Here is a 71,349-nt window from a genome sequence, read left to right as displayed (position 1 = left end):
AGACGCCTCGTTAAAGCCCGCGCCAGGGTGTCGGGCATTCAAACCATGCAAAAGAACCGCTGGCGAACGCAAGTTTTTTCGTTTAAAAGTTCTCTCCAGCGCTGCACTCCACTTTCTTTAGTGCCGACATTTATTTCTGCCTGGAGCCCTGTTCACGTGGCCTCTCCACCGCGTATGAAGCAAAAGAATTACCAAAGCAGCATTTTACTGCGTGTGGTGAAGCTCAGTGCCACAGATCGATTCGTCAAACATATATCGTTAACGCCTGGTTTAACCCCGGGAATGCTAAAAGGTCCTACTATAGTAGGAACGTTGCAGCGGTGCAACGTTGCTGTTTTGACCGCGTCTCCTCCTTCTTCTTTAAATCCCGTATTTATTTCCGCAAATGTGACTGTCACAGGCCGCATTAAATTGGTTTCTTGCAGTACGTCTTGTACCAGTGTTTGGCCGGGTTCGGCTATGGCCTGACGGGAGCCCTTCTGTACATGTTCGGCCGTGGTGGTCCGTTGCCTTATGCGGCCGCCGCAGGAGTAAGTGTGATTCCAGAGACCACTCCAACATTGGCGAGTTGCGGTCTTGAATGAATTTATCTTTGTTTTTCTCATTTTTGCAGCTGACTGGACTTGGAGTGGCTCTGGTCCATTTTGTTCACACTATCATCAATGTTCTGATTGTGGTCTCACTTGAACCGGATTAGTGCGCGTTGGAAAGGCAATATCATATGCTCCGGGTAGAACACCGCGGAACACACTCGAAATAAATAATGAGAAAACTGTCAGCGCCCAGCGTTTGCCTTCGACCTGCAAGACCATGTACCTGTAGATTTTCCTGGGACTACCAATTTTTCAAACGACGCAAGTACCGGCAAAGTGTAGGATGCGTTGTATCAAACGTAGGGGTGTGCGAATATTGATATTTTCGAATACGAATCAAATACGAATGTGAAGAAAACAAGATACCGTATCGCACAGCTGTTCTCTATGGGGAAAAAAATCAGAAGAAGGCAAACAAGCAAACATTTCCTCTTTTTAAATATCCCATGGTCTTTGGAACTAAAATTAAACAAAAATAGACTGAATACAATAAAAAAAATAGGGGCACAGAAACGTATACTGCTTGAATAGGCAGCATAACAGTGTGCAATCTGTAACGTGGTCATGCAAAATTAGTGACGAAATGACTTTCATGAATTGGCACATGACTAGCAGCTAAAGATAACATGATGGGTAGTAAAACCTCGTTAATTTGGGCTTCAAGGGACAGGAAGAAATGCCACAATTATTCAAAGGTCGAGTTAAGAAATGCAACGCGAATACAAATGCTCCCCACCCCCCGAAAAGAAAGCTCCCGAAAATTCGAAAATGAGCTGAAGCGTTGTGAGGCGATTCCATATCGCAACGGCAGGACCGCGGGACTGCTTCTGAAACGAAAAAGAAATGCCCATTGACCATCAGTCTGCTTTCGAAAGCGGGCTGTCAGGAAGCTCAGAAACCGAAACTATGCGGCCAGGCTGTTTTTTGGCCTAGGAACAGGGTCCCTCGCATTGTCGCCATGCCTTCAGTTACGCGCACGTCAGAAGAGCACGGGCTACTATGCACCATTGAACAGACTGGATTTTTTACATGATCGCTTGCCCTGCCGGTACCACCTCGACTCTGCGTCCTTCGGGAAGCCCGAAGTGAAATTCCACAATTGTGCTTGAATGCACATCACAGTTGACAGCTCACGCTAGAAGGGTTTTGAAGACGACTGGACGAGTACCACGGGTGTGTATGTGCTGAAATGCAACGCGACTTGTTTTTTTTTCCCGAAAATAGAAGTGAAAAGTCAGCCCTGGCTTTATAATCGACTATTCGCGTTAAAATTAAATATTGCAGCACACTGTGCCGTACTTACTCGCATACTAGTTGATGCATCATGCAGGTCAGATCTCAGCCTCGGGAAACGGAAAAAGAAAGTTAGTGCCTCATTGGTGGACCAACGGAAGCTCCGAGCGACAAATACAGATCAACACATATCGGAGCAGCGGCCGAGCGCTCAGAAACTCCTCGCCGGCGAACTTGCGTATCGAGCGCGGATTCGACGCATCGTCCCGAGGAAATGCGATAGAATATGCGCGACCTGAAGGCACCGTAAAGCCTTCGTCTCGTTCTCTGAAAGTTTGCCAGACTCCCTCAATCCGCTTCGGGTGGACGGAAAGCTTAGCTTGGCTTTGCTATTGCACGCGAAAAGGCGCTCTCGCTACTTTTCTATAGTATCGCTTTTTCGGTTTCATCGAACTAACACAATTTTCTGATGGCTACGCGACTCCTGTAAATGTTACCAAGAACGGCCACCGAGGTTCGGAAGACATGAATTGCCGCTCGGTTGAGAGAATTGGAGAAGTTTCGTTTTTACGACTAGGCGTTCGAATAGCACGGTTGACGCGGCGAGGGTGCGGCAGGACCCCGTACTTATCTTCGTATCGGTCTTATATATGATAAGCTTTTGAAAGAAAAATGGCGCGTGAAAACCATTTGTTGAGGTACTTTTGTTCGTAAACGCCTACTCATATTTCTGTATACAGCGGCATCGTTTGTCATGTTACATCCCTTTTTTTTCGCTTTCTCCTTTGCTCGCCCACAGAGTCGACCCTCGATCGCTTTACAATCGTGCTCGCGTTATATTCAGGCGAATATACTGTATGAAACACATTATGGAAGGATAAAACAAGAAACATAACGCTTTCGGGTTGTGATTGTTAAAAGTGGGTGGTCGGCCATCTTGTTTTCATCAAGTGTGATATGTGGGAAAGCCCTCTTGGGTAATTCTGCGCGATGGCTAAACCTAGCAACGTCCAAATGTGAGCGGTCCACGAGATAAACGACAGAAAAGAAAGCAAAGTGGACTTCTTTTTACTGTTTTCACTACACTTTAAACTCGATTTTCGAATAATTTGCCAAGATATTGTGGTTTGACATGGTCGGATCAATGAAAGTCAGCGGCATTCAGTCTCTGCCAAATATCCGGGAATTTTATAATATACATTTCTCAAATCGAATGAAGAGAATAGCAAACATATTCGATTTGTATGCGAAATTTCGAGTATTCGAATACCTTTATTCAGCAGTCATGCACAACCGAATAACACATGTCTAGCAATTTCGGAAATTTTTTTTTTTGAAAATTGCGAAATTGTAAGATACTTTTACGCTAATATTGAAGGTAATGGTCAACTATTCTGATATGTAGCAAATATTTCCTTTAAAATGTTTCCATCGGTCGCATCGAACAGTTAATACTCTCATAGAAAACCAATGGGGAATGCTTTTGACGATAGCAAAAACGTTAATGGGAAAGAAAAACCAAAGACTGCCGTCGGGTGATATGCAGACATGTTTATCGTTATAGTGAAATCTTACATTCTATGAAAAAATTGCGTTCATAAATAGTTTCCCGTTCAAAAATGCTTTTGTCCAGAATTGCTGGGTATGGCGATCTCCTGCTATAGTGACATAGCTAAAATTCAGGATGCGTGGCGAAGAGAGACCTGAAAGAGTGTCTAGTTTTTCTGTGTGGCAAGGGGAGAAGCAATAGAATCGATGAGCTAACTATGCCGTTTACGTTGGGTACAGGTTTCAGGGAGGAAAGTGTTGCACCTCCCCCCCCCCTCCACACACACAGACACCACACCACCTGTACGCCGCTGGCGCGGATACAGTCTCTGACAGGTTATATGTTATACATCTGTGACGATTCCCCAAGGCAGCAGACGCCAAGGACACCGCAGGCGCCTTTTCAGCGGCCCCCAGCTGCACGGGGAAAAAGGGAGAGGGAAAAGATAATAAACGCTCCCCCGCTTTTTAAGGAGAGGGGCCAGTCTGACTCCCGCCAGCAACGTGTGTTGTCGGTTTACGGGGCGCTCTTCCCGCGCCCTCCTTAGGGCACGTCGGTGACCCGTTTCGGCGTTCGCTTCTAAGCTCACCCCTTTACAATACTATAACAATTCTGGCGACGAGGTAAAAGTTTTCCGGCATCGCATCATCTGCAACCATGACGACCTACGGAGCACTGGAGCCATTCCACGGGGAAGGAGGAGCCTGAACGGAGTACTTGGAGCGAGTCAAGCTGTTCTTCGACGCCAACAGCGTTCCAGAGAAGAAGAAAAGGTCCGTGTTCCTGGCATGCTGCGGGTCCAGTACCTACTCCTTACTACGGAGCCTGCTGACGCCTAAAACTCCAGATCAAGTCTCTATCGACGAGATATTCTCCGTGCTTTCGGGCCACTACATTCCGAAGCCTCCCGTGGTGGTGTGCCGCTTCACATTCAATAGTCGCTCTCGCCAACCGGAGACACAGACACCACACCACCTGTACGCCGCTGGCGCGGATACAGTCTCTGGCAGGTTACATATTATACATCAAAATCATGTCCAGCAGCAGGATATAATGTCACGGCTCCACATACCAGTTGTTTCAGAGAAGACTGAGTAATTTTCAAAAATAGGCATTTTGGGGTAAAATTATAACTTTTGCAGCATAGTATTACCAGTGTTGGCGGACAGCAAGCTGGTTAGCTAATTTTTAACTTTTTAACTATTAGAGTTAGGCGCCTAATTGAAATTAGAGATTTGTAGCTGGTCGTTAGTAATAGCCATATCAGTTTTTAGAATTTCGAAAACGAGATTATCCTCGGCGCTGTGGCTCAACAAAATTTGGCCACATTGTGACAAAATACATGCGCTTTCGAAAAACATAGAGACAAAGCAACCCCTCCAGTGGACGTAACTAGTCGAACAAGCCAAATTTTGTCGAGCCACAGCGCCAAAGGTAATCGCGTTTTTTAAATTACAAAAACTGATATGGCTATTACTAACGACCAGCTACAAATCTCTAATCGCAACTAGGCGCCTAACTTTAATAGTTAAAAAGTTGCTGATTAAAAATTAGTTAATCAGATTAGTACTTAAAACGATTCACCGGTTTTCTGGTGTCTGCCAACACTGGTTGTACTATGCTGACGAAGCCATATATTTACTTCAAAAAACCTAATTTTGAGAATTAAAATCTTCCCTGAAACACGCGGTACACCACAGAGCGATTGTTAAAATCAGCTTTCACTACATAGGTTTTGGTTTGATTTATGGGGGTTTAACATCCCAAAGCGACTGAGGCTATGAGCGTAGTGAAGGAATCCGGAAATTTCGACCACCTGGGGTTATTTAACGTGCACTGACATCGCACAGTACACGGGCCTCTAGAATTTCGCCTCCATCGAAAATTTGACCGCCGCGGCCGGGATCGAACCCGCGTCTTTCGGGCCGGCAGCCGAGCGCCGTAACCACTCGGCCACCGCGGCGGCACTCACTATATAGCCTCAGTCTTGATTAATGGTGGCACTTGATGCATGGCCTTCGTTCAAGGTGTCACTTTTATTTTCCAGATATCAACACAATTGAGAACGCGCACTTCTCTTTCAGCCAACGGCGCTGTTCAAGAACTTATCTGCGTGGCCTGCAGTTTCGTGGGGCCAGCTCACGTACACTACAAACTGTCCGTGGCACAAGTCTGCGGCGACCAATTCATTTCAGGGTGTAGATAAGATGACCCACGTGGAGAATGCCGCATATCAGTCCACCCACCTGCAAGGAAAACAAACTGAAGAGCGTGCCAGAGCTCTGACACGCGACCGACGTTGCGCTGAGAAACAGTGTAGCGTCTGGTGAAAGCGCAAACGGCCTAGCACGCACGTGGGCATTAGCTCCACATCGGTAAAGTTACATTTTTTTTTTCGCAGAAGGAGCCCTCAGCATGGCTCGAACGTTTGCTATTTCGCCGAGTTAAACAGGAAAGTGGGCGACCAAAGCTCCTTACCCCTCCAAAGATGCAGTCGCCGGGGCTGTTGTACGTTTGCATAATGACGATGGCGTTGATTATGTAACAGAACGACGCCGTCAGCTGGTACAGGACGAACTGAAATCCACAAAGCGCAAGTTGGCACATGGAATGATAGTGTTAAGAAGGTAGAAAGAGAGGACACTGTCCGAGCTAAATAGTCGTGCTGTGTCCACCAGGTCACTTATCAAATTAAAAGCAACATCATCACAATACGTTACACAGCATATATCACAAGAGAGGCAGATATTATTCTTTATGTAACAACAATTATTTTACTTGCATTTTATAGCTACTTACTGACTTAGCTCCTGAAGACATTCAAACTAAATCCCGAAAAAATTTAATATGTTATTGACTGTGTCCTATAAAGTGCTCTGACCCGTTTTTAATGCACGTTTCTTAACTGAGCTTGAAGACATAATCAGAACGTTCATATGCTTCAAGAAACTCAAAAGACAGCGAACCAACACTCCGTGGATGACAAAAGAAATCATACGTTTGAAGAGGAAACTAAGGAAAACTAGAAAACAACACAAGCGGCACCCGTCACTATCTACAACAGTGAAACTTTGTAATATGAGGGAAATACTGAGAGGCAAAGTTAAGACAGCGAAAAACTATTATCAAAGCGTCTCACTAAAAAACTTTCTTCTATCGTCCCCAGCTAAATTCTGGCGTCACATTGCACCAGTAAAGAAAACTGCCCCTAGCATTTGCATAAATGAGGTCGCTGTAACAGACAAAGCGGAAATCGCTGAAGCACTAAACTATTTCTGTTCTGTATTCACCCAAGAGGATAGTGCAGCGCCCAGCGTTGCTTGTTTCGAAGAAATCCCGGCTATCTCAGACTTGATTTTGAGTGTCAGCGAGGAAGGCGTTCTGTCTTTACTGCTTAACTTAGACATTAAGAAATCGCCAGGAATCGACATGATACCAAGCGCCTTTCTTGTACGCTACGCCAAGTGGTGGGCAAAATACCTTGCCCCAATTTTTAACAGGTCTCTACAGTATGCACAACTGCCACACGACTGGAAATACAATAAAATCATTCCCGTGCCGAAGACAGGGAGACATAAAGGCCCGTTTCACTACATGTGCTAAAATGCTTGAGCACATCATATTCAAACACGTTTCAGTTTTCGTCGAAGAAAATAACATTATTACTGACACGCAACACGGTTTCTGCAAAGGACTATCAACTGTAACACAACTACTAGAAACAGCCCACGACCTTGCATAGGCCCTAGATAAGCAAGGTCAAATTGACATCATTTTCCTTGACTTTGAAAAAGCCTTTGATCGCGTATCCCACAAAAAGCTACTTCTTAAGTTAAAGCCAATCCTTAAGAATGACAACCCACTCGCGTGGGTTGAAGCATATCTTTCTTATAGATACCAGGCCATCAGCATCGACAATGTGCTATCCAATTTTTCATCAGTTGAGTTGGGCGTCCCGCAGGGCTCAGTTTTGGGGCCGCTCCTGTTTTTGGTCTTCATTAGCGATATCACTGCTGACACACCAGTAAAAATAAAGCCCTTTGCAGATGACTGCATAATCTACCATGCAATATCTACTTCTCACAACCAAGCAACCTTAAACTCATCACTCGCTAAATTACAGACCTGGTGTTCCAAATGGCAAATGATTATTAATACCAAAAAAATGTTGCAATGACTCTAACTCGAAAGAAAGAACCGCTAACCTTTAAATACCATATCGGAAACCATTAGGCTGGCAACAGTTTCAAGTTTTAAGTACCTGGGAATCATAATCACACCTGACCTTAGTTGGAACCAGCACGTAGACTATATTAAAAATAAAGCAATGCAGCGACTGGAATATCTAAGAAGAGCCCTCGGAAACCCCGCCTGAAATAAAACTACTAGCATACAAAACATATATTAGACCGATTTTGGAATACGCGGCCACCGTATGGGACCCCTTCACAAAACAAACATAGCGAAACTAGAAAACGTTCAGCGCAAATCCGCGAGGTTTATTTACAACTGCTATAGACGGCGCATGTCCCCCACCTGTCTATTACAGACTGCTAATTTAAAAACACTGGAATCACGCCGGTACCGTGAAAGATTAAAGTTTTATTACTTACTGTACAACGACTAAACACGAGTAGACAAAAACACATACATTCAACCCGCAAATGCACGTATGACTCGTTCATTCCACAGCAGAAAGGTTAAGGACTTCACATGTAAAACCAACGTGCTCAAGAGCTCCTTTTTTCCCAGGACGACACGTTACTTGAATGCACTGGATGCCCGAACTGTAGAATGCTCCTTTCTTGGTGCGTTCACAGACACACTCCTGAGTAAAAAACAAAACGCATTGTAATCTGCTCTGAGCCTGTTTTTGCGCCCCGTATTCACCTTTTACACCCATGACAGATTTTTTTTCTCCCCGGTCACAAATCGAACTTTGTATAAAGAACCGTGCGAATTTTGACGCTGGAGACCATCTGTTACCTTGAATTGCGCTTTTTGTTATATGTATATATTCTGTATGTTCATGGCCACCCACTCTTGCCCAAGACCTTGCATAAGGTCGGCAGTACTTGTAAACTAAAATAAATAAATTAATAAATAAACGAAAAAATACAAATCCGGGTTTATCTCGTTTCAGTTCGCTAAATAATCGCGGTGCTAACTGTTGGAGTAGTATTTCACTATGTGCGAGAAGTTTGTTTTTTTATAGCAAAGCCCTTAGGTATAGTCATTTACTGGTAAATTTTCAATAAATCGGATTGCTTCCTTTTGCATGATATGAAGCCTTTCCAAGTTACCCTTCGAAGTTGCCCCAGACCACAATGTATTCATGTAGCCGTGGCAATCATTGCGTAGTGTAATTGTCGCTCTAATTATGCGGGCAATATGTACCTGTATTTTTTTCAGCCCACCCAGAGTCTTCGATACGATGGTTTCAGTTTAAGTTCTCATGTGAGAGCACGACTAGAAATTGGTGGTTGATCACTTATATAATCGCTTTTCCTGAAATTCTAACCTTAGACAAGATTTGACTTTCTTACTTTTGGCTCGAAACACGACGTAGTTTATTTTATCTACTTTCAGAGCTAATTTTTGAAATAGCCAGGTAAGCTTAAATAACGTGCAATAACCAGGTGGCATAACGTGAAATAAGCAGGTGAAATGATATGAGATAACCGAGCCCGACCCATACATTCACACAGATCAATACACTCGCTGTGTCTGAGCCTTGAAAAAGCACGTTGGCGTCATGAGAATATGAAGTAATATCAGGAGTTCCAGGCATAAATACGATGTTGAAGTTCGTTTAGGCGTAGCGTTGCCACCGCTTTGTTACAAAATGCGCGTTCAATTTGATCGAAACAGGTGTCGTTACAGAATACATTCTTTAAAACGCGCGCTCATCTTCCGCCAATTTGCAGTAAGGGGCGCGCATATCCCACGGCTGAGCGGTGAAGGCACTTTAAAACGATAAGAGGTGATTTCCAGCCCTGATATTTCCAAGGAAGAGAAAATTATTTTCGGCATCAAGGACATTTATTTAATGCGGACGCGGACAGACACGGTCATGTGGTTCGTGGCTTCCCGTAAAATGCTTTCTGCATTAAAACAGCTCGAAGGGAACGACAGACATAAAAATCGGAAAGTAGCTAAAGGGACACTTCATGGAGAGCTGAATGCCTGTTTTGCGTACACTGATATCTACCTTCACTATTTGAACTGTCAGGTGGTGTCATCAATGTTGGAGTTCTTGTCGCAAGCCTTCTTTTCTCCGTTTTGAACTGTTGTTGCGGGAAAGCAAGGCGTGACTCACGTAGATGGACGAAGGCAGGAATGTGGAATCGGCTTCCGAGAGCAGCGCGGAGAAAATGAAGTGAACGTCATTGATGCCGAACGTCATGGCCGACAGGTACAGGAACTGCTGGCTGCGCGACTCGACGCCGAACATGAAGTACAGGCTGGCGATGATGGAGCCCAGGATCTGTGCGTGCCACGAAAGGTGCCCGTTATACGCGTGGCCCACTCTCCTGCCGCCGAGCCTCGCCGGGGTGGCTATAACCACAGTCGAAGTGCTGCCACAGAGGGGGCTCTGTTTTGCCCCCTCTTTTCGGCTGTTTGGGCCGAAACAAAGTCTGTGCGCGAACGCTTTCGAAAAGTAATTTTTTTCTTTTGCCTTTTGCCCCGCCGCGGTGGCTCAGTGGTTAGGGCGCTCGACTACTGATCCGGAGTTCCCGGGTTCGAACCCTACCGCGGCGGCTGCGTTTTTATGGAGGAAAAACGCTAAGGCGCCCGTGTGCTGTGCGATGTCAGTGCACGTTAAAGATCCCCAGGTGGTCGAAATTATTCCGGAGCCCTCCACTACGGCACCTTCTTCCTTTCCTCTTTCACTCCCTTCTTTATCACTTCCCTTACGGCGCGGTTCAGGTGTCCAAAGATATATGAGACAGATACTGCGCCATTTCCTTTCCCCCCAAAAAAACCAATTATTATTGTTATTATTCTTTTGCCTTTTCGCTGCCTTCTTTGTACAGACATGTCCTGAAACCGCCAAACTTAAATTTATTCGCCCTCCCCACCCCTTAGGTGAACCTTGCACTTCGCGCTCCGATTCCCTTTCCTCTTTCAGCCGCAAAGTGCAAAACCATCCTGCACCTCCAACTCGTTAAGAGCCCCCCCCCCCCCCTCCTTTTTTTTTATTTATCTCGCTGCTTACACACCCGGCTGAGATGCAACTTTGCGTGCACGCGACACGGCAATTCATTGCGCGCAGATTACGTCCTCGGATTCGCGTTCCATAAAACTTTGCTTTCTTTCTGCATTTCGCGCAGTTAACGTAACGTTGCGCTGCTCTATTTCCAGTAATCGATATTTCCTGAGAAGATAGCAAGCCCGTGAGCCGAGGAGACGGAAACTCCATCTAAGCTGTATTATTTAAAGTGTGGGACAGCTATTTATAAATGCAAGATAACCATCAAATCAGCTTCTCTTTCTCGGCCAATACTCTCGTCGCAAGAAACTAGAGCTAGGAAAATGAGCAGCAAAAGCTCCTGTAATTGAAAGAAATGCACTTATATCTGCAGGCTAGAACACTGCAGCAGGCGGACTCCTATGCGCCACCCAACTAGATTTGAAGCAGCAGTCTAAATTCAATCCACGGGCATTTCAGTTCAGATGCGCCTGAATAAAGTTCAGCAAGGGACAGCAGGCTTATGTGGTCGTGCTGCTAAGAAATATCTGACGCTGATGTACAGCGTGACCATTTAGATCGCTGAAATATATTTACACTTACTGCTTCCAGAAAGTTGAAGAGCCCGTGAACGCTTCCGACGTACCGCGTTGTGACTTGCTGGAAAGCCACGTCTAAATCCATTACCTTCGGGAGAAACATAAAAGCGTTTATCAACGACGAAACGTGCACATATCAGAGCACAGACAGTTTAGATTCGTTTTAAACTCCACGAAGCGCATCTTTAGATTACTTTCCAGACTGTGTTCGTACAAAGATACATTATGCACTCTAGGAAGGCGCCTCATATATATGACCCGCATATATATACTGTACAGGGAATATATTGTCGAGAGCGAAAGTGGGCTGCGTACCGCGCGAGCTTCGAATGAACTGTGTTGATATACGAGAACTTCAAAGCCGCGCCTGGCGTCGAGAGAGCCGAACGGGGGACTGTATCTGCACGCGTCAGTTTTCTTGTTTTGATCCGCATGCGTTCCTCAGGACTTATCGAAGAGGCTGCAAACTTTGCTCTGCGACGCATTTTTGCCAAATTTCACGTGTTATGCCACACTTTCGCTCCGGACTGTACAGTGGATAATTTCTATATTGCTTACACAGTTAGTTGGCCGAACGATCACGGGTACCTGTGAAAGGATTGCAACGAGTTCGTGTTCGCTGGCACCCGATGAGGAGCAGGGACAATCCGCAACGTTAGTCTTTGATTAAGATAACATTACCTGCGAAAACGGGAAAAAAAGAAAGACCTTGGTATCCGCTTCGAGCGCTTCCTTTGCTACCACGGGTGCGACAATTAAGCTACGCATGCAAAAACCGTGACCACAGCAAAAGGCCTCCACATGCCTTGCTTCACCGCAGTATAATATTCGTGCCCTATGTTATCCAGCCAGTCTCCAGTGAGACCAAGCAATTATAGCAGCACAAAGAGCGCGGAATGAAAACGAGAGGTTCAAGAGCACTGGCAAGATATTCTCAGAGGAAAAGAGAACGTCACGATACAAGGACAGAAGCGATGCCTGGCGCCTTAGTTAATTTACATCGAAGGTCAACCCAACGTCAGGCAACGTGCACCGCTCATGAGTAAGCTTTGAAAAGCTAATCAACTATCGGTTTGCTCACAGTGCGTTCCCAAGGATAAGGAGGGCTGAGCGGGGATTCCATTTCGACTCAGAGCAGGCACACTTCTGTTCTTCTTTGTCCGCGCATGCGATGCAGGGTGCGCAGAGCCACGTCATCGCCAAGGCTGGGAAAGGCAAGGAAAAAGAAGCCAATGTTTTTAGATAAGCTTCTAAAAACTTTGGAATAAGCAGCAGCGCATGTTAGCATATATAAACAATGAGAGCTTCGCTAACTAAAATAAACACGTCCTGATATTAAAATACAAGACTAATAAAAATCTCATCACCTAAAAATAATATACACAGTGATAGAATTTTAAACGAAGTGCATGAAAAAAAAGGTAAGTACGATGCTGGAAGCTCAAGAGTTGAATAGCCACCTCTGCCTACCGATTCTTGGCTGATCCCCCAGAGTGGGTATGCGCCATATTTTGAAATGCTAACAACAACAACAACAACAACAACAACAACAACAACAACAACAACAACAACAACAACAACAACAACAACAACAACAGTTCAAGAGTCAGGCTCGGAGATTCGTGCGTCTGAGGTGACCGGTACTTTTTTTTTTTCCTGAAAAAAGTTGCGTTCATGCGTCGTTTATATTGTCGCACGAGTAATGAACCACTCAAATGGACAAAACTATTCGCAACGAACCGCGGCCGTTTATAATGGCTGCAAAGCGTCTAAGCATGATATTCGTCTCAATCATGCAAAGTAGGGTGCATTTGAGCAGAAAAGGTAATCCCGGGAACAGAGCAGGACAAGCAGATCACATAGGAGTTCCTCGAAGAGGATCCCGAAGTGACACATTTTAACGCCACATCTTGCTACATAAAAAAATAAAACGATTAAGGACGCCAGCTACGCTGTAATGCCACAATAATTAGGTGCACACGTGACGTAGGCCGCATTCTTCTTTCTTTTGTGAACTTAAAGCGCCCAGGCAATGATCGCACTACAAACCCGACCCCACACGAGGACGGGTGAGGTCATGTTAGCTGGCTTTCTTGCCTCCGCCGGCGTCCAGGGCGATGAGAGGTGATCAAGCGGTAACTTATGGTGAAAGGCATAATCGAAACTAGAAGTGGGTACGGCCAAAATAAAAAGAGAAAATGAAATGATCTATGAGCATCGCTACGTATATAATTGGCTGTGAATAAGGAAGAAATGCATGAAACATTCCAGTTGTGACCACTCGTTACCTATCCATGCTATAAACTACCGTCTCCGGGAAGATTCTCATTCTGCGGTTTTCCGTTCTTTACTCCACGATTTCACGAGAAGACGCAAAGTCCCGCGTAACGCAAGTTGAAGAACACTGCGCACACACTTTCGGCGACTAAAAGGGGGGAACGCATCCTTGCGATCGCCCACCGCTGACTGACACAGATTTCTGTCGGCAGGTTGAGCAGAACGCTCACCTCCGAAGGCGTGTCTGCAGGTAAAATCAAAGCAGTGTCAGCGGCTCGCAAACACATCAACAGTGTATTTTAGTGTCATATGAGCTCAGTTTCTGCTTTTAGCCTAAAGCTGTCCCTGTTGATATATCTCTCTCACCGCATCGCTCGCACTGTGATCATATCACGCTTGTGGGCTGGGTTAAGACGTCATCGCAGACATCAGATGACTCCGACTTGCGAGCGACAACGACAGTTAGAGGAGCAGGTTGCTTGCTTTCTCAGCAGCTCTAGTGCACGCCGCAAATGTAAAGTATATGTGCCCGAAGGGATGATTTAATTAAATATAAATTCTATCATTTTGCCGCAGCAAAAACAAACAAGCAAGCAAACAAACGAACCTGCGTTCAGCAGATGTCTGAGCTCGTGTCGTTGCACAAGGAGGTTGGATTTGTGTGAATGCATATTTGACGTCGTCACAGGCTGCAGTTTAGAGCTTCTTTACGACTTCCCTTTGCGAAAACCAGATAAAAGGCAAACTTTATGGCAAAGGCGCAATGTGATTTGCGACGAGTTGCCGCTGACGCAAGTTGGCGCTCATTCCGTGACACTGAACATTGCATGAGACGTGGCCCTATAGTGTGAGAAATAACATAGACGCACAGAGAAAAGTTAACGTGAAAGCCAACGCTCGTTGACAACGAAATGTTTAATTTGCTATCTGGCAATGCTGCCGCGAACCTTCGTGCCAGATGATAATATGTAGTCTCGTTACCATACCAACAAGGAAAAGGGAACATGAAGGCAATGAGTCAGATATTGCTCGGCTTACGCGAGCTCGCCAAGGTATTTATTACCCTGTTCAAGGTATCGGCGAGGCTGTTGCATTCTGTAAGAGCAACTTCGTATTTAATTTGTAGCAAACTAAAATAAGAGAAACAGATGCTTAGCTATTTATTTACCTTTTTTTTGCTGTACTTGTCGACGATTTGTGTCATTCTGGCTCTCCCTGTTCTTGAACACTCAGTCTGTTGAGTGCCAAACACAGGAAGCCAAGTTATGGTGTCAAAACTGGATAAGCCTGTATCATTATTGCCTGTTTTCGTGTAAATAAGCATATTTGTCTTTGTACATTCATGATGTGTCGTTGCATAAAATGCTAATCTATAAAGGTACATTTATAACCGGATAAAGGTAAGGTTGAATTAAGGCCAGCGATGGCCTATGAGGAAGTAGTAGCCTACCGGTTACACCATACGAGTTCTAGAGGAAACTTCCGGCTGCGTAAGCCTGAAGCCATTTCATTTATGTGAAATGGAGTGCGAACTTTGTACGATAACGAACAATCTTTTTTTTTCTGGCGAGGTTAGTGATACGTCGTCGGACCTCTAGATTTCGCTGCGTGGGAACAGCGTCAAAAGCGTTATTTAGAAAGAAAGGCATCGAAGGTGTAGCGCTTAAACAGATAAATTCTTTCTGCCTCTGTCTCCAGCTGGTCGGAAGTTGCGAACAAGAAAATGAAGTAGTTGAAAGTGGCTCAACGCCCCGCGATAGTAATCACATTAATCTCTGCCGATCTTCTCCATCGCGTCTGTGCATGTGTGCGATTGCGTTGACACTTAAGCATACGCCAAACGATGGTCTTTATTCGCCTTTGGAGCACCTAAAGCAGGTACCGCCACTGACTGAAGCTGGTCGACCAGTTGCACTACGTTTGCATCTTGCCAGAGCTGCTCTCGCTAATTAGGGCACTGGCGATCCCCCTTTGCCGCCGTCTGCCAGAGTCAGTAACACAACGCAACGGAGAAAACAGGGCTTCCATACCACAGGGAAATTTCCTCGTCTTCTCCTCGAATCCGTGGCAGGCGAAGAGGAAAGCTGAAAACGAGTAACAGAGGAATGCCCAGCACGCGCGTCAACAGTTCCCCAGAGAAGGTGGAGGGGGGGACAAACACGAGAAGATAAAAACAGTTACAACGAAGCCATGCATGCAGGCAGCCATAGACAGACAGACAGACTGGCACGCACACACCGGCGCTAAATGCCGCCTCGCACGCAGCCCAGTGCGGCCCGCTTTCGGCGGCGGGCATCTGCATTATATGCGTGCTATGACCAAACAGGGTCGATACAGATCTCGCTGGCAACACAGGAACGGTGCCGAGCCAACTCGCGCGGAATCAGTCTGCGCCAGGCCGGCCGCCTCGTTCCCTTCTAACCAAATCCTGCGTTGCCGCAAGCGCCGTGTTCACTTCCGGAAGCGAAAGATTTAGCTTCCGGACCTCGCGAGCGGAACTGTGCCTCTGTTTTAATCGTGCCACCTCCCGCCGCCAGCCGCTGTAATTGCCTGCTTGCCTCTCTTCGCGCTATTCACTTTCGCTACGACGCAATCTGCACTGTGGATGCCGAAACGGAGAAGCAAAGCAAAGCAGAGAAAAATTGACGCTCCTTAGTGCCTCCCTGGCTCGGACGCGGAACCGAAACGATGGGTGCGCGGACGAGTACGGCGGACCTATCTATGTATATACGGCCGATACGGCCAAGTTTATGCGCAGGGCCTGTGGGAAGGCTGCGGTTCGCGATACGAGACGACGTCGCAGCTATGCGGAACCATCGCTGGGACAGCAAGAAAAAAACCAGGCCGCGTGACAGCGTAAAATTAAACGAACGCATTTGACTCTCTGCGAGCTTGCTCTTTGGTTCGGCTTTAGGTTTGCTGGCGAGTGGACTGCGCGGATTACCTTTTGAAGTAGTCGTTAGGAAAAGGCCGGACCTCTCGGTGGGAAACTTGACTCAATTGGCAGTGACGCGCCATTCGGGTCAAAGAGATCGCCACAGCTACGGGGCCACTTCCTCTTAGCTACGACGACGCATCCAGCGACAATGCGGCTGGCGGTCGCTGCCGTACCCTGAGTGTGTGTTGATAGCCGGTGCGTCTGGGTGCAATCGATGCAAAGCTTCTTCTTTAACCTTGAATAATTTAAGCTGTAATTAAAGCAGCCCACTAGAATGCGCAGGAACAGATTACGGAGTACAGGCCTTGCATAATCGACCTCTTAGGGCCAGTCTCAGCATCAACAGACAAGCAGCAGTCTACAATGCATGAAAAATCAAGTCACAAACGGCAGTACCTGGACGTGGCGCGAAAATCGATGAACACTCGTGGTTGCGAGAATAATGCTTTTTTTGGCGGTAGCATTTTTCTCTCTTCGTTTCTCACATGTAACCACATATCCACGCTTTTTTTTACACAAAATGCTTCCAATGCTGTCTCGCCTTTAGCGTGTGCAGCGCGCAATATGCTTCGGTGTTTCAGGTATACGCTAATAGCGATTTCAAGTAATGCACAGTTGTTAGGGGTATGAAAGGAAACAAAGTTTCAGCAGTTATTTATAGATTACTCTATAATTTAGCGTGACAAACAAAGCATTTTTCTATGCTCTAACTAGTTTTCCGTATAACATCCAAAACTCGTTATCATATTTAGTGGCGAAATCCCAGAAAATTCGCAGTTTTTTGCAAAAAGATTGCTCCCTCCCATATTGCTCACGACTGTACGTCCCCCGCTTAGTCGGTGTAGTGTATTTCGGCATCGCTCGTTGCTCATGTGGCGCTGTACAGCTATTTACGCGACGTTTCTCGAGTCCGCATTGCTGCAAATCATACAGCAGCAGTTAGTGCACGAGCTGCAAACATGACTGCGATAGCTTATGCGAGCACATAGTGGAAAACGCATTCAACATGCATTGCACTAAATGAATCGAACGTATTGCGAGAAGGGCACACACGAAAGCAGCCGCGTGTCCTATGACTATATAGTGTGGGCATCTCTATCCAGGCAATACCTGACACCGGACACCCGTCATGAAAGTGTTGAGAATTAACCCTGTAAATGCCAGTACGTGAAAAGTAAAATAGAAGAAAAAAACAACATTTCCGCTTAGTTGTGAGGCTCCGTCTAGGCAAAACATGTACACTTCCTTGGAGGTGAAGAAGTACACAAGCATTGTAGCAATAGCAAGGGAAAATGGGGCAGATTTGGGTTCGTAATCAGAGGACAAAGACAACAATGCAAGCGTAAAGGACAAAGGGGGGTGTGTGAAAACCCACCTCGAAAATTTTCCCGTGAAAAAGAGAGAGAAACGTGGCTATAGCACGCATTATCGTAAATTTAACCCTTCCCTTCTTGAACCTTGTAACAATAGAGAGCATGCAAGTTCCTTAGAATCAAAACGCGTTTAGGTTCATTGCTTCACTTATTTCTTTTTTCCTGAAATAAGGTCGTCAGAAGACAAGTGGTGCTTAATTCTGCGTTAACACGGTAGTGAGGTGCGCACTGCTGTCGGGATACAAAAAAAGAGAAGTGGTGCGGCCACTCTGGAAAGGGGAAGCGGTTCCGGGTCGTTCATTCTGGGAACGTAGTCCTGCGCTTAAACTGTCAGAGATACAATCAACTCTGGAAGTTAGGCAAAGAGAGGCAAGCCGCCAAGCGTCAGTCGCGGGTGGGTAACTAAAAACGGTGCAGTGCGAATAAGGAGTCGGCGTCCTGCAAAGTCAGGGTGAGCTGCAGCCGATCTTTCGAGAACAGCTGGAGAAATGTGGGCGAGCATTAATCCGCAGCTCGAGGCCCGAAGAAATGCTTTTGGAGATAAATGCACGGGCGCACAGCGGACAGAGTGAACTAAGAGGCTGAGGATTTTACTGAACAAAAATTGACTTCTTTTTTCTGTGTTTTTCGTTTGTTCTCGTTAGTTTTCTGCAGCAAGCAGAATATGGAGAAAAGGGGGACGTTAGGAAAAGGAAGCCGGACAAACTGAAATATTAAACTGTAAAATAAATGACAAAAAACAGCGTCGTAACCTAAAGAATTATTATTGGCAATAACTTCAAGACAGGAGTCCAGAAAGAGGCTGCAGTAGGCAACTGCAAGTTGCTGAACTAGCGAACCAACCCGGAAGAAAGTACGTGTACTACAGAGGAACAACACTTCGCTCTGTATTAATCTTTGTTTCGCCCACGTCTCCTTATTTTAGCGCTGAGTTGTTTCTACTTGGAGACGTTTCACGTTAGCACAACAGAGCAGTTGCTGTACTATCTCTTTTTTTCTTTTGAGACGGGTCATATTATCCTAAAATATAATAATAAAAGTATGCATGGATTTAGAGTTGACAGATACACATGCTAACGGCGTCTGCCCATATCGATATGGTCAAGGGCTTTGTTAGAGAACATGGATTCCTTGGAGGACGCGGAGGGTAGTGGGCAGGCCAATTGCAGAAAGTAGTGCACAGTAAGGAAGATTTGAAAACGAGCAAACACGGTGGCGATGAGGCAAACGAATGACACGAACCGAATACTCCAGCGCAGTTTGATAATGAACACGCTACTAGCGCTATAACAGAGAAGGGAGCTAAATAGTTTAAGTCGGTAAGATGGCTTTGCTCAGAATCAGAGCGCATGATAAATGCTGCAACCTTGGTGATCGGGTAGGCAAATGATGCTGCCATCTTCCGCTACTGAGGCCTCAAGCAGATGTGCCGTACTCGGCGATGACTTTAAGAACGTTGCCCCGGCCCTAGCAGCCTGAGTGAGTGAGCCGGCTGTATGACATGGGAGCAGTTCTTTCTTTCACACGGCTGTGTTCTTCCCACGCCGAGTGTGTCACGCGAAGCAGCAGCCGGTCGCTACAATGCGTCTGCCACTATATAAGCCCATGTCGGAGACACGTACGTAGTTCGCAAAAATGTGTTTAGCTTAGCGGTCGTTGCCTTTACTGCTGCGGCAGTGCAGTGGGTATTCACGCCGGTCCTCATGTATGGTGCATGCGTTTAGCCTTATATAAAATAGCCATGCATATATGTAAGGACCAGCATGTGCCAGGGAGCTAACTCGTGTTAGCAATGCGTAGGTTTGGGCTAGCTACCTGATTGTGCGATTTCGTATCTTCGCTTGTGCCGTACGGGAAATGAGAAAAGAGAGCCGCATGCGCACGCTTCCAATGAACACGAAGGTTGAAGAACACGAGCCTAGTGCCTTTGTTTCCGTTAGTTTAGCGCACAGTGTTGCGGTGAACGTTTTTTCGACATTAGATTGCTTTTCTCAAATATGCTCCTTGGAAGTGTGCTCTCATCGCTCCTTCTTTGCCAACCTTCAACTTAACGCTCTGCAAGCGAAACTTTGCGTGAACCCACGTTGGGGAATAGCATGTAACTCAAAGCGAAAGAAAGCGTGTGCATTTAGGCAGGACAAGCAAGTGATGCACAGAACAGGCAACAGACCGACAGCAGTAGCGCAGTGGGTGCCTCCGAGCGAGTTATACGCAAGGGGCATTCATGAGTCAAGGAGGCTGGTGCAGGGTTGATGCATTTGCAGGAGACTGGAAAAGGCCTTAGCCCTCCACTAAAGTTGGTGCTGGTGTCGTCGACGGCGATGACCCTCGTTTTCTTTCTATGACCCTTCGCTGCAAGCGGCAGGACATCAGAAAAGGGAGGATTTACACTTTCTTTTTCGACATGTACAATACAATACAACGTTTATTCAACACCTCAGGGATGTTTGGGGCACGGGCAAAAAGCCAGAAGGCTTGACTAAGGCCCGTACCCTAATACTATGGCAAGCAGTGCGCAGCTACATGCTGTAGTGGTTAAAAATAAAGAATAAAAAATTGAGTGCGATAGGAAAATACAAACACAAGTCACGCATGAGCAAACATGAAAATAAAGCGCACTGTAATGAAATTAATAGTTAACATGGTGAAGCGTGTACATGTTTACCAATACATACAACATGATCCAAAGAAATCAGCAATAAAGAACACAGCGAAAAAAGTAAATGCGCAAACAGTTTCAAAATTTCAAACGTGGTGACATTGCAGTCCTATACATATTTATACCGTAGGCTCATCAATGAAGTAGAGTCAAAATCTGTATTGCTCTCCCTCGCGAAGTCATTCAGCAATGTTGGCAGTCTAAATTTTAACATTTGCCTTTAGCATTGCCCCAAACGCGCTATCCCCGCTGCTACTCCCTCGCTCTTGCTGACAGTTTTACCAACGTAGGGCGCACCTCCTGCAGAGCCACAATGCGTAGTACTCGCGTGCTTGCAACTCGTGTGCTGCCACCCCAGCGCCATTCAAGTCCCACCTGCGCCATCAGTTTTAGTGCGCCAACACTAAGCCCCTGGTCTCAGATTTCGCCTATGTTTGTCCGAAGCCACTCTCCTTGACCTTGAGGTTGCTCAGGAAGAGCGACCAGGGTCGCACAAGGACCACCGCTGGGAGCACCTGCCATCAAAGGGCAGTAGTGCATCTCTTAACCGCTGCACCACTGCGCAAGGTGTCGTATGAGGACTCCCAGCGACCTATGAATGTGAAGTAGAGAGTGACCAACTCCGCATACATGGGCATTAAACCATCAACGCTACCCTTAAGGTAGAGCTGAAGTCCGATTTCGCCGATATTTGTCTAAAGCCTGCTTCACCTTGAAAACCGAGCCTCGGACCGAAACCGAGCTGAAAACCGAAGTGCTCGCGCAAATAATTCGCATTTGGCCTAGCCATGCTAAATAGGCTGCCATTTTTTTTTCAGACGGTTCTTTTCGTTTTGTTTCAGGTAACAATTAAGTAATTATATATACTTAATTATATTCGCTTAACTCGGTGCGTCACCTGAAAAGTGCTTCTTCACAACGTGTGCTCTGTGTGCCCAGGTCGTACCTAAGCCGGCTATCCTGTCGCTCACCCTCTAGAAATTTTCCATTTCCGTGCGTGGATATCATTCCTGTTCACACTGTATGCTATTGCTGACATCTCCTTTTCTTGGCTGCCGCTGCGTGCGTGGCTGATATGTGGGAGAGAGTGGCATATACTGTGGAAGTTAGGAGGACCGTCCCGCTGTGCGTGGACAAAAATTGACACCAGTCCGATCCCGAGTACAATACTTGACGGCCTTCATTGACGTTTTGATTTGAGGCGGACGTCAATGCCCCGGTGCCCTCCTGAGAGGGCTTCTTTCAGTCGCGAAGGTGCTAGTACACGTTGGCCTCAATTACTGATTGTTTTTGGTGTCCTCTCTCCTGGTCATTGTTCAGGCCAGCTAGGACGGCTGTGGGCAGTTGCCAAGTTTTTGCTCATCTCTGTGTGCATAGTTGTACACAGGCTTGCACATGAAGTCACACTTTTTCAACATGTCTCAGCGTCGGTTGTCATCACTGTTCGACACCCATTTTGCAGCTCTGCACGCGTTATTGGATAGAGCAGCACAATAATAAAGGTACTGTAAGGAAAATATTGTCCTGCCTTAGTTAGTTTGTGTTTCATTTGGTTTATTGGGGTTTAACGTCCCAAAGCGACTCAGGCTATGAGAGACGCTGTAGTGAAGGGCTTCGGAAATTTCGACCACCTGGGGTTCTTTGACGTGCACTGACATCGCACAGTACACGTCCCTTTGGAATTTCGCCTCCATCGAAATTCGACCGCCGCGGCCGAGATCGAACCCGCGTCTTTCGGGCCGGCAGCCGAGCGCCATAACCACTCAGCCACCGCGGCGGCCTAGTTCGTTTGTGTCCATACAGCCCCGGCCCAGCTGTTTCAAGTAGCTCTCCCGTTAGAGCTGCCCACTGTCGATCATTCAGCTCGTCAATCATCACCATTCTTTTATAGCTCCTCATAGTCATGAAAACACAGCTATGGTTTATAATTTATCTGAACAGTTTTACACCGCGCAAGAAAAATAAAAACTGAGACACCTTGGCGGAACATGCATACAAGGTGCGACAGCTCTCCTGACCCGTCATTCGAAAGACGCCGTAGAAGTTAGTGTATACCTTCGTCTCGCCGCACCAGTTTCACCGACCAGCCGCAAGTTCGAGTAAATTAGTGTCCTTTGAAAGGCAAGCAAAGGGCGCCGCATCTCCACAAGTGCACGAACGCTAACGCCGCACAACACCGCACCGCTGCCGCTTCGCAGGGCAGGACAACCTCGGGTTCCTCTGAGATTAGGCGACTGCATAGTCTATTAGCTCCGGTGGCGCTGTGCAACTAAAAACAGCTCTTGGGAGTGAATCACTCGACAGTTCTTATTACATGAGGTGAAGGCATCGTAGCATTTGCCTTTGTATGTACGCAGAGAGCGCATTCACTACACGTTGTGCTAAATGAATCGAACTTGTAACGAGGTGGGCGGACACCAAAACAGTGAAATGACCCATCACTAACAAGGTGCTTTTTTATGTCTCGTGTGCCCCGGCAGCGTTGAATGTAGGGCGCCCGAATTGTGACCCATCAGTTGTGAGTTCGATGCACGGCTGGCATTCTACTTACCAGCGCCACGCCTCGCCGCGTCAGAGTAATTAGCCACAAGCAACGAACTCCATCGCAAAGTGTCTCTCACAGAGCGGTCACTGTAAAAGAAAAAGAAAGGACAGGCATTATAATTGACACGCGCTTTCAAATGAAGGGCCTCCGATTCTTCAGATGTTATGGCCTGACATTTTTAAGGTTCAGCGAAAATTCTCACAAAGCCGCCGTCCTGTTTATTTACCTTGTGCAACGGTTAGGTCACACATGCAGCGATTGAGACACTGTGGCAAAGTTCCTGCCTCGGCAAGGGCGATCTGTTCCACGGCAGTGGACCATCGTAAGCGCAAACTTAAGTCGCTGCCTATTGGACCATGTCCGCGAGTTGCTTTGCCTCGCCTTGTTCAATGCGAAGGTTGGGCGGTAGTGAGATCGGTCCGGAGGAGCTTACCGTCGATTCCACCTCTCGTCGAAAACTTGTTGCCACGTGTCGCTTCGGATAAAGCCGAGTAAAGGAGATGCTCCAGGCACCTTGCAGCAACTGTCGGCAGTGACGAAATAAATCCATCATGGATGAGCTGCACAGGTTAGGAGGAAGTGAACTAAATAAGGATTCATCGTGTGCACCGGAGCCCGGCGGGGTGGTGAGAGTTGAGATTGAAAGTCACCTGCTAGCTATGTTTCTCGCTACACAATACACGTACCCATAACAACTGAACAGATGCCTGTTAGGGGGGGATTGCTCAATATTTTGTCCACTCTTTCCGCATTCTTGCGTGCTAAATTAGGAACAATGCTGCGCCGGAAAGGAGGTTCACACATTTGAAACAACTATAGAAACACTGAAAAATCCCTTAAACCGGATCATCTGGAAGGCAGCCGGTATCCTTCCCTATCAACTATCCGTAAGTGCATAACGAAACATACATTGCCTTCTCTGCTTTGTTCAGGGATGCTAATTACGCAGCCTCTCGCTTCGACCTACAAACTTAGAGCGCTTCAAATTACATCCCGATACCAAACAGCACGAAGAGTGTGTCTGGCGTAATCTGTGGGTAGCTCCCTCGACGAGTTGTCATCTTTGCAAGCGTGAAACTAGCCGTGCTCTCACACTTGAAGCAGCTGCAGCGTTCACAGAGCGCGCAAAAGCCGGCCAGCAACTCGCCACCCTTACGAAATTTCCCACAGCAGGCAAGAGAAAAACGGTATAGAAGTGAGGAGCGTGCTATCATTATAGCGTTTCCAGTACACGAAATGTTGAATCGGCTGGTAATCGGAAAAATAAACAACGGACGGGGCAAAATGCAGTCTGGCGTCTTGCAGAAGTAGCCGTGCGGGCGTTCGGAGGATAAACGATGAAGAGTTTGCTGCTTAGTGAGATTAGGACGGCCACTGATCTCTGAATCGGCCAATTCAAAATCCCTCACTCGCAACGTTACAGCGAGTAATTAACGCGCCAGCGGCCGCAAAGAAATCTCAGCGCGCTCGAGCGAACTCATCCGGAGTCGGCCGCTGCGCCGAAAGGCGCTCCCGGCTCATTTCAGGCTGGTAACCCGACGAGCGGCGCTCCGGGGACCAAGCAAAGCGCCGCGAAGGGCGTGCGCTGCGCGGAAGAGGGCAGCGTGCACTCGGAGACCGGTGAGGCACGTGTCCCTGCAGTTGCTCGCAGCGCCCGCAATAGCAGCGCCAATGCCACGGGTGCCTGGCGGCTGATGAACGTGGTCAGGCAATCTGCCGCCGGGTGTGGTGCGCGCGCCCAATGGTGGCGGTCGACGGCCCGACCTAGAAAGGCATCGCTGCTCCTCGCAGGCTGCGCACGTGGTGACCGGCGCGCGTGCGGCCGAAGGGGTGGGGGGACTTTGCAGGTCCGGCACTGAGCCGAACGGGGACCAGACGGCGCCGCGAGCCAGCCGGCCGAAGGAAGAACTGTGCCGTTTTTTTCCGGCTAGTTTGAATGCCATACCCGCGCGCTAGCCGATCGCTGAATGAACGAGGCCTTCCGCACGGCGAATCTGCTGGAACGGTACGACCCAGAGGGACTATCCGAAGGGCCAACGAGATAGCATCCAGCCCTAAAATTCGGTCCGGGATACGATATCTGCGTTTCAAGCGCAGCATGTCAATCAGCTCAAGCTGCGCATCGTACGACAGAGGCGGGACGGGACTGTAAGCGCCGCTGCGTGTCGTGCTCGGGGCCCTTCGTTCGGGCGGCTGCATGCGGACTCCACGCTGTCAGCTCTCAACCGTCGGCGTTTTAACGTCAATATGTGGCTACAGGAACTGGAGCGCCGGTGTTACGAGCATTTGATTTGATAATTATGCAGACAAGGACAAAATCGATCAATTACAACAAAGATATATACTGAAAGAAAAATGAAGAGAAAAAAGGTGGTTGTTTTATTATTTTTTTCCCTAAAATAATCCTCTATCGTATGTTCTCAATAACGTAGGCCAAGATTAACGCCGTGCTGCGCTTTAGGTAAGTCAGGGCATCAGTTTGTTGGGGACTGGCAGCAGCAAGTCTCAAGGCGTTGATTAAAAATTAATTATCTGGAAGGGCAATGCGGTTTTCCACTGTAAAATCAGTCGTCCTTTTTACCCATATTTTCTTCGGTGCGCCACGCTGGGCATTGAAACATTTATGAGGGTATTCTAAAATCCTGCCATTAACTCAGCCAGCTACAAGGCCGGGCTCAGCATGTCCCCGCGGTGCGCCAGGGCCGCCGCCACCGAGCGAGGCGGACGAGTGGGTAAGCGAAGCGTGGAACTCAATTGCTGTGGCAACAGCTGCGCGCGCTTTAAGAAAAGTGACCTGGTTGAAACTTTGTCTGCGGTCGACGCTGGCGTAACGGAATTGAGCAACGAATCGCAAAATGATGAATGGACTAGTGACGCTGACAATAGAAAGGATTCTACTGTTGCAGTGCATCATAGTACTTATATCGACGGCGTCGCGTAAATAAAAAAAAATCTTTATGTGACCAAGAAATAAGCATCAGTTCAAATTACACGAAAGTCGTCAAAGACGACACTGGAACGGCATTAGCTCTCGCTGAATCCTGCTTGCATTCAACTCAGCAACCTTAAGTTATCATTACTGCACTCAAAGAGATATCGGGGGTAAGCGTAATGAATCATCTTGATTAGAACGCGGCTGCCGGTTTCTGCCGTAGTATGTTACTCAAGAAACCAAACAAATTTTTAATACTGCTGACGACGCCAACACAAGCGGAAGAACTCCGCGTCTGGGAAAACATGCGAGGGAAAAGGCGGACCATTTTCCTTTGCGGTACGCGCTGAAGGCGTTGCACATGCATAAGCTGCGGTCGCTGCATGGAGGTCAGGGTCAGCGCTCAGGGGCTGTGCATGCGACCGAGGGCTCGCTTCCCGACCGGGGCGCATGCACGTCGGCGGAGGCGGAATGGAAAAAGAGAAAGAAGTGCTCGTGTATTCAGACTGGAGCTGACGATGGTGGCATACGGTATACCGTATGCCATCACACGTATGATGGATCCTAACATTCCGGAGGTGCACATGGAGACACCGTAGTGAGGGACATCCGATTATTTTTGACCACCTGGCACTGACATAGCACGACACATGGACGCTTCTGTACTTTGCCTCCATCGAAATGCGGCCGCTGCGGCCGGAATTCGGTAGCTGAGGCACAGTGGATGGTGACAAAGCGCGGGTGTTAGAATATAATCCGCGAAGCCAATCACTGGTGCATGCCCCGGTGTAAACTTTGGCATATTGAAAATAAAAAGCTAATCTTTCTTTTTCCCACGAGACTACTGCAATCGCGGAACGAGAACAAAATGTCCAATTGTATCCGTTGAATTCCTTTTAATTGAAACGAATAGCAGAGAAAATTCTGGTTTGTCAGAACCCATATTTGGGCATCTCTCAGCGCTCATTTTCACACTGGTAATTCAATAAGTTACAAAAAGTTAGCAACTTCTCTTTTAGGAGCCGCTAATGAATGCTGAAGTGCAGGGTACGTGATTCCAATTAATAAAAGCTCTAACAACAGACACTTGTTTCCACACAGATCGCTTGTACACATTCAGTTGGTATACAACCTCTACAGCCACCCTCACGTTTAATCCGAACACTTGCGGTGCATTTCTAGTTGTCTTGTACGATATACATAGGCTATAAGTCGTAAATATCGACAGTTTTGGGAATACACTAATCTGGTCATAAACGAAAAAGCGCATGAAGCTCACGGCCGCAAACAGCCTCCGAAAACTGTGCTGTATTGAGATTCTTCAGTGCAGCAATAGCTTGCGCGTGGCTTCTGTGAAACTATACATGAACCAGAGCGCTACGACATGTTAAGTTTGGTTCCTAAGGAATTGCAGATAAAAGAGATGAACTAGAGACGACGTCACTGCAATTGCAGATAAAAGAGATGAACTAGAGACGACGTCACTGCACCTGCTGTATATTACTGTACGTTGATTTAATCAGGACCGCTGATTTGCCATCGATAAGCGTGCTTTCAGAATGCATTGCTGGACTGCACTGCTCAGGATGGTACATGATCGCAAAGCAAAATCTGGCGCTGAGGACAGGTGGAAATATTTTTGAATTCAGCGCGTGCCCGTGAAGCGCGGCGGAAGCACAACCTTCGTGGTGCGGCGGTTGACTTGCGCGACTCTGCGCCCCGGGAAGCGCGTTAATGCAACGCCGCGAGCGATATTGGCCCGGGAGGTGCGGTATCGGCTATATGCGATCAAGGTCGGACTCGTGCAGAAAAAGTCCGACCAAGCGGCAAGCACATGAATGGTATCTACGCATGCCCGGGCTCCTGTATGCCGGTAATGACCTCATCACATTCAGATGACCTCAAAAAAGGGGATGAATATAGCAACGCGGAGCACGCCCTATGTTTCGCTTTCTTTTTTTGTGTGTGCGAGACACCTGCGTAGGGTTCTTTTTCGGCATATACGGCGTTGGCTGCCGTAATCGAAAACTCCCGCGTTGGACTGCTGCCCGATGAGGATGCTATGCAGGTGGACCAGGGAGTGGCCTGTGCAGTCGTGTGTTTTTTATGCGTTACGTCTGTGTCGAAAGGCGGCCGCCCCAGTTAAGCATCGAAACAGTGAGCGCGTTCTCTACAGGACAAACGCCACAGCCGCTGACCGACCCTGGTGGTCACTGCGTGCTTTCTGATGTGAATGAAAATGGCCAAACTGCGCGCTGACGGCCGACGGCACTGGAATAGCTTCCAGAGAACGGTTTTGGCGCACCGTTTTTGTAGCCAGTCTTCAAATTGACGTTTAGAAGCAAGTTTCGCGGCAGACTTGTGAGAATAGGGCGCAGGTGAATTTCATGCTCTTCGCTGTCAAGAAAGTAAGATTTTGTTTAAAAACCGGAATGGAAAGCGCAGGACCGTCCTGAACGTCGCGCATTTGCAAAGCTGGCGCTTGCTGCTACATCGAAAGCCGGCGAACGATTGCTGACGTTCGTGCGAAGCGTCTATTCGCGTTGCCATGGCGCCACGCAGACCAGTCCGGCAACCGATCGGCCCAGCACGCGATCAGCGACGGCCAACTATTATTCGAAGCTTACGCGTGCTCAGCTGATGCAACCGAGTGGACCGGACCCTTCTACGAAGCTGGCCGCATCGTAACCGAGACATCGTATTCCCATGCACGCGCGGCGTTCGGTGATGCGGCGGATGCGACCGATCCGACGATAGCGACGCTCGTCGCGACATCTAATCGGGGAGCGATCTTCGTCCGTGGAGGCGGCGGCCGCGGGAAGAAGCAAATGAGAGTGTCAGGCTTCCGGGAGGGAGACGCCAGGAGCGCCGCCCTTTCCTCCTGGCCGGACAGAGCGCCGGCGTCCCCTCTCTTCTCGGGCTTTGGCACCCTTCCTCATCCGATCTCTGGGTTCCTCGTTTAACGGCAGCCCCTTTGTGCCGAGTCGCACGACGCCTGGCGCGGAGACGAGGCGCAGCCTTTAATAATATCTGCGTGCTCTGCTTTTTTTTTTTTTTTGTCTCGCCTCTTCCCTCTCGCTTTCAGCCCTAATAAGCGACGGTTTGCATTCGCACTGGCCGGCGGAGGCGAAGGGCGTTGGCCTGGTATATAACGCTCATGTCTTCCGAACCACTAGACTTTGCTGCCCGCGCGCGCGCGCATTGTGGTCGCACGTTCGCGCTGTCCGCCACCCAGGTGGCAGGTGCAGCTCCCTCCGCCCACCCGCGCCCACGACTGGAGTACACCCCGCCACAGCATACGGGTCGCGAGACCAGCAGCCCGAGTGCGACTGCGAGAGCCGGCCTCTGAGCCAACCGCATCCGGCGAGCCCCGCCGAGCTCGCCTCTGCTCACTGGCAGGATGCAGGCACTACGTGTGAGTGAGACCGCACGTGTCTTTGCCGCCCTCGGATGCGCCGCGTACCGCTACGGGAAATGTGTCTGCTTTTCTCGTGCGAGAAAGCCGGTCTGATCCAAGGGAACGAAGTGGTTCTGTGATGCTGGGAAAAAGGATGCGAGTGACTGTGCAGAGGGCACGAAAATACCCTGAGGGGAAAAAAAAGAAAGGTGTGGGAGGGGGACACGAAATCAGCGCAGCAGAGTCCTTATCCCCAAGGCTCTCTTGTGTACCTTTCGTGCCATTTTCGCCAACTCAAACTCGGTGAAAGAACTGATAGGTTATAGGCTGCATATGCCGCCCTGCTGTTGTTTTCTGAAGCGAGTTTGCTCCTTATAGCACCTAAGTTTGCTTATTCCTTCGACACGGAGGACTTTACAAGCGGACAGTAAGCATGTCTTTCTCTTGGATGAACACTTTGCAGTATAATAAGGTATCAGGTGTTTCATCCAGCCCAGCACGTTTTTTTTTTTTTTTCACTTACTGCCTCAATGGCCCCCCGAACGTTTCGCCGTCCCCATCCCAATTTGCTAGACGTATTAACGATCAATGCAGTTGTGGGACGAAGCTAACCCTTTCATTATTCAGTACACCTTGCGCCCAAACAATTACTTTGGCAGTTTTGTTTCGTCATCGTTCGTTTCTGATGAAGAAAAACAGGTGTGAGTAACACGCAGCATATGTGCATTCCGTTTCTTTTTTCTCTGTCATATTTCAAGCGCAGTTATCGCAGTTATTCCTTTTACAGTAAACCAGAAATGTAGTCAAAAGTGTATTTGCTGCTGAAGCTGGTTCGTTGGTCTAATCTAGAACAAAATACGTTCCTACTTTTTCTTGAGCACTCCAAAGCACGAAGCAAATAGTTATTTTTTGTTCTTTTACTTACAAGGGCTTCCTTCGCCGGGCCTCAGCGAAGGAAAGTTCTTGGTGTTAAACCGTTCACTACATATTGTTAAGCAGCAAGGGAAGACAGGAATCCACAGAATTTTGCTGTTTCACAACGAGCGCGACAGAAGGGAACGTTTTACGAGGATCCAGTCTTTTAGTCACGGCAACAATAATTGAACCTCCAAGCAGCGAATGCGGCCCTAAGAAAAAGAAAAAAAAATGCGTGCGTATCGCAAGGAGCTGCAACTAACGGCTTCGTTTTAGCTCTCGTCTCGCTCTAATAAGAGTACAGCACCCAGTCTGTTGTCGATTAGCGTAGTTGAGCAGCTTTCATTGCTTATTCTATCATCTGAGACGCCTGCATAGTTGGATGCGAAAGTCGTGCTACGTCTCAGGGACCGCATGGGGACATAATTTAAATCGAAAAACAAGAAAAGGATAATGTATCAGGATGCAAAGCAAGAACATTAAATGAGTGGGACCTTCAGGGAGTCATCTTTTGAAGTTGTCTACTGCGCGCTTTTAGCCATCGCGAATTTCTCATTGAGATTGGGTATGTACTTTCCGTCTTCTTAATCAGCACTCCGCCATCATGATTATCTTTTTTTTCCTCAAGTGCTTACGCTGAACGACTCATGATTCCACCGACAAGTGCCGCTTTATGAGCCGAGGGTGGTCGACGCATCGCTTTCCGATTTGACCACACCAGAGTGTGGCTTTTATTTGTTGCATGAACTACATGAACCTGGTGAGCGATATGACGGCTGGAGTTCTAAGACTGTGAGAAAAACTGCGATATAGCTTTTCAGGCATCAGCACAGGAGCCGCTCACAGCGGAGTAAAGGAGCATTTCATGCAAAGTAAATACTGATAGCAGAAACTTCTGGAGGCTGCAAATTAAGAACAACACGAAAGAAATCAAAATTGAACGCCAGAATTCAGCCCATGTTCCAACGTCACCCCAGTTCATTCTGTTAGTCTAAAGTTTACGGTGTAGTAGAACTTTCTGACGTGCTAGTTGGTACATTTGTATTAAATAGCGTGCGCTAACAGGACTAAAACAGGAAACTTGGAGACAGAGGAAAGGAGCGCATGAAGCGAAAGAAGCGCTTCTTTCCTCTGTCTCCAAGTTTTCTGTGTTCGTCCTGTAAGCGCACGCTATTTAATAGAAAGTTTAAGTGAACCCCCAAGGTGGAGTAGATTTGCAATAAGGAAGTACCACCCAAACGCAGCCATATATGGCTAGAAAGGAAAACTGTACAGCTTCAACAGAAACTTCGTAGTTGAAGAAAAATTCGTCCTGGTGCGGGGCTCGAACCCGGGACGGCCGCTTCACCGTGGCAGTCGCTCTACCAACTGAGCTAACCGAGACGGGTAGCATATGGCGGGGAATTGATCAAGAACTCGAAGTGGAAGCTGTGTCGGTTTAATGTTTAGGGGAAGCCGTAGCCGTATGGCTGCGCTTGGGTGGATGCTAATGAGTAATTACCCTCTTACTATAGTTCATTCTGCCGAGTGGTACCGCAGCCGGTACCAGCCCGCGAAAGGCCTCAATCTCTTAAACCGTACTATAGTGCGCCCAAGAGCTTGAAAAAAAGAGAAAACGTCGGGATGTAAGATACCTTTTCTAAAACTGCGCCTGCATTGCTTTCTTCTGATGCCCAAAAACTTTAGACCCGAGGACGTTAACGTACATCCACCGATAGACTGTTGGCAATATTCATGAACGGAGAAATTTTTAACAGACTAAGAACAGGTGCTTGGACTAGCGATTCGACATGCGGAGCTGTGGAACAGGGTGGATACGTGTGCAAGTCGGTAATCCATGACATTAGAGTGTAGCGTAAAAAGCACGAAGGACGAAGAACCGAGACACGCGCCTGTGGTGTGTGTCTCGTTTCTTCGTCCTTCGTGTCTTTTGCGCTACTACACTCATATGTATGCGGAACAGCACAAAGACAGTGGGCACCATTAAAGACGTTCACACAGAAGCGGCTTTGTGTGAGTGCCGCTCGTTGCATTTGTGCTGTCACGCCGCCCAATATGTCGCAATAATAAACTAGGCCAATTTAGATAAAATGAGCGCATCAACAAATCATTTACTGTCGCGCAGTGTTGCAGTTTCTTAAAACCTTAGTCCGATAGAAGCTTACAGCTTGATGCGTTTATATTCTCAGCACAAAATCTGCAAGCAAATGATAAAACACCATGCAATGCGGTGTCGCAGAAAGTACTCTGCACGTTTCTAATTTTTTCGCCGTAGCAGCCACAAATCGAGTTACTGCATATTTGTGTTCATTAATGAAGCAGCGCGTGGATGAATTGCCCTGAAAATTGGCGTCGGAGTGTGCGTAAGTAAGGCTGATTCAAGGTTGGGTTTCGCGGCATACTGTGGAAACCAGCGTCATGCTGGGAATAAATAGACCTGTATAAGGATACCCGCATTGTCTATATCGGCCCACGGCCGCGATTTCGTACCGCTTATTGATGACCATTGTAACTTCCTGAGTGCCCGTCTCTGATGATAAACTGCACGTAAAAGTTTTTGGGTTTACTTCCGCCTAGAAATTCATCTCAACACGTGAAAAAAAAACATTCATTAATCGGTTATGACATTTTTTTAGGAGTGTTTTATACAACTGTGCTGCTGTAAAGCGCAATCCGTCTCGATCTTTCAATTTTGGTTTTAGTTCATTCCCTACAATTTTTTATACAGTCTATAGACTGTCCATCCACTTCTGTTTATAAAGTGTATAGACTTTCTATAGACAATTCTTAATGAATAGTTTATAGTCAATACAAATTCTATAGTCTATAGACAATCTATAGATTTATGGGGATACACTATAAATAGACTTTTGTCTATAGAGAGTCTATAGACTATGAATAGACAAAAAGAAATATCTATAGAAAGGCAACAGAGTCTATAGACTGTCTATAGACCATTTTTATAAGGGAACTGTTCAATCGTATCATTGGCTTCTAAGGAAAGGTATTGCTTTTATGGCTTTTGTGTGTGTGTGTGTGTGTGTGTGTGTGTGTGTGTGTGTGTGTGTGTGTGTGTGTGTGTGTGTGTGTGTGTGTGTGTGTGTGTGTGTGTGTGTGTGTGTGTGTGTGTGTGTGTGTGTGTGTGTGTGTGTGTGTGTGTGTGTGTGTGTGTGTGTGTGTGTGTGTGTGTGTGTGTGTGTGTGTGTGTGTGTGTGTGTGTGTGTGTGTGTGTGTGTGTGTGTGTGTGTGTGTGTGTGTGTGTGTGTGTGTGTGTGTGTGTGTGTGTGTGTGTGTGTGTGTGTGTGTGTGTGTGTGTGTGTGTGTGTGTGTGTGTGTGTGTGTGTGTGTGTGTGTGTGTGTGTGTGTGTGTGTGTGTGTGTGTGTGTGTGTGTGTGTGTGTGTGTGTGTCCAAATTTAAATCTCCGAGCTGACTTGCAACATCCGGTGAAATAAACGTGAATTAATGGCTTCGTGCACTATTGGGGCGTGACAGACGTATACGGTTGCGTATGGAGTGTTTGGGTGTGCCGCGATCCTATCCAGCCTCGCCGAAAGGCGGAAGCGTATTCTAACCACTCCTCCTCAAGCTGTCCCACTTGGTGGGCCTCGATATTATCTATTGCGGGAACAAATGATTGTTACCGATAACGCTCGTCTGTGATGCCAACGCTGGTATATTCCTGATATGCTACGTGTGTTGCCGCTGCAGGGAGCAAGTGCGCTCAATATGAGACGCCGCAGAGTGCCGCGGTCGTCTGCAAGGCGTGAGACAACTGCCGATGACTTACAGCATCCGCTAAACAACTTCTGAGGGCGTCCGCATTTGGCTCCCATCTTCCGGTTCGCCATTTGCTCGAAAGTGGCACAAAGACGCATCCGGAATCATGCCCGCCAAAAGAGGTGGAGAGAACAGTTCATTGCGAAGGGGAAACACGTAGTAACGGAAACAGCAAAATGTTCAAAAGAGGTGGAAAGGACAGAGCGGTGAGAGAGGAGAGTACGGATAGCGCAAGAGGCCGACTATGGGAAAGTCAACTGAACAGTCAGCAGCAATTAAGTTTACGCGATATGTGTTTCCGGGAGACAAAATTTATTGTAGCGCTTCCAGTTGTCTCGTGTTGATACCAGTGGACTGAGCCCTCATACCTGCAGACGTTTTAGGCGATTTACTTTCGTCGGTGCATAGAAATTAATTTTGCTCCGCACACCCACATCCCGTAAACTTTTTCTAGCGGCTGTACGCTTTAAGATCAGGGCTTGGAAGTGCAGGCAGTGGCCGGTGCAGCTGAAAGGGTGCAGGCCGCGCAGCTTCGTCGGCAGGCGTAGCTGTTCCGAACAGCATCTTAGCACTTAAGGTGCGACCCTCCGCGGTCGCTCAGTGGTTAAAGCGCTCTTCTACTGAGTCAGAGTACCCGGGTTCGGACCCGACCGCGGCGGCGGTCGGCCGCATTTCGACGGAGGCGAAACGCAAAAATGCGCCCGTGTGCTGTGCGATGTCAGTGCACGTTAGATCCCCACGTGGTCGAAATTATTCCGGAGTCCTCCACTAGGGCACCCCTCTCATCCTTTCTGCTTTCACTCCCTCCTCTATCCCTTCCCTTACGGCGCGGTTCGGGTGTTTACCGATACATGTGAGACAGTTACTGCGTCATTTCCTTTCCTCAAAAACAAACTTTCAATTTTACTTATCCCCAGGTCATCGAAATTATTCCAGAGTCCACCACTACGGCACCCCTCTCTTCCTTACTGCTTTTACTCCCTCCTTTATCCCGGGTTCGAACCCGACCGCGGCGGCTGCGTTTTTATGGAGGAAAAACGCTATGGCGCCCGTGTGCTGTGCGATGTCAGTGCACGTTAAAGATCCCCAGGTGGTCGAAATTATTCCGGAGCCCTCCACTACGGTACCTAATTCTTCCTTTCTTCTTTCACTCCCTCTCTTATCCCTTCCCTTACGGCGCGGTTCAGGTGTCCAACGATATATGAGACAGATACTGCGCCATTTCCTTTCCCCAAAAAACCAATTATTATTATTATTATTATTATTATTATTATTATTATTATTATTATTATTATTATTATTATTATTATTATTATTATTATTATTATTTATTCCTTCCCTTACGGCGCGGTTCGGGTGTTTACCGATACATGTGAGACAGTTACTGCGTCATTTCCTTTCCTCAAAAACAAATTTTCAATTTTACTTATCCCCAGGTGGTCGCAATTATTCCGGAGCCCTCCACGAACGCGCGAGTTCTACCTTGAGCGATTAATAACTGGACGCCCCACTACAGTTGTAGCCAACACAGTGCTGTGCGCATGTGTGATTTAATTCCTCTAAAATGAACTAATCACGCGCACAACCTGGACACATTTCTTATTGTGTCAATAGTTTGTGCATATTACTTCTCCCCCTATCCTCTCTTCCTGTCCCCTCACCTCTTTCATTTCATTTCTCCATTCTGCCTGCTATCCTTTATTTCCGCTGCCCCAGCTCAGGTGCTTCAGTATCGATGGCAGATGCTGTTGTTGTTGCCAAGAAAAGAAAATGAAAATGCACAGGCCTGCTCACTGGCTCAAGCCGAGCCACAATCGCTGCCACGTGCATATAGTAGGAGAGTTGAAAGATGGGATAGAAAGACAGGATAGTAAAGACGCGCTAAAGACAAGGCCGATCCCGGAGGCAGTGCAATACCGGGCCAACCGGTGGCGGAAGTGAAGCAACCTTCAAACTTTCCGCCACATTTCCAAAAATAAGTCCAATTGGACCCGTAACAGATACTCTACGGGGTCCGGACAGTACAACGACTCCCGGGGCTAGCAAAAATCTTTTCCTTCCTTTTTACTATTATTTTAATTTAAAAAAAACACTACCACCACCACCTCCACTACGGCACCCATCTCTTCCTTTCTGCTTTCACTCCCTCCTCTATCCCTTCCCTTACGGCGCGGTTCGGGTGTTTATTGATACATGTGAGACAGTTACTGCGTCATTTCCTTTCCTCAAAAACAAATTTTCAATTTTCTTAAGGTGTCTTAAGACGGCACCGAGAACGTTGCCCTACCGAAGGCCATGTGCGGGATACCGAACAAGAACGTTTGGCTAACGCTTTTGCCGCACTCTTGAAGTTTCATTGAATTTACTGCCGCGGGACTGATTTCATTAGTAATTAAATTTTATTCAGGCACTGGCACCCGTAAAACTTTACTATGCAGAGATGCACAACGCCTGAGAATTGACAACAAATCACCATGCGATTTTTTTTTAGTTTAGAACAGCGCACATAAGTAATGTAGCCTGAAGTTTAGGAGCCACTCTCTGTGTTACATGCTGTCTTGACTTCTAGCTACAAAGCATTTACCGCGTAGAAGCTGTCGGGTCATTTGAATCTTGATTATCGTTTTTGTAGTCAGAGTAGCAGAACCTTTGGTACCTACTCGTTCAATTTCTTTATTTTTTGTTTTCGCAGTGAAGCAGATCAGGTAGAGCAGGCATTTTATGTTGATTTGAAGCGATTCCGCGAAGGCAGAGGTAAAGTGGTTTGATGAACGCTTGTGAGAAAATTACGTAATTAGGATTTTGACACTGCATGTTCATTTTAAAACTAATTATACCGCTGGTGCCCGGCATTAAATATAAAGGAGTGGAGCAGGAGCAAAAGAGCACAAAAGTTCACAAGACACATACATAGCAGCAAGTAGCTTAACGCATTGGTTATGTCGTAGGCGTTGTGTTTGTAAATTTCTTTGTGAGAATGTGCCGGCTTATTTACTAGCCTGTCCCACTACCCGTGAACAAGTCTGCGCAATGGCGAAATATTTAGAAGGCTTGACCGCGGACGAACAACAATACTGCACAATGAAAAATGTAGTAAAATATCGCATCTCATTTATGAGGAAGTATTTGCGCTTGATAAGAGAGAACCCCCATCTGGGGCTGTCCCCTTGCGACCCACGGTGTACAGTGAATTCCGCATACATATAAAAAATGAGGATTAATTATTTCCTTTTTTTCTTTTAGAGCGTACTTAGCGATGAAATTAATACCACGTTGTGTAAATCTCTCCTTGTTTTCTAGACATGAATTAGCTGACACTGTCGTATTATCATTGTGCCGGCCTCACGGTCGTGTACGTGACCGCGTACTCAAAGCGATAAACTGCATTAATGTCAGTCGTGTGACATCCAACAAGTGATCTTTGGTACTTTACGGTGTTTTCTGTGTTTGGATGAAGTACCTATGAAATGTACAAGAAGAAAAGAAAATTCTACAGCGTCTACGCTTGTTACGTGAATCGCGAACTCAACGACAGCTGTCGTCTGTCGTCTGTAGTTGCCAGGAAGAAAGAAAAGGAAAATGCACAGGCCTGCTCATTGGCTCAAGCCGAGCCACAATCGCTACCACGTGCAGATATTAGGAGAGTTGAAAGATGGGATATAAAGACAGGATAGTAAAGACGCGCTAAAGACAAGGCCGATCCCGGAGGCAGTGCAATACCGGGCCAACCGGTGGCGGAAGTGAAGCAACCTTCAAACTTGCCGCCACATTTCCAAAAATAAGTCCAATTGGACCCGTAACAGATACTCTACGGGGTCCGGACAGTATGCCGCGCTCCATCGAACGACAGCTAGAGTAAAACTCCTGCTTTTATCTCTGCTCCTTACAGCCCTTCCTCAATTCCTTCTTTCCCGGTGCGGACCAGGTGTCCACCGACTGCGAGACTGCTACCGTGCCTTTCCTAAAACTACTCGTAACGCCTACGTAGACGCGCACCCTCTGTGGCTTCGGCAGAGCGAGGGCGTTCGTGCCTCGAGCTACGCAGCATCACGCATTGTCAATTTTTGTCCACTAAATGCGCGCGGGTGTTTTCGGGCAGCGTCCTTACCGAATTCTCTTCAATTGAATGAAACCCGCCGCATGTCTGCGGGCTCTCACCTTTCGGCTACGTGCAGAGCCCGAGATACGTTTCGAAGTGTTTGACGGCGTCTTACGACTGCGCGTCGCACCCAATGATGTCAAAGGTTGCACGAAGCGCGAGGGCAGGAGGTGGCCATGTGATCACTGGTGAGCGCCCCCCCCCCCCCCCAAAGACGACGAAGAGTAGCATGCAGGGGTGGTGCAATATACCTGGGGTATGTGCCATACATCTGGGGTGAAGAAGAAGAAGAAGGGGTGGTGGAGGTCACGTGATCGGTGTGAGTGGGTGTACGCGTTGGCATCAGAAGCAACACAGGAAGAGCTCTCGCTGAAAAAAAAAAAAAACTGTGGAGACTGCAAGTAGCGAATTAGGATTATATCACAATTAAGTTAAGAGTTATCAGGCAAAACGTGGGTACCCAGGAAATACGAGTGATTTTAGGCGAAAGAAATATGGAACCGTAGCTCCAAAGCCGGTAGGAAGTAAAGCCCGAGGGAGTGCAGCAGGGTTACTGATGGGGTAGTAATGCTTGTGTAGAATGTTCGTCGATCTTAACCTAAGTACGCATGGCACACTTCGAGCAGGCTCTGCGTGCCCGAGGAAGCAAACAGGCTTGAGGAAACAAATGTTGAATTCCTCGAGGACAAACTGAACCCACAGCAAGCATTATACGCATTCTACTGCAGGTCATATAGTATATAGCTGCCAATGCTTCGCTGACAGGAGCAGCGAAATGGTGCTCGACGAGTGTTTGCGTGCAGTGTGACGAAGCCTGTGTTCATTGCACACGTTGTCCCAAGCCCCAAGGTGTCAGGCTGCGAGTTTCCAAATGAAACTGGCGCCGGACGTAAATATCGCCGTAACCATGCGGCCTCCTCCCGCTTATCGACACGCGTCGCCCCGGATCCGAGTAGGGAAACTGCCAAAGGAAATAATGCGCGCCCTTTCTATTCACGCACGGTTTCGAGCGGAAACTCTCCGCCGTTAGCGGCGTAGACGAATGCCGCTCTCCGAGCTTCACTGGGTGCATGCGTGCGCTTTAAATACTGCGCTGTGTAGGCGAGGCTGCAGCTGCCATCGCGATGTGCCACTTTCGGGCAGCGGCTGCGGAGACGCCGTCTGTCGCCTGCCGTCCCGTGATCGAGGAACTGACGCTGCGGGCACTGGGCGGGACCCGGCTCCGACGGCGCGCCGACCTGCGGGCTGGTTCGCACAGGCACTGACGGTGAGGGCCGTCCTGCAGGAAGGATGCCAGTGCAACTCGGCCCGTTTACAGGAGCTCTTGGTTCTTGTTTCAGTTGTACGCTCGCACTCACGAAACCGAGACTTAAAACCAGCACCAGAAAGGAAAGCCACTTGAAACTGAAGGAAAGCGTTCCTGGTTGCGCTGTAGAAAGCCGTCTGTCCGGATCATGACCAAGACTGCAAATGATGTTGGAAGTCGCAGTTTCCTTCTATCACTGCTAAAATGGCTGAGGTTCGCGACGGTAACCTTCAGTTCTCCTCGTCTGGAGTGTCGCCTGCTGAGCCAATGTAGTGCGTGGTCGCGTAAATGATGGCGCATGCGGCCGTGCCGGCTGTGCTCATATACGCCCGAAGAACTGCGATCCGAAGACAAGCCTCGCAAAACACGGCTGCGATGCAGGCCTGACTGGCTTCTTGTAGGCAAATAAAGACGCCGATATTTTAGCTGTGTTACCTGCTGTACCCTGACTAAAAATAGCTGATGCGGACCGCGTAATTAAATTGCTAGAACTGCTAACTTACTCGAGCTCGAATCTCATGAAAGATCATTCATATGATACACTGTGATCAGCGTTCTAGTTCGTGCCCATGCTGAACACCAAGAAATGCAAAGAGCCATAAGATTCACCTTAAGAAGCAGTGCAAAGAACTGGGCAAGGAAGACAACAAGACGAGCGCTCGTCTTGTCGTTCTTGTCCCGTCGTTCGCGCCGTTTCTTAAGATGAACCTACACTGACTACCCGAAATTTCTACCCGAAACCGCCCAGCCAGAGAAAAACGAATGCGTTCTGGTCTACTCTTGAGCCATAAGACTTTGCTTAAAAAGAAGTATAGGCTACTAAATGCAACTTTTGTGCAAGACGGGCGCCTATATCACACAGGCATTTCAACGAATGAATAAAATTATCGATATAATAGCGTAATGTTCGGTGCGTGAGAATACCTAAGTGCTCGTGACAAAAGTATGATTCCAAGGCGCCGCAAAAAGGCTGACAAAAACAAAAGAGGGGAAACTGCGATAAAGTTATCATCATGCGCGCTATTAACCTTAACAGTAGTGGGAGAAGAAAAAAAATTTTTGCACACCTAACGGAGGCCAAGGTTTCGTGGTGTCGTCCGCAGCAGCAATAACAGCAAAAAACGCGAAAATGAAGTGTAATCACCAATCACATGAAATCGAGACCTAAGACTGATAAAGCTAGCATTGAAAGCCACGAAACTGGATAAAGCAGTTCGTAATCGGAACGAAAAAACGTCTTTTACAGAGCGGAAAACAGCGGACATCTTCAAGTTTGCCGCTCAGGGTTGCTCAGGGAACTGGAAACGCAAACTCTGGTTTGACTGGCGCCAAGCTGTCCCACGCCGTGCAGATCGTCACACGTCGTGACCATGGCAACACTGCCTGAATTATGTATGCAATTAGACAATATTTTACATAAATTTATTCACAGATGCAGTTTATTTGCGTGAGATTCGCCTGGAGGTCACCTACCCTAATAGGTCCCTCCAAACACGCATCCATAAATGAGGGGGTCACCAGCTTTGCCCCTCGACTGCACAGATTACGTGTGACGCACCGGAACCCTGATGATTTTAGCGGAAATAAGTGCTGCGACGCGAACAAGAACGCGGACACCGTAAAGCCGTCCGCGCCCTTGTGCGGATATTTACTTTACCTTGAAGAAATTCTGCGAAAGTTTCGGTTTGTCCTCCACTTCTCCATATTTAAACATTCTTGGCACGGCCGCAGCAGTGTAAAGACATACGGCGATATTTTTTTCTGCATATACTTGGAGAGAGAGAAAGAGATGAGCTAGATCAACACACGTAAAGTATAGTACATTGCTTTTGAGCCGTATCAACAATTCTTTTTCCGATTCATTCTTTCGCGTCATGGCTCTGCCTCGTTTTCATACCGGAGCCGACTACAGACGTTGTCTGTTACTCTCCAGCCCTGATGCCACAAGTGGTACTAACCAATGATAGAAGGGCAAATAACGAATCGATAAATGAGACCTTACAAAATACATCCCCTGCTTCCTCAATTGCCAACAATACAGCTTCAGTTTTATTCCGCAGTATTTTCTTTTAACGTCAACACTTTGGCAGAATTGTCGAATTATCTGCTGCTTTATATAATCCAAATTACTTTTGCTGTTGGCGTCTTTGGTTTTTCGCGTTTATAACTACATGGTCTCTGCCAGTGCATATGTCATATTTACTCATTTGTACCTTCAGGCTATTTGCGTAGTTTATTACTGCTTCGATGTCTAACATGTTATAATTCCTGATAGCGCCTGCTTTCCGCGTAGTTAATTTTTACTGCTCTACTGATTCTATCTTACCTCGGGGGCTAGAGAGAACTAATAAATAAACGCCCAGGCGTGGCATGTCAACGACGCCTCAGGGCATATTGCTTACTGCTGGAAAGTCTTGAGGAATCTTGGTAAGCAGCGCCGAGATTCCTGAGCGCCCATGTCGTTACCCCAGCCAGTTCTAAGGTCGAACGTTTCCACTTGGCTGAAAAAGCGTGTTTACCTGCTGCGAACAATGCTTATTTAATGAAACGACGCTAGCAGTAAAGATGACAGTAAAAATGCACGCATTGCACTGCCACCGGCTAAAACCCGCCACTTCAACAAATTGCTTTGCCGAAAAAGCATCACCAGACCTGTTGATCACCTTGGTGTGGTTGTAGTATGCATGAGGTAAAACTTACCTAATAAATAATCTGCTCGTGCAGTAACCGTAAAAGAGTGTGCTGCGTTATTTCGAGGTTTATCGCCGTGGCTTAGCACACAGCCCAGTTTCTAGTTTTATTGTCTTTTTGCACTTTACCCTCGCCTTAACAGGGCTATATGGCTAAAGAAAAGTTTTATTGGTTCACGAGGGTATTGGTTCTTCTAGATCCTTGCAAATGCAAACACATGTGCCTGGCTCATTCCACTTTTGGTGACGCTTCTACAGTGACAAAACAGCTTATTCACAGCGAGGACTAACTTTTTATGACGCTGTGTGATACTTTCAATATTAATCCTTCCCTAACAGCACTGATTACCGTATTTCTTATTCCTCATAAAAAAATTTTCTTGACCGACACTGCACGCATTTGATGGCCAGAAACGAGCTAGCTCATTCAGAATAACCATTTTCGACTTTCAAAAAACCATTGACGTTTTTTTTTTCTTTAGTGGGTGAACTACCGTTAGTTTGTGTTATTTGCCGTGCATTGTGCTCCTCATCGCCAGTGCGTGACGCCTGGGACTATCACCCTGCTGCTGTTCTGCCGACATGAGCCGTTGTCCTCTCCTTCCCTCGCAGATATGCATCCTCGCTGCTCTTGCGGCAGCAACGCTGGCAGCTTCTAGCTCAATCAAGTCCAAGAAGATTCACAAGGTAAGAATTAAACGTCACGTCAACTATCAATCGCAATGCAGGCCTACACTGAAGAAAGACTACTCTCCTCAGTCGATATGCAATAATCAAGTTGAAAACTATGCGTACTAACAGCACCAGTCCTTACTGTTTTGTCGCCGCGGTGGCTCAGTGGATATGGTGCTTGGCTGCTGACCGGAAAGACGTGAGTTCGATGCCGGCCGCAGCGGTTGATTTCGATGGAGGCGAAATGCTTGAGGCCCGTGTGCTGTGCGATGTCAGTGCACGTTAAAGAACCCTAGAGGGTCGAAATTATCCGGAGCTCTTCACTACGGCGTCCCTCATAGCATGAGTCGCTTTGGGACATTAAACTTCTAAAACTAAACCTAATTGTTTATTCCTGCTGTTAGCTTGAAGCAAACAAAAACAGTTGCTCTTACAGGTGATTTTTTTTCTGTGGAAAATCTTCGAAGTCATCTGCGTCACTTGGATTGTCGAGAAATGATGCACATTGTAGAATATGGGGCAAGCCGCTCTCTGTAACGCCATGTTTTTTCCAGCTGCAAACAGCATGAATGCAGAAAAAATCAGCTGTGTATTATGAAGGCATTGCGAAAGAGCGTGTCGAAAGAATGAAGGCATTGCGAAAGAAGTCTGCCCTAATTGTGTTGCCATTCCACGGGGGCTGCGAGCCAGGGACACCACTGAACGACACCACCACTGGTTCCAGCATTGTTTTTTTTTTCTTACAGCAAAAGTTGTTACAGCTTTGCTTAGCCATATAGCCCTGCATTCTACCATGGAATCTACAGCGTCAGCCGTAAGACCTTAACTATTTAGTGAACTAATTTAACGTAACTGAATGCGTTTATGGTAATTGAACTGAATTGAATTAAACTCAATTTTCCAGCTGTGGCAGGTGGCCGCCGCAGGTGGCAGAGGGGAAGAAGGGAAATTGCCTATGCACGTTTAGGAGAGAGGAGGGAGAGGGAAAACTGCGAGAGTAAAAAGAGAGGGTGGACGACGACGGGTGTCCAGATAAAACTTCGCTGATTCGCATTAGCACGCACGGCTAGGCTTTCTCTTACGGCCGACGATGTAGATTTCACAATCAAATATTGGGTCAAATGGTTAAACCCAAGCTACAAGAGCTTTCGCTGAATAATGTGTTAAGCCGGCAAGCTTGGCCCCACAAATTCTTACCTTTTCGTTTTGGTCTATTATCCTCGTGGTTCCCCAGTGGCGACGGTGAGTCGCCTGAACATTCAGCGCGTGGTCATCGTTTCCCGCAGACACCGCGGCTGCAACGCCGGCTCGGCCTTGCTCGCATCGAACTGCCAGAGCCCCGGCTCAAGCACCTGGCGCACCGGTTGCTCGAGGCCAAGCGGGGCTTTCTGTCGGCGCAGGTGACCGCCAACGACGGCCACCTCGTGGGGCTTAGCGTCAAGATGGTAAGGGAAGCATGACCGCCGGACCTTTGTCCCATCTGAACCAAAGTAACGGCGACGGTTGCACCGTGTCTCCAGCAGCCTGTGAGGGCGCTCACTTCGAGGCCACGTGCTCCAGGTCCACCACACCCTCGGTAACGTTTCAAATTGGCCAGGACGGTGGACGCCACCGACGGCGAAGCTGACACTGTTTGTCCCGGAGTCCCCTACAGAGATATTGTAAAGTCTTTTGAGGCCAAATACGAAACTTAACGCTCGTTTCTGACAAATTCGCCCTTCAAGGCCAGGTCAGATGCCATTTAATAACTCGGTTATCATCACTCTCTAATTGAGAGCACACTTGCGTTAGACCTGCACCAATTATGCGACGGGATTCGCCTGCGAGATGTGGCCAAAATGTGATGAGTAGGGCGCCAAATGAGGTCTTCGCAGTTGCGCGCAATTGGCTAATTTAATGCGGTAGATTTAAACAATTCACAGACCTCTCTGTGGTTCAGAACGAGCTCTTGTGCCACATGATTTTCTGAACCGTCATGCGCTTTTTGACTGCGAACGATATATCTCCGATTACTACACCATGCGTTCTCAGAATACACCTTTGAGCTAAATCGCTGAGCAAAGCCTATAATGCAGCTACACAACTAAACACCAGGACGCCTAACAGCAGACAGTCTGCGTGATCAATATGTCGCGCGTGCGCGTGCGCGCTCACGTTGCAGAAGCACGGCGGGAAGCCCGGCTACCACGTGAGCGTCGGCCAGGGGTACAGCAAGAAGGGCTGGCACGCTCCCCCAGACTTGGACCACGTAGGCCACACAAGCCTCTCTTCAGGGCCGTACAGCGGCGGCAGCTTCCAGAGCCTCTTCCGCGGCAGCGAAGGGCTCTCCTTCGGCGACGCGTCTTCCTCGCTACTCTCCGAAGGGCAGCCGTACTACTACAAGGACACGGCTTCCTTGAGCGGACTTTACCCCTTCACCAGCTACCAGGTGAGTCGCCCGCGGATTTTCACTATGTGCAGCGCACGCAAAAATTAATCTAACCTTAAATGGGGAAAGAAACGTCTACGCAGTAGACAAAATAAGGCGGGGACTGCAGACGGCTTCGTAAAACGCGCGTGACTTGGGTTAGCTTAGTTCCATCGGCTAGGTGCCCTTTCTCAAGGAGGTTTAAAACTACTGCCTACGCTTCGGGCCGATACAACTTGCTGTAGGCCATACGAATCAAACTTGCGTCTGTGCCATCACAAGTGCATTCGTTTGCTTGGGAGGATTAAGTTCTGAGGGTTAAGCCCCATCTTTAAAATAGGTTTCATGCCGCCGCGGTGGCTGAGTGGTTATGGCGCTCGGCTGCTAGCCCGAAAGACGCGGGTTCGATCCCGGCCGCGGCGGTCGAATTTCGATGAAGGCGAAATTCTAGAGGCCCGTGTACTGTGCGATGTCAGTGCACGTTAAAGAACCCCAGGTGGTCGAAATCTCCGGAGCCCTTCACTACGGCGTCTCTCATAGCCTGAGTCGCTTTGGGACATTAAGCCCCATAATCTAAACATATACTAGTTTCATGCTGCAAAAGTTGATGTATCACGAGCATGGCGCAAAGATATACAGGATGCGTGTGCTACGTTTTAGATTTCACCATGCTTTCACTACTTCTTTATCTGTTTTGTGCCATAAAGTGTTGACCTGATTTGAATAGCGAAAGACCTGTTTTTCTATGAAGTATATTTTTCTTTTGCTTTTTGTAATCATTTTTTGTGTGCGCTTTATTCCTGCTCCTGATGAAGTAACAGACAAAAGCGTTCCATTGCAGGAGCGATATGCTCACCTCCAACGATATGCTCAACCTGAAAGGGAACCAGCGGGAAAAACAAGACAGAAAAGTCTGTGGTCAGATACAACTCAAGATTGAAGCGGAAAACACCCTTCAATGAGGCCCTTCAGCCAATGGCGTCGGTCCATTGTCATGACGTCACGCTTAGTCCCCTAGCGTGACATTGGAGGTGGCAGCCAGGTGCCTCCGTGAAATGGGATTAACGGCAACGCCATGAAAACCAGTGGACGCCATCGGTTAAATGACCTCTTTTTGCTGGAGGAGAGGTGTTTGCCGCTTCGTTCCTGAGTTGTATCTGACATTTAGTACCAGATGGAGTCTAGATGCGTGTCTAGAGATTATTAAAGAAAAAACTGAGTCCGCAAAGCGTGCACTTTTCAGAGATGTATCAGCTGTGGCAGGCCTGCTAGAGGCCTTCTCCTCAGCTATCCAGTTATCCACTTTAATACAATACTGTCGACGAAACTTCGTAGGCAGCGTTACGCGGCGGTTAAGTTAATACCAGCCAAAAATGGAACCCAGACAGTCAATGCAGTCGACACAATAAAAATTAACCTTAAGGTCTATCAAGATCCGCACGCTCCATCCATCGACATGACAACAAAAGGTTACTGCTGAGTAATACAAGACTTCAATATATAAGGGCACTTTCAGAATGCCTGACATTTCTGAACTGAAAATATTTAAGTAAGCACAAATCCGTGTGTCCTGCATTTGACCATGTCTTGTCTTCGACTTTATACCTCCCGCTTGGTCGAGCCAGTTCATAACTCTTGCACACGGCACGACATTAATTTTACGAGGTCTAACGACACTTTGCTATGCACGCAGAAAGCATGACTAATTTGTGAGCTCTTGAGGAAAGGATACGCCTTTAGAGAAAAAAGGGGTGCTGATAAGCATGATGAAGTCTTAGTAATGTTGGAATGCACGAAGAAGCTGCATTCGAAGGTGCAGCTTTGCGAAAGGGCGCGAACATGTAAAAGATGCTGAATTTATGTTTGCTTCCTGACGTCGCAGGGGACATAAACGGAAGTTTTGCACATTACCCTTTCGAATTCTTCCGCCTAAAACTCGCATGCATTGTTACAAGGTTCGTATTGTGTAATTACCACCTTTAAAAATTGAACACATTCTCTTGCGCCGTACTTTGACCCTCGAAAGACGATGCCAACGAGACTGTTTGGGATCCACATGCAGGACAACTGTCAGGCGTAGTTCAAAGAAAATGTGGTTTCCACCGTCCTGGTGGCTTTGTTCAATACCGTAATACATGCAAATCTGACATGAGAATGGCTGTTTTCCAGCGTTTGCTGATGACGGACAAAAATGCATAAATGTGCGTGTTCACCACAGGCTATATTATACGGCTAGTTTCTTCTGACAAAGTGCTTACTTTGTTTTTGTTTCTTTGTTTAACGTCGCTAGGTTCCAGGCTATGTGACGGCAGTACCAAAGTACCAGGTCACCAAACTGGTGGATACCGTTCCTTCTGTGCTGCCGGCTGTTTCCGCGGAGTACGACCAAGCCTCCTTAGTGGCTACTCCTCTGCATACGTCAACTGTCTTACAGGGCCTTCAGTTGGCAAAGATTAAAGCTCTCGACGGACACGCTTCAGCCGGCCTAGGCACCAAACTGCCGGCCACCCGAATCGTCCATAAAGTGCCGCTCAGTGTGCTGCCAAAGAAAGCTGCGTTCGTGCAACAGTTTCCCGCAACATTGCACGGCGCACATGCGAAACTATTCTCTCCGGCTGTGTACGCGGCAGCTAAAGTGAACTACCCAGCTATGTTGAACAACGGCGGCCATCACGTCCTATCGCTGCAAAAACTGCCCGTATCTAAGCTCGCTGCGCACCTTCCCCAATCGCATTATGTGATGCACACCGTCAAGCCCGTGTCTTCAGCCATAGGAGTTATAAGGACACCGATATACGCAGCCACCGGTAGTGGAGAGCTTTACCCTGTGGACGTCGATGGCGGGGCTCTCCAGGAAGACTATGCAGTTGGCGCAGATGGCCTTCAAAGCGGCCACGCTAATGCTTTCGGTGGTGTCGGTGGCCAAGCCAGTGCAGGGTATGGGAATGGAGATGTCGAAGGTCTCCAATACGGCGGGCCTCAAGGCGGTCAGCTGAATGGCGGCGGAGGCGGAAAGTACGGCAATGGAAAGGGCGCAGCAGGTGGCGCTGAAAATGGTGTCTTTCAAAGTGGACAGTTCAACGGCGGCGGAGGCAGGAAGTACGACCACGGAAACGGCGCAGCAGGTGGTGCCGACAGTGGAGGCTTTCAAGGTGGTCAGTCCAACGGCGGCGGAGGCGGAAAATACGGGCATGGAAATGGCGCTGCAGGTGGCTTCGACAATGGTGGTTTTCAAGGTGGCCAGTTCAACGGCGGCGCAGGCGGGAAGTACGGCCACGGAAATGGTGCAGCAGGTGGCGCCGACAGTGGAGGCTTTCAAGGTGGTCAGTTCAACGGCGGCGGAGGCGGAAAATACGGGCACGGAAATGGCGCTGCAGGTGGCTTCGACAATGGTGGCTTTCAAGGTGGCCAGTTCCACGGCGGCGGAGGCGGGAAGTACGGCCACGGTAATGGTGCAGCAGGTGGCGCCGACAGTGCAGGCTTTCAAGGTGGTCAGTTCAATGGCGGCGGAGGCGGAAAGTACGGTAATGGAAACGGTGCGGCAGGTGGCGTCGACAATGAAGGCTTTCAAGGTGGTCAGTTCAACGGCGGCGGAGGCAAGTACGGGCACGGAAACGGTGCAGCAGGTGGCGTCGACAATGGAGGCTATCAAGAGGGCGGTCAGCTCAACGGCGACGGTGGGAATTACGCCCATGGCAACGGTGCAGCAGGAGGCTTCAGTAATGGTGGATTTAACGGCGGTGGTGGCGGGAAGTTCGCACATGGAAACAGCGCGGAACGAGGCCTCAGCAACGGTGGATATCAAGGAGGAGGAGGAGGAGGAGGAGGAGGAAAGTACGGCTTCGGAAACGGTGCCGCAGGGGGCATCGGTAATGGTGGATTACAAGGCGGCCATTTCAATGGCGGTGGCGGCAATTATGGCCAGGTAAACGGTTTTCAACAAGGCTTCGGCAACGGCGGAGAGGGGTCGCAAGAAGTCTACCCAAACAAAAAAGGTCACGGCGGAACCGATGCTTACGGGAATGGAGGAGGTCCCCAGGGCTTTCCCCCAGGCCTCGGATATCAAGGAAATAGCAACGGCGGTGGACTCGCGCATAAAAACTACGGCAATGCTGGAGCTGGCCCGCAGGCAGGCTTCGCCAATGGTGAACACCAAGGAGGCAATGGCTTTACTGGTGGGGCTCAGTCTGGATATGCCAACGGGGGCGCAGCTTCGAACGGATTCATAAATGGTGGTTTCCAAGGCCCGCACCCTGGCGGGGGACGCCCCCAGCAACACGCTTTCCCTCATGGCGTAACTGGATTTAATGTAGTGCCCGGAGGCCTCAGCGCAAAGCATGGCTTAAAAGGAGCTCTACCTGCAGAGCTTACTTACGGAGGAGTACCAGTAGGTGGGCTCCAAGTGCAGACTGTGCAGGCTCATCCCTTTCCTGACATCCCTGGACCAGAAGAAAGCGTTGCGCGAGGACAGTTCAATGGCAAAGCTAGGGGGTCCGCAAACGGAAGGGCTAAGAGCGGGGGCGTCGCAGAGGAAGGGGAACTCCAAGGTGGCGCATCTGGAGAAGGGTTTTCTGCAGTTACGCAAGTTAATGGCGACTACAAGAACCCGCAAGGAGCTTTATCCGGTTACGATGTGAAAGGTGAAGGTGCCGCGGGCGGCCAGCATAGAACCTTAGGCAAGCAGAACGGCGAAGCAGGGTACAAAAACGGCGGCGGATGGAAGCCCATAGTTGACAGCAGATATGAAGCGAAGTTCAGTGGAGGTTCACTTAATGCAGGTAAGTTTGACGGCAATCAACAAGGACCATCCTTTGGTGGCAACGGGTTTAGAAAGTTATACGGTGGTGCGCCTGCAAACGGCCATGCATTTATTAACAACGGAGAAGGCGACGGCTTAGTGAATGGTGACCTCCAGGGAAAAGGCTCTCATGTTCAGTACCCAAAGTATCGACACAACAGAGAAAAATTCTTCGGAGGTGGCAACAGTCAGGCAAACGGGGGCAAAGCAAAATTTTTGGGCGGCTCAGGAAGTGGATTTTCTAGACAATTTAACATGAATGGGAATGGAGGCGAGGACCAAAATTTTGGTAACGTGGAAAACGGCGACATCCCGGCGAACGTGCCTTCGAAGGAATTCAATGGGCGGGGAAGTAATGCAAGGTTTGACAACGACTTCGGAAACGGTGGAGGCTTCCCTAACGGTGCTCAGGGTCCGGGATATTTTGAAACCAACGGAAACAGAGGCATGCTTGCGCAGGGAAAATTTCACAACGGGGGTGATGGAGGACAACCTGCTTTCGTTCAGAGTGAAGGATTCCAAGGAAATGGCGGTTCAGGAGCCGGAGAGTTCCTTAAGGCATCTCAGGGAGGGAGATCTAGATTTCACAGTTCAGGTAATGGAAGAAATTTTGGCCAAGCAGTTCCAAATGGTCGGTTAAGAGGCGAAGCAAATGGAGGTGGACCGACACCACCAAAATTCTGCCCTAAAGGTGGCTGGAAGCCTATTATAAAAAAGGAGAAAGGAGGAAACGTGAACGACGAAGAGGGAGCTATGCGTGGATTCCCGGATGGTCAAGGCAACGGTTTTAATAGTCAAAGTGGATTTGAAGCATTAGGGCGACCGGCACAGGGAGAAGGAATGATGGGGAACGCAGGGGTAAATGGATTTGAAGGTGGTGATGTTTACCAAGGACAAGCACCCCGAGAATATGGCGGTGGAAGCGGCACCTTTAGCAGAGGACCAGTGAATCAGTTTAACGGTGGAGAATTATCAGAAATGCGGGGACAGGTGGGCAACGGCGGCGCCGCAGCCGGTTACAGCAATGGACGAATGAACGGATTTGCGAGTGAAGGTTCATTTGGACCGCAAAGCCAAATAAATAATGGAGGACCCCGAGATGTTCGCTACGGCAATGGGCAAGGTGCTGCATATGGTGGAGCCCCAAGGCAGTTTCTGAACGGAGGGGCCAATGGTGCTAGTTTTTCTCAGGCAGGAGTAGATTACGAAGGCGAAGAGCTTCCCGGTGAAGAAAGCTTCAAGAGGGAAGAAGTTAAAAAGGTGTTTTTTCGGCCCGTCAGTACACAAACAAAAAAGGTGCCAAAAAGCGTTATCGTTTCGGACCGCGCTACCTCTTCTAGGAGTAACAAAAAGTCACCGTCACCTAAGCGCACTTCCGTAAAGAGCAATCCGTTTGTTGGCCTTTCACAATTAATCACGATCAAAGAGCCGCCAAATCTGGAGCAGTTGCTCGCTACTTACAAAATAGATGGTCAGAACCTTCCACCGCTTGAACTAAGAAGTCTTCGCGGACACGGTTACAGTGATGTTTCCCTTGAGGACCACGCTAGTGCGCCTGTTTTTCAAAAAGCTAGTCCAGCTGCACAGTTAGAACTGGCGACACCAACGGGTGGTGATCTTGTTACCCCGGAGACAAAGGCACACAGCATGGGTGAGTTAAAAAAAACTGTTTCAGTTGACTCTCTTGGCTCGCTATCATCAGCAGAACAGAGTTCTGAAGAGCACGAGAGGGAGAACACGTCGCCGCTAGTCCCCAAATCGCAGCCAAGCACCGAAGCTAGCTTGGCTGTTAAAGAACTGTCAGCTTCTGGCCCTAGCGAGGGTGAGTCAGAAAGTTCGGCTGGTGTGCCTCCAACAACGCTCAAAGGAAGTTCGTCAGAAGAAATCGTCGAACCGATAGAAAAAGCCTCTCCGTCAGACTCTCTGGGTGGCTCATTAGAAAAGTCCTCTCTGTATGATACACGCGAAGGGCATGTACTGCCATATGGTCGAAGGAGGAGTCCCACCTATTACAAACAGGACCGAATCTCTTCATCGTACCTGATTCCTGTGAGAGTTCCTCCATCGCTAAGATCAAAGATTAGGAGGTCAGGATGAGTCCCGAAGCTAACAAGGTACAATCAAAAAGTCAGGAGGCAAATTTTACTGTATAAATGCTTAGGTAATGTGTTATTCAGTTAGAAGAAATGATTTTGTCGGGAATCACATATTGATGTTCGTTGCTCGTCAGACGCTTGTTACTTCAATATGAAGTAAGGTCATGCATAGTTTTCAAGACGTGGCGCTGTGCTATCTGATAGCAGCATTTTCTTTTTTTGCTCAGTTTCCTACAAGCGAAGACAGCGCGGCGTGTTGAAACTGGCTGACGACGCTTCATGTAGTGCATATTTTGGTGCTGTCTACGTTAAAGTATAATTCAGTTACTGCAATGAAGCTAAACAGTTACTTGACGCTAATGCAAAACAAGACGCTATACGGCTGGGATGGTGCCAGTCAGCAAGCGAAATACGGTCTGCCTTTGTTAGTTTATCGTTTCAGTTAACTTTGGGTAGATCTTTTTTCTAATGACTACCTGGAGCTGTCACTAACGGCCATCTTAACTCAAATGTCACATTCTTATAACCGAGGAAAACCTTCTAAAGAGCCCGGAAACAAAGTTGCGTGAGGAAGAGCAGAAATTCTTACTTCTGTGTGAAGTGATTTATTTCTCTTTACTTGTTTGAGCGCTGGATACTCCTCTAAGAAATCTTTCGAAATTTTTCTGCACAGAAATTGCAGCATCCTATGTTCTGCTACTACATTTGTTTGTGTCTCTAGGAAAAAAAATTCAAGAACGAATGTATAAAAGAACAAAAGGTCATGCATGCATGTCCGAAGTATTTGTATTTCGTAACGCAAGCGTGCAATTAGCCCCAAACATATTACGCATCCCTTAGCTATCCATCCGACGAGAGGCAAAGCCTCCGCGTTTCAGCAGCTGCTCTGTGGCCTGGTGCCCAATTGCCGAGTTACCGGTCGCTTTTGCATTTTACCCGGTGCAAAAGAATGCTGTACGTTAAATCCGCCTTGTTTTCATTCACATGATGATGGCCTCCTTTGTTTTCGTTTTTACGCCCGAAAGATCACAGTTGCAATTATTGATCAAGTAGGCAGAATTAAAACGTGGAATATTGACTTCCTCTATTGTGTCGACCGGCAAAGTTGGCAACGTCCCATCGCTTTCGACGTCGCGTTATTATTGCTACAAAACACCCGTGATAAGTCATACATGACTGGTGAACAGACCTGTGGCGTAATGATGTTGATGACAAGCCTCGCGAATTAAAATGGCCGCAGGAAACTGTATCTGAACCATTAAGTGCATCTAACCATTCGCAGATGGAACGGTACGGACTTGTTTATTTTCTTGCGAATCTGTCCCACTAATTACTTGACGTACAGTACCAATATACCAGTGGTCAGTCGACTGACACGACTTGCCGCACAACAGCAGATCTTTTGAATGGAGCACAAGACGGCATCATGGAGTTCATTTACAGCAGACGGACAGCGACGTTAAGCAAACTTATCCTTTCCAACATGTCATTATTTCATCACTCGTTCCACCTACGTACCCTTTCACTCAAGAATTCTCGTTCACGTACTCTCCTAAGGCATCGAAATATAACCCTTAAGAGCATGCCTCCTCTTGCGCTATCCGATGCCGTTGGTTCCGATTTTTTTCGGCGGCACGGATAGTAGATTTCTCTCGAAAGAGATGTTTTTCCGAGAACAAAAAACATCAGCTACCAAACTGCGTAGCAGCACCCGCACTCAACTGAACATGAGTTTCGTTTATTTGGTGACCGGCAGCCAGTCATTGATATATACCCACAGTGTACCCACTTTATCTCTGCCTGTGTTTTCTTTTTCGGTGAGGCCAGTTATGGCTTCTTTTCGTATTTCTCCCAAAAACAACCACTATTACGACTACTAACATGAGAGATGCCGCATACGCTACGCATAAAGCTGGATAGCCCATATACCTTGCGTTTGCAAGCTGGTGTGATCAGTGGGCCCAAGGAATGCGTAAGCGTATTTCTCGCGAGCAGTAACGGTGCCAGACTGCAAAAGTTCCTCAAATACAGATGTGAATATATAGGGCGTCGCACCTAACATGAACCGAGGCGTATGAAAGAAGAGGTACTATTCGAAAGAAAAGAACTCAAGCAGCTGCCGCACAAAAGTGCGGCAACTGCGTGCACTCGTAGCGAGTGCGCATGCGCCTACACCGGCACGTCATAGGAACGGCCAGTATCCGAGCTCCAGGGGGCGAGATTTTCAAAGCAGGCGCTCATGCTCCTATTCCGGTTTTCGCAGACTTTCTTGGGAACGTCGAGAAAATGGTCACGAGAAGCTGCCTCCACAAAACCGATGCTAATGGGAGTTTTTTTAACTGAACAACTCTCTAGCTTAGGCTTTTCACGCATCTCCATTGGTTGATAAGTGAAATGTCATAGACAAAGTAAATGGTTAATATGGAAATAAATACGATCAAGTGCTCTGAAAGGAAGGCAAGAATACTATTTCAGTTCAAAGTAACAAAATGTGCCGTTATTTGACAAATTTCGGTCCAAGTTACGTGAGCCGCCCTGGATAAGCTAACTAGCGAAGGTGAGTGCTTCCAGTCATTTATAAGGGTGTCAAACTGGGGAGTTTCTACTTTGTATGAGGCTTGTACAGATGCTAATCACTTTAAGAATGCATTCTGTTCATTACGTTACGATGAGGAACGAAAGTAAACACCATTACGGTGGACAGCGTTTCACTGCCCGAGTGCGTTGTTTTTGTACAACTTCTTTCGCAGTTTGCGGCCTCTATTTTTGTACAACTTCTTTCGCAGTTTGCGGCCCCTATTTTTGTACAGTGCGTTGTTTACAGGTAGAAATAATGTAGCGCGGAATACTTACCCCAAAGGACCCCCCTTGTGTAGTTTTGTGTAAGCACAGTGAGCTTTCTTCCTTGCGTATTCCGCAGCAGTTATCAAGCATGTTACGCATGCGCGGCAATTTGCGTACGTCTGTCTTAAAGGAACACCGAGGACAAATGCAAGTTGGTATGCATCGATACAGCACGGCATCCTAGCGACAAAGAGACCGTTCGCACGGAAAACGGAGCTTTTATAACCTGCAAAAGACTTGAAAAGCCAAATACAGGTGTCGCCATAAGCGGCCGATTTCGCAAATACACTATCTACGTCGACGACGATTTGTAGTCACGGATCCCAGAGGCCACGCTACTCCGCCATTCACTTCAAAGTCACAGCATATCGTCTTTTTCGGTAAGACCATCACGAGTTTGAATCAATTGTCGGGAAGATTTTCAAACCCGATTTTCTCAACGATAAATAGGTCTTTTGCTGCCAGACAAAAGTAAGCACAGTCAGATGGTGCCAGAGAATCAATTTTTATTCGTAGCACTAATTGGATGGTGCTGTCCTCAGTGCCCCTATAAGTACAAAGGTTCTTTTTTGGGCTCACTAATTCTGTATTCATACGTGGGACCGAGAGAAAATGGCTATATTACAGTAGACACTCTTGGGATGAACGTTTACGTGCACTACACCCTTAGGTAGCATTTCCAACGACCCAGAACAGCGCGAAGAGGTAGGGATTTAACAATCTATTAAGAACGCAGCTTTTTGACGCAGGATTGATTGCTCCTTGAAAAAGGGCACGAATCTACGAGGGCTGTTCAATAACTTTTTGAAAGATGTTAGATTCAAATGAAAGTATCTACCATGAGGGCACCACTTTTCGTTTTCGCCCCCGCCTGTGACAATGCCCTCCCAAAGGCGGTGCTCTGGTCGCAGAAGGCTGACAGCGGCAGATTCAGCTCACTCCCCTTACGGCGCCGAGCTCGCGTCATCGCACTACTGCTTCCCTGCATGAAAGATAGATGCGCTTCGCATCGAACAAAGCGGTCACCAATACAGTGGGCCAACAGCCGCAGTGGTGGGGCCTGTAGCGAAAAGTGATGTGCTCTACGAAAAAAAAAAAACATTCCAAATTATCATTTGAATGTAACTCCACCACATGATAAAAAGAATACAGCTCCACCGTGGTGCACTTATCGTATGACCGGTCTATGTAAGCCGTCGCTTTTTAATGTTTGATCATGTTGGACAGTATCGTGTTCGAAGGAGTTTATTTCTTGATTCTTGCAATGAGAAGGGGGTCGTGTTTGCATTGCATTTTTGTACCTTTGACGGAGTCCCAGAAATGTTGTTGATAATGTCATGCGTAGAAAGTGCGTTTACCACCATTTTTGCCACTACCGAACATCGGGACTAGGAAGGAAGACAGGGGTTTTGTACATACATTGTCCTATAGCGTCAAAAAACACGGAATAAAAAGCAGCAATACGCGTGTGAGTAGTGGCTTGTATTTATTGCGCCCCCCAAACAGGCGCTCATCACGGATTCATACGTGTAGCCTTTGACAGGAATGATTGCTTGTGTGTTTTTGTGTTGTTTCATGCCTCGTTGTGGGGTGGAAGTGTACGGCCCACATGTACCGCTAACAGGTCAGCTGAGAGAACACGAGTCCCTCATGTCACTCCACCACCTTCGAAGTGCAATGATGTCTTTGTGTTCCTTGTGGCGGGTTTTTGTACAAAAAGAAAGCAGGAATAAACCACTTTGAGCAATAGAATTGTTGGCGCGCCGATTCTTTTTTTTTTACTTTTCAACTGCGGTATGACAAGCGTTTCACGCATGGCGTTTTTATTTGTTTTTGGTTGAACGCTCTCGCCGTCAGAAGAATGGAATGCCTCCTCGTGTTGACTGCCGCACTGTTCTGCGCGCAAATTGCACTGGTGACTGTGAGAAAGATTCGTCTCCAAATAAATGACTCCGCCGCAAGAACTCGGCTGCTCCTAAACTTCCGCCAGAACGAATACACATCTTTTGTGTGGTAGTATATCCTGCAAAAACATGCACAGAATACGGAATAAATACGCAGCGTTCATGCTCAGTTTGCACACCCGTGGTTCCCAGGCCACCGCAACCTGCGTCTCAGCCAGATTCGTTGTGCTCAGAAAGAGCACTCGGCAGCAAATGGAACAAGGAAGAGCGACTGTCCTCTCCGGCCCGACTACAATGGGCCTCTTCTTACGAATTAGCGCCGAAATGCTGCCCATGCGACTCGACTTGACCGCTTAGGTTTTCATTATGACGCCTCAAACAGTCACTCACCTCATCCATGTGTAGGTCGAAGAAGCAGAGAAGGTATGGCACGTGTTATTTAATGAAATTATCCCAGTTATTTGCTGAAAGGTTATGGTTTATGGAGGTTTAACGTCCCAAAGCGACTCAGGCTATGAGGGACGCCGTAGTGAAGGGCTCCGGAAATTTTTTTTACCACCTGGTGTTCTTTAAGCGAGCATAGACACCTAACTTTTGGGTGCGTGATTTCTTCTTTTTCATGTAATGACGCCACTGCGGTGGCTCAGTGGTTAGGGGGCTCGGCTGCTGACCCGAAGCACATGGGTTGGATCCCGGCCGCGGGGATCGAATTTTGATAGAGGCGAAATTCTAGAAGCCCGTGTACTATGCGATGTCAGTGCACGTTAAGGAACCCCAGGTGATCGAAATTTCCGGAGCCCTTCACTACAGTGTTCCTCATAGCCTGAGTCGCTTTGAGATGCTAAACCCCCATAAACCAAACCAATCTTTTTTGTAACTAGGTGTAAGGCATTATTATACACGGATTACCACGTGGTATGCTCCTACGGATGCTAAATAATTTATATATGAATTCCTTTCTCATGCTGTTTCAGTTTCAGTTTCAACCGCTGAACGATGACTGAGACCTCAAAGAGAGGTTTTAGGTCATGTGAGGCGTTGAAAAACTGCGATATAATGGGTGCTTCTACATTTGTTGTCATTCCTGCTCTTGAGGAAGGCTGGCTTCAGCGCTGCAGTAAATTAAAACAATAAAGCAGCAATTATATCGCAGTTTTTCTATGCCTCTAATGACCTAAAACCTCTCTTTGACGTAACAGCTCTCATTCGGCTGTTGAAACCTGGGCACCGCCATATTGCTGCACCGCAGCTGCGCTTCCATTTCGGCGAGTGCAAGCCAGCCTAGAACTCGTGCTGCACTTCTTGGCCTAGTGCAGAAAGTGCAGCCCCAATGAAAGAGACCTTATGATTATGTGGCTATTTCCTTTGCATTGAGTGGACAGCAGTTTTTGTCCTAGCCATTACATAAAAAGAACAAACAAAAAGGAAACGTGGAAACATTCACTATTAAGACAACAGCTTTCACCTGCAGACCCCAAATGAACAAAGCCTGCCTGTATAGTGAACAAAGCAACTAGGCTGCCAAGGATCTAGCAAATTATAATTTTGAAAGTGGGCCTCCTGCGGCGAAACTGGCAACGTTTTTGCCCCTAGAGGCAAGCAGTGGCGAGAGACGAGAAGCCACAGACGAGTGTGGGCAGCACAGGTAGCTCAACGAGGAAATAGTTACCATAATTGAAGAATACATGGAAAGAAAAGGACGAGACATGTTTATGTTCTTCCTTCTATGTTTGTCGTCTTGTTTCCACAATTTTTGAGTAGATATTTGTTGTAGTTTCACTTCTTGAGGAAAATGGGGGGGGGGGGGGGGGAGGTGTTCGGTGTTCTTCATCTTGAGACATGCAGCCCAAAAGACCGAGCACAGGAGTGACTCACGCAACATTAGTGTTCGCGTTTTGTTCCTACTCTTCTGTATGCTTGCACCCCTTGCCCCCAAATGAGGCATTGACATGATCTTACGTGGTGCTATGCTGATAAAGGATGTGTGCTGCATGCATATGGGTGTGGCCTTCAGATTCAAGCACCAACACACGGCTTCTAGTGAGTAGGAATTATGGGAGCAAATACACCTCAAAGATGTAATGAATAGTTTAGCTCTTCAGTCTGCCTTTTCTAAAATATTTTGTGGCGGGAGGTTTTAATACATGTCAGCCCACCCCTATGTAATGCTCCCTTATGGGCCTTTGAGGTACAAATAAATAAATAAAGCAGTGCCCTTTCAAACCGTATAATTTGCAGCTTTGGTGGAAGATTTTCGGTGGGCCCTTCAGCTTGTAGTGATTGCTTAATGACACTTGGTCCCAAGAACCAGACAGTTACGCAATTGCCCACGTGCCTCTTGATGAGAAAATCTGAGAGGTCAAAATGACAATTTACCATAGCTATGAACAGTAATGAGCTGGATGTATTGCCGAACAGAACCGAGGTCATCTACTTGGCAGTGGTAAGAATTTTGGGTTGGTTAGAGCATAGATGGCTTAACATCATCTTCCATATCTTAATAGATGTGGCGTTGTTGGCATGTGTAAATAAAAATTTGTTTCGATGTGTGTGGCTGGTGAGCTGTCAGCTCGGGCATGATAAAGATGTATGCTCAGCCAGAATTAAGTACCTATGCTGTTTGAGCTCAGGGCAAGAGATTTGAGCGAGGCCATTACACTACGTCCTTATTGGATATTTGGCTTTCGTGGTGCTCCAACTTCCTCCTTCCCCACCTCTGTTAGGAATGTCGCCATGGGGCCGAGCGAAAGTGGTGTGGTGTAATTAGAGGAGTGGCATGGCCATAAGGTTCATCCGCACAGCACTGCGTAAGGCTTTTTTGGTAGGATTGGCCCGTAGTCAGAACTGAGGTGAGTAATGAGTGGGCCACTATGGAAAAAGACAGTAGATCAGCGGAAATCATGGCATGAATGGTGGAGAACTATAGTTTGGTGGCAGCCTTTCATGCCTGTGTTGCCATTTTGGTCAGAGTTATCTGCGAGACCATCAAGGGCAGCACCTGCTCTGAACGCATTCCATAGCAATACATCAGAACTTCAATTTTATAGTTGGCTCATGGGCTTTACTTCAGGAGGTGTATGAATCGAATCAGATTTCACATTGATACGCATCAAATTCAGCAGCCTTAGTACTCACATGTACAGTAAAACCTTGTTAAGACGCACCTCGTGGCACTGCGGAAAAACTATGTGCAAAGCGGCAATATTGTCACGAAAACGACGAAGCTGGCAGTGGCGCGGGAACAGAAAGGTGGCGCTATACGCGAGCGGCCATTAAAATCATCTCACTGCCATCGTTCATCGTCGCTTATTATTTGGCTGGTCACCACGTAACAATATGCCCAAACTGAAAGCAGCCTGAGTATATCCGTTGACCTGGTTAAAGGATGCGTAGGTGAAACCTTTTAATCACATGGCTACTAGCGCAGCCTCGACGGCATATAACCCACGTCCCGGGTCCAAGCTGCTCTATTAATATTTCGCAGGTGAACCATTTTGATCACATAGCTACGAGTGCAGCCTCGAAAACATGTGAGCCAGGTTCCGCGTCCCAGCTGTTCTATTAGGCCGTATTTGAGTGAACAGGCAAGTGTCAAGCATGCATGCAGTGTTTTTTCAACAGTAGGGGTTTAGCTGTCTTCAGCTTCCATGTAGGCGTTACTTTCATTGGACGGCGTTTTGCCAATTTTGGAAGCAACAGTGTCAATACCAAACTGCGCTAAAGAAGTCTTGGACTGCAGTGTCTAATACATCACCAATTATGCAAAAAAATGAGTCTCCACAATGCCTCCTCTGCAACAAAATACCTCCGGTGTACAGGAAGTATTTACGAATACCTGCTCTATTCCGAGGCTGGGATTGGGAACAGTTGGGGATAAGAGTTAATGGAGAACACCTTAGTAATCTGCGGTTCGCAGGTGATATCGCTAAGTCGCTCAGGAGATGAACTGCAAAGCACGATCAGTGAGCGAATGGTGGGTCTAAAGAATATAAAGGAGTATAGACACCTAAATTTCGGGCGCTTGTTTTTTGTTTGTAATGATGCGTAAGGTGTTGTTATACATGGATTACCGCCTGGTATTCTCCTATAACCACTAAATAATTTATAATCGCATTTCTTTCGCGTGCTGTTTCGGTCTCAGTTTCAACAGCCGAATGAGGACTGTGACGCCAACGTGTGCCTACTGGTCACCTGAGGCATGAAAAAACTGCAATATAATCGCTCCTTCCACATTAGTTGTCCTTCCGGCTCTTGAGGAAGGCTGGCTTCAGCACTGCAGTCAATTATAACGATGAAGCAGCGATTATATGGGCGATTTTCTATGCATCACGTGACACAAACGTACTCTTTGACGTCGCACCCATTGTTCGGCGGTTGAAACCGAAACATGACAGAAAAAATTCAATTGTAAATTATTTAGTGGTCGAGGGAAAATACTACATGGTGATTCATGCGTAGTAGTATTTTCCGCATCATTGTAGACAAGAAAACATGCCACCATGATTAAGTGCCTATACTCCTTTAACATGAAGAAAACCAAGTGGAAAATGCTCTTGACCATTCCCTCCATGCAAATGCTGTATGGTGTATAATATTGTTACGTGGTGGCCGGCCAAAGAGCGAGGCGCGATGAACGGTGGCAGAGATATGATTTGCATGGGGGGAATGGCCGAGTGCTCTGTACCGCACCACTGCCAGCTTTGGCGTCTTCGTCAGAATATTCCGTTTCGTCATGGGCATTGTCACATGTACGAGACTGGGTGGTGTATCATCGTTTGCCTAAGAACTTAAGGACACTGACAAATTCCCTAGGCAGCCGCTGACCACACACCATACATGGAAAAATTACTTTTTAAAATTAGTTAAATTTCATTACTAATTACTTTTCTAGAATTCTCACAGAAGTAATTAAATTACATTGCAAATTACTGCTCTCAAAAAGTAATGACATGAAATTGCAATTACCTGCCTTAGGAAATGAAAATTACTTCTTAGTTTTGATGCTAAAATGTTGCGCATTGGTCATAGTTTGCGCAAAATTTATGAAGTTTTTTTGTGCACAGCCACTGAGCTTGGAAATGGGCGTCGGAAATTTTTCCCCTCTTTAGTCAATTTGAACAGCCGCTTTGCTCATGCAGACGAGGTCTTTCTCATATCACTCTTCAATCAGAAGTACATCATTCAATGTGTAATATATGGTCCCACCATCCTGATTTTGAAGAATTTGTCATCCGCGTAAACAGCGACAGTACATTGACTGCTTATCCACGCATCATCCCAGAAGTGCACAGGGGCTCAGAGAAGCTGCCAATTCTGCTGATGTTCAATAGATTTGTTCTGGAGGCAAGTTGGTGGAAATTCAGTTCAGTTCAGTTTATTTCCTTAAAGACCCCTATTCTGGGGTATTGCATAAGGGGTGGGACTATGGATATAACATGAGGTTCTAATCTAATATCAGCTGCGTAAACTCTTGGTGGAACCTTGGTGGACAGGTAATGGCTGCTACTTGGTGGGGAAGGCCGTTCCAATCAGATGCTGCTCGGGCAAATAAGGAAGCCGAGAATACAGTAGTACGGGAGCGTGGATCTGACAACTTGAAGCGGATGATCAGTGCGCTGAGATATCTGTATGCGGCGTACGATGTAGGGTGCTTCGTGCAATCAACTGTTGAAGAATTTGTGAAAAAGGCAGAGGCTGGCAATGCGTCGGCGATGGGAATTAAGCAGTGACAAGTTAATTTCAGCTTTCAAAGACGATACACTGATGTCGTATGAATATGCGGAATGAATGAATGAATCTAACAGCGCGATTTTGAACGCGTTCGAGGTTAGCCTTCAGATAGTTTTGATGGGGATCCCAGATGGCGGATGCATATTCAAGTTTAGGTCTTATCAGTGACTCATATGCTAGTAGTTTCAAGTCTTTTGGTGCGTGGCGTATGTGGCGTTTGAGGAAACCTAGTTTTTTGTTGGCCGATGAAGTGATGTTGGAAATGTGCGCATTCCATGCATAAATTGCATGTCGCTGGGACGTTGTTGCCTGTGTTGCCCTTGAGATAGAAATAGGGCCTCAAGTGAGGCCTCAAAAAACCGACAACTCACGGCCAACTTTCTTAGACATGTCAGTTGAGACTTCTTGTCAATGCGGCGACGTCAAAGTACTTGCTCAAGTACTCGTAGTGCGTCTGTGCAAAGGTGCCATATGGCATGCCTTGGTCATAGAGCTCTTCTGGTGGCCATGCAGTGCGTTTGTGTGGGAGACCGTATGCAGTGCAGGAATATGCGTAGCAGTCCTGTGACTGATATGCAAACTGTTCTCAAAGGCAGTGCTGAAGCCTGCACGCACATCACCTCTCGTCCGCGTGCGCCGCTTCCCTGGGCTGCTGGCTATTACTGGTTGCGCACTTTTAAGGCAAAAGCCTTAAGTGGCACATTAGCGTCGATATTCAGCGTCGTTGTCGATGTCCAGGAAAAGTGGTCCACAATCCCTAGTGACATTATCAGCAAAGAGAAAAATTTCTTCCGAGGGTGCACAGAATTGAACCAAGGGCCTTCAGATTGCGACGCGATCGCGCAACCCATGGGCCACAAAAACGCGTTGCTTCGTGGCGAGTAATGATTCATTTAATGTATGTGCTGCCCTATGACTGTATGCTAATGAGTAGGTGTGGCACTAGAAAGGAAGGAAACAATATAAATTAAAAAGTGAATGTTTTTCGCCTTCAAAGCACGGAAGTAGTCTCTAGTGCCATCCATAATTTATTCTTGCTTTGGGAGTCGCCGCGGTGGCTCATTGGTTAAATGGTGCTCGGCTGCTGACCCGAAAGACTATGGTTTGATCCCGGCCGCAGCAGTGTCATTTCGGTGGAGGGGAAATGCTATAGGTCTGTGTACTGTGCGATGTCAGTGCACGTTTAGGAACCCCAGGTGGTCAAAATTCCCGGAGCCCTTTACTATGGCATCCCTCATAACCCGAGTCGATTGCTTTGGGACGTTAAACCCCCATAAACTGGATCTTTGCTTTGCATATGCTCATCTCCACAAACGCGAGACCAAAGCATGGCAGATACGAGAAGCATGGAGTTGGTATGCAGCGAAAGTAATATCGCCAGTAGTTAATTACTTTTCCGTGAAAATACTGCTTGAAAGTAATAAATTAAATTAGAAATTACCCAGAAAAGTAATTTAATTACTTTAATTTTATTACAGTAACTTAATTGCTGGCTAGTTTGCCACACAATGATTTCAAGGTGATTGCACACTGCTTTTCAATTAATGCGAAATCCTGACGTGATAGCGTCTGCAAATGGTACGAGACAAGGCCTTTTGCATTTTTAAGGCAAAGGTTTGTGCCACCTTCCCTTTTATTTTTTTGTCTCGCCTCCTTCCCCCCCTTTTTTCTGATGATATCAATGCAGTGTTTTAGCAACAAGCTTGAAGTAGCACCTTCGAAAAATTTGTTTGCTGGTCTCCTCGTGATTGTCTCTATGTCCAGGTTTTGTGCAATTTCCTAGTCCCTGACATTTATTGGCACTTTCACTTCATTACAACTTTTGTGAATGTACTGGCACAAATTTTGGAAAGTTCTTTTTCTAGCGCTTGCAAGTTGTTTCCATATTTTCGTTTTCCATGGGGCTGAAGTTTCATGGCACGTCCAGCCCGTCAACTATTTCATAGCGTTTTCTGATACTTTGTCCCGTTACACTTTTGCATTGTGGAAGAGCCGCAGCTGCTCTTAAGATGCTTTGTCTCCTTGCTTTTGTGCAGAGCAGCAGCGGCGTCTTCTCCCCAGTGCACAAGTGCATTTGGGCAAAACATCCGAAAAAAAAGATGACTAGCTTGGCTGGCATTTTCTCCTGGTCTCTGAATGCATGGTATGATCAGAATTTGGCTAAATTATGGACATGTATACCAGGGAATCGTTTCAAAAAGTTATCCAGGGTTTGTATTGTGAATAAAAATAGCACAACACGCATAATTTTTGGTTTTGTGAAACTGCAAATTACACGAACCAAGAACAGAACAGCAAGGTTCTACTGTATTTCTTTGAAGGGCTGTGACGGTTTTAAACGGCGTCTAGCAACCTAGAATTGTCAAGAGGAATTTCGTTTAACTGGAAAAATCGGGGAATTGTGAGGAATACCATCAAGGAAGCAGTCAAGTCTGGGAAAAGCACCGACTGAAATTAACGCAGAGGTCTGCTGCGAGTTTTAACGATACTGTGAGTGTCCAGCACATAGTTCGTTCTTATTGGCATGTCATATTTTTGCTTCTAACGAGTATTAGGCATGGCAGCCTGTCTGTTTTAGCTGTCTTTTTCTTGTCTTCAATTAAGTGAGCATTGTATATACTGGTTGGTTCTGTACAGGTTGCCACACTCCTCAATAAATTTGGTCTCGTCATCAAAAGCTGTTACTTTTCTGTGGAAATTGCTTGGTCCTTCTCCCGTGGCATTGCTGCTATTGAAAGGGATGCCAGAGTGTGCCTTCATTGGAAAGGCAGTAAAAGGCAGTGCTTCTCCCTGATGAGCAAACCAACCTTTGTCAGCTCTCTTGTTCAAGGGTTCCTTCTTGAAAGCCTGAAATATTCTTTTGCAGTACAATGAGCAGTGTATGAAGCCCCTGAAAGCATGCAGAGTGTTCCGTTTAGAAATTTTCCAGAATTTTCTCAAAGTAGAGTTGTTTGTTTCTTCTGTGAAAGCACATGTAATGTCAGCACATATGGCCTCCTTTTTTGAACCATTTAAAAAAAAAGCCAAGACTTGTGAGCATAATTTTAACAAACTTTCAAATCTAACAGTCCGGATCAGTCAGGCACTTTTCGTCCAGTGAGAACGGAAACACCTGCAGAAATTCCTGCACAGATTACTAGTTGAAATGTGCCAGCATCTGTGGGTCCGTTACAGCCAGGGATTCCAGTGTGGTGAAACCCATACACAAGTTAAGCGGGCCATGTCCCGTCAAGAATGCTGCATCTGGGGCAGCATCCCACGGCTGGAGGTGTCACAAGGAAGTGCGGAAGAGGTCGTCTTGTTAATGCTCTCTCTTGTTGTAGCTGAAGCTGCTGTTCATTGATTTTTTGTGTCACTTCATTTCTCAACAATGCCACATCACGTCATACACCTTTTCAGTATCTGAACTGTGACAAGAAGAGTATCTCCACCGCAGCCGTGGCCTCGTGCTTGAGTGGTCGGCTCGGCTACGGGAGGTCGTGGATTCGATTCCCGCGGTCTTCGGTCCACCAGCCAGTTAATCCAATGGGAACAGGCGGTCCCCCGGCCTAGTGCTCGGCTCTCGAGGGGTGCACCGTGTGGGAAGGATAGCCCGCGCCTCTAGATTCCCGTCAAATGCGGCCACAAAAATGACTCCACGTAGTTAAAACCCGAAGTCCAAAACTCCCGCCTTGTGCCAGTTACAAAACTTACAACGTTCATGAAGCGTTCACTTCTCTAGCCTCACGAGAGATGTGCTATAGCACTCTCCGCTCACAAACCCCCTTCGAGCAAAGTGCAGCGGTATTTGCTTGCTACCGCTGCGGCTGGCTCACACGCATCGGCAGGAGTGCATGACGGGTTAAAAAAAAATTGGCGGTCGTTTACCTTCGCTTAAACCTGGAGTGACGCGATAGCTACAGCTGGCCGAGTGGAACTTGGTCACGTGACGAACGACGTGATCGGCGCCACACCGCCGGCAGCTACTCCGCACCACGTGACAGCATGGCGGCGCCGCCAGGCTGAAGGCTTGAAGTGCTACCGTAGTGTAGCTATCGCTACAAAAAAAACAGACAGGCTTCTACCGCATGAGGAGGATTTAGGGTTGCTTGACGGGAGAACTCTCTAATCTGTCAAGGCAACGGTTTGGTCGAAGACCCTTTTCCTAAGCATCTCACCGTAGATGAGCCGAGCACTATGGCGGGGGAAATCTTGTACCCATTAAAAAACCAGTGGGCACCCGGCGGCTCTGGGAATCGAACACAGCACCTCCCGAATGTGAGGCGGATGCTCTACCACAAGGTCGCGCTTCGGTGCTTTCGTCCTCGCCAAAAGGCCGAGAAGTGAAAGATGAAACATTGTCGTTCGGCAGCTTACAAGCTAAAGCTGTGATGTTTTTTTCCCGAACACAGTTGTGGCTCGGACAAATTGTACCATTCTACATGATTTCCCCTCCTTCATTGCAATGCTCAACAAGCTTTAGGATGTGATAAATTATCAGGATGAACAAAATATTTCTGTGAAATGTTTCTTTTCATCACTGCATTTTGTGGAAACATGTTTGTAGTGTAATTTCAAATATCAGTTTTAATATTAGAACTACTTGAAAATAAAGCACCGTAAAAACCCGCGTATAATAAATACGAACCCGAATATAACCCGAGGTGAAATTTTAGAGACGCGAAAAAGAAAAAAAAATTTATCCACGTATAATACGAGTGAGGTAAGCCAGGTAAGCACGAAGAAAGGCATTTATTGCAATCGGACACCGCACTTCAATCGCTCTCATCTTCAACAGCACTTTCTTAAGAGATTTCTTGGTCCGACAAATCTTCCCGCAGGCACTCATCTTCTGTGCCATCAAGGGCGTTCGATATGGCAGACTTTTTGAAAGGCCGACGCACAAGGTCGGCAGGAATGCTCGCCCACGCGTCCACAATCCACATGCACAGCGTGGCTGGCGATGCCCGCTTCAGCCGCCCAGTCGGCGTCACTGCAGACTCACCTGAGCGCATCCACTCAGTGTAGCAGCGCTTTACCGCGTCCTTGAAAGGTTTATTTACGCAAACATCAAGTGGCTGCCGCTGGAAAGTCATTTAAAGCAGACAGCTGGGCTAGTTGGTGATCTTTAGATTCAATGCACATGGTAACTGAGCTAGAGACACGGACAGAGATAAAAGGACACCACGAACGCTAACATCAACTGGCTTTATTCCAGACAGGCACATGAATATATAGGCAAACGTGTACATCAGATCACACCCTAAAGCGCATGTGCAACGGCACCTTCTTGTTCAGGAAATCTATTTCTTTAGATGACAGTGATACCGATTGGTTGCTTACGCTAGGCTGTCGTTCTATGTGAATGAGGAATGCTTCCAGTATTTCGCGTTGTTTTTGATCTGAGCTTACAAAAATGACCCTGGTCTGATTAAATATCGGAGAACATTTATCCTTACATCGTTTGCAATATGCCGCCAAGTGTCCCGGACCTGATAATGCCTCGACAGCCAGCTTGTGCTCCATAAGCCGAACATTGATACAACGGCCAGTTTGGCCGATGTAGCAATTCCCGCATGACAGGGGAAATCTGTATACCACATTAGTCCTGCAGGACACAATTGGCCTTTGATGTTTTATCGGGCAAATGGGCTTCTTCAGAATTGAGGCATCATTAACAGCTTTACACAATTTTCCGAGTTTATCGGGTGCAGTCAGCACAACTCGGACCTTGCGTTTCTGCGCCACCGCCTAAAGGCTACTGGCTCAAGATTGTGCCCATAAGTCTGCACCTTGGACTACAAGCAGAGTCGCATTAGACCCATATTTGCCAGGACTTCCGTGCCAAATAAAGTATTCCTACCGACATGCCTTGTCAGTAATTAATGAAGCGTAAAAATAATAACACCTTTATTTGGCCCTATAGAAAAACAGTGTTACAAAGCAGTTTTTTTTAAGACCATACATAGCCACCACATTGTTCCCTCTGCGTAACCTATTTATATTTGTAGTAAGTGCTTGCCGTCTGTCGCATCACAGTCTGAACCATTGCTGCAGAACCACATATTGCCTTCCGGTTTATGCCATTGCAGCAGAAAATGCTCCATGAAGCTAATGAGGAAAAGAAATTTCGCCAATATGCTGCGTTGAGGCTACTGCTAAAAGGGTGCTGAAGCCCAGTGAAAATGTAAATCAGGTAATGAACGGGTTGTTTGTTGGCACTGCATGTGTCTACATTTAATGCAAGGGAGGGGCCAGTTTCAATTTTTTTACAGGTGGGTAGTGCCTTTTCTAATTTCATCACCAGAGTGTGGAATGCTTGTACCCATACCACCACCTCAGTCAACGCTTGAGCATTGACAGTGCTAGGGAAGCTCTTGCTGAACTTTGTAATCGGGGGGGGGGGGGGGGGGGGGCTTTGAATTGAGTGTTCCTTGTAGGTATTTTACAAAGGCAAGGTAACTGTCCTAGCAGTACATGCTACTGGGATTGCATCTCGCTGCAAACGAGGCGGGTTCTGTAGCACTGGGCCCTTGCTGGCAGTTTGTGAAATTGGTATTACCAGAAACTGCACTATAAAAGAGCATAAACAAAACGATGTCTTCCACAGTAATTCATGCCATGCAGCATGACATGGAAAGCATCACATGGCCAGTTTATCTATTGTATTCAGGTTCAAGACATCTGCCAGTTTCTATACGGTAGCTTCAGTCTGTTGCACTGGAAAACTAAATTTCTCTTGAAGGCAGTTTTTTAGCAGGAATTGGGTTAAATCTGGTTTTCATGATTCATGCTTTGGGTGCACAAACTGGGTAACATTGGGCTTTAACTGCCAACAAGAGGCCCTAAATATTTGCTGAATTTGATTTATAGTCTTCTCTTACTGCTGTGACCTATCTTTCCTCAAGCAGAACAGTGGCCTAGCTGAGCTAGGTGGCTGAGTGAATTCGCATCACCTGTTGTCAGATTAATTTTTTTCTTGTTTAAATTTTCTCAGCTGCTGAGGGCCATTATTGCCAGAGAGGTATGTAAGGTACATGTGTACTGTACACAGAAAGGGAAATCGCTTAATTCAAACCTGCGGTACTTACAACCTGGCACTTCGCTCCAGACAAAATCGCGTATATCAGTGCGACAAAGCTGTCGGTAATATAAGCACACGCAACGGCCGTAGAACTTGCCTGTCCTGACCGATGAAGCAAGGCAATGCAGCGTGCTGCACGCAGCCACCGTGGAGAACCACTCGTCTACTACCCCTGTCACACGGTGCTTTCGAAGTGCAGATTCTCTACCCAGCTGCGCTCCTGTTCCTGTCACGGCGTGAGACCAGTTTATTTTAGCACATGCGGGGTCGATCTAGTGGAATCTATGAGGCGCTGCTATTAATGCTATCAGTACTGATGAGCGGTCACAAAAGAATGAAAAGACCCGTGCCAAACCCTCTGCTCGGGCTTTCTTTATTCCGAACTCTGTGTAAAGAACTATTTTTCAGTCCCCTTACCCTTCATTTCAAATCAGCATAATTTGAACAAATTTTCGGTAGCGTAATAGTTGAAGTATCGAGACGTCGAATGCCTGACCATTGGCACGTGGCCATATATGTATTTCCCATCCATGGGTCACGCACAATTTGTCCCTAAACGTAATGGCCCTTGGATATATTGTCTTCATCTCCAAAAGACTTGTCGCAAATCCCAAGTTTATTATAGCGACAAATTTATATATAAGACTGCTCATAGAGAGCACGGCTGCAAAACTACCGCTGCACACACACGTCCACTCCTGACCCTCTTAATTCAGTTCCAATAGATTGACCGAAAGTTTGAGCTATCAAACCGAGCACGAAACGAGAGTTCATTATGTGAACGTGTGTTTGAGCAAGGATCCCGCATAAAAGCTTTTACTACTAAACGCACTGATCATGGTGCTTGCATGCGGCACAGCGAAACGGTGATATCGATACGAGTTGGAATTCCGCAGCTAGCGCTTCTAGCCCTCGCAATGATAAGAGGCAGGATTGATTTTTCCCTTTGCAAAACAAGCATCTAGTAGAACCCCGCTGTTACGATCGCGGTTGCTGCGTTTTACTCGGTGATACGTTTTTTTTTTTCATACGAGCGCAGATAGTCCACCTGCCACAGAAGCCCCTACAATTGAAACTCGGTCACCTGTATCTGTTACATAACGCAATTGTTGCGTAATTCCCTCTTCGTAAGTCGCGAAAGTCATCTCACTATGATGGTGGTTTAAACCATCCCGGTACTCGTTCAATGCGCGTGTAACGGCAACGCCGGCCGGAAAAAGCGAGGTATACACTCTATATAGGCGCTTGTTCGCCGCTGCGTTCGGCGACTTCTGGAAAAAAGCGCCCAGGCCAACGCCAACACACTTACAAACCATGTGATCTTTTATGCGTCTGTTGGCACAGTTACATCGCCGCTGCGACGCTAGCGCGAACGACCCAAAGCACAAAAACGAAACTATGCCGCGGCAGACGGCACAAACAACTCTGTACAAAATGCGGTTACGTGGGTTGGTTCCAACGATTTTGTTTCTGCCATACGCTTTATTCTTGTCACCTGCACCTTAAAAGACACAGTTTATAGATTCCAATAGACGATGATTCTATGGGATTAATAGGCCACCGCGATAACAGCAAAGAAGCGCATGCGTACCGCATCTTCGCCCGCTCTAGGCATGCTCACTGTTGACTGCTAATCCCTTCCACACACAGCTGCTCAGGCTAACCGAGACTGATCACAGTGCGTTTCTGAAGTTCTGCGCATGCAGAACGATCGTGCGAACCACACAGCCTTGCTAATTCCAGAGAAGCATATGGTGCAT

General features: G+C 47.3%; 2 protein-coding genes and 2 pseudogenes across 4 annotated transcripts; 1 reads left to right on the top strand and 3 right to left on the bottom strand.

Annotated features, from left to right (window-relative positions):
* Nucleotides 1–5,392: 5,392 nt before the first annotated feature.
* On the bottom strand, nucleotides 5,393–12,359 carry LOC144093569 (uncharacterized). Of its 3 annotated transcripts, none has more exons than XM_077627123.1 (6): nucleotides 12,248–12,335; nucleotides 11,725–11,847; nucleotides 11,171–11,254; nucleotides 9,695–9,862; nucleotides 5,854–5,952; nucleotides 5,393–5,621 (listed from the first exon to the last, which is right to left on the bottom strand). In XM_077627123.1, exons 3-6 carry the CDS (start codon nucleotides 11,249–11,251, stop codon nucleotides 5,562–5,564), a joined length of 408 nt encoding a protein of 135 aa, XP_077483249.1. In that variant the 5' UTR covers nucleotides 11,252–11,254; nucleotides 11,725–11,847; nucleotides 12,248–12,335; the 3' UTR covers nucleotides 5,393–5,561. The 3 variants fall into 3 exon arrangements, with proteins under 3 accessions (XP_077483249.1, XP_077483242.1, XP_077483234.1); XM_077627116.1 differs by having other exon boundaries at nucleotides 11,755–11,847; XM_077627108.1 differs by lacking the exon at nucleotides 11,725–11,847 and having other exon boundaries at nucleotides 12,248–12,359.
* A 16,726-nt stretch (nucleotides 12,360–29,085) lies between these two features.
* Nucleotides 29,086–57,113, top strand: LOC144114851 (uncharacterized). The gene is made up of 7 exons (XM_077648851.1): nucleotides 29,086–29,305; nucleotides 42,688–42,762; nucleotides 44,034–44,192; nucleotides 44,909–45,175; nucleotides 47,445–49,932; nucleotides 51,658–51,774; nucleotides 56,989–57,113. Exons 1-7 carry the CDS (start codon nucleotides 29,291–29,293, stop codon nucleotides 57,111–57,113), a joined length of 3,246 nt encoding a protein of 1,081 aa, XP_077504977.1. The 5' UTR covers nucleotides 29,086–29,290.
* LOC144116680 (U2 spliceosomal RNA) lies at nucleotides 35,864–36,005 on the bottom strand (annotated as a pseudogene).
* On the bottom strand, nucleotides 37,667–37,808 carry LOC144116691 (U2 spliceosomal RNA; annotated as a pseudogene).
* Nucleotides 57,114–71,349: the final 14,236 nt, after the last annotated feature.

The sequence above is a fragment of the Amblyomma americanum genome, chromosome 1, assembly GCF_052857255.1.
Source record: "Amblyomma americanum isolate KBUSLIRL-KWMA chromosome 1, ASM5285725v1, whole genome shotgun sequence".
Classification (NCBI taxonomy): Eukaryota; Metazoa; Arthropoda; class Arachnida; order Ixodida; family Ixodidae; genus Amblyomma; species Amblyomma americanum.
The sequence above is the reverse complement of the archived record's forward strand: the minus strand, read 5'-3'. Positions and strand labels throughout refer to the sequence as shown.

Bases quoted from the DNA above. Each gene is read 5' to 3' on its own strand.
- LOC144093569 (XM_077627108.1), bottom strand. From the start codon at position 12,289: ATGGAATCCCCGCTCAGCCCTCCTTATCCTTGGGAACGCACT. The intron at 11,255-12,247 runs GTGAGCAAACCG...TTTCTCCCGAAG, and splicing joins CTTATCCTTGGGAACGCACT to GTAATGGATTTAGACGTGGC. The intron at 9,863-11,170 runs GTAAGTGTAAAT...TGGCACGCACAG, and splicing joins TCTTCAACTTTCTGGAAGCA to ATCCTGGGCTCCATCATCGC.
- LOC144114851 (XM_077648851.1), top strand. The intron at 42,763-44,033 runs GTAAGAATTAAA...CGTTTCCCGCAG, and splicing joins AGTCCAAGAAGATTCACAAG to ACACCGCGGCTGCAACGCCG. The intron at 49,933-51,657 runs GTAAGTTTGACG...TATCATCAGCAG, and splicing joins TGGAGGTTCACTTAATGCAG to AACAGAGTTCTGAAGAGCAC.